Source organism: Oryctolagus cuniculus, chromosome 13 (assembly GCF_964237555.1).
Source record: "Oryctolagus cuniculus chromosome 13, mOryCun1.1, whole genome shotgun sequence".
NCBI classification, from domain to species: domain Eukaryota; kingdom Metazoa; phylum Chordata; class Mammalia; order Lagomorpha; family Leporidae; genus Oryctolagus; species Oryctolagus cuniculus.
In genome coordinates this window covers 74,995,471-75,067,559 of record NC_091444.1, presented here as the reverse complement: position 1 = coordinate 75,067,559, position 72,089 = coordinate 74,995,471, and the positions used below count along the sequence as shown (strand labels likewise).

Below are 72,089 nucleotides of genomic sequence, written 5' to 3'. Positions count from 1 at the left end.
GCGCCACGGCGTCACCCAACTCGTGACTAATACAAAAACTCTTAATGAGATATTTGAGTCCGCTCTTTTTTAATAAGAAAACATGTGTATGGCTTACATTTATAGCACATTACACTTTGGATTAACCACATAAATAGCCACACATGACTAGTAGCTGCTGTATCAGAAGGTGTTTAACTGCACCTCTGTATCTCTTCCCTGTGAGGCAGTGACCATTCTTCTTAGCCTGGCTAAGAAGAATGTAATCCTGTAACTATGCTCAAAGGAACAGAAGTGGGCTCCTTGGGATCTAGTCCTCATTCCACTGGCAGGAGATGTTTCATCCCAAAATCAAGATGTTCTAAGAGTCTCTTTAGATATACCCCTTTTCTGCATTGCCCACATTCTTTTATTTTCATCTGTATCAGGGAGATTACATTGACAATGAGAGATGCTATGAATCAGATGGTGAAAATGTCCCAGGAGCGAGACCCAGAAGGGCCACAAAAGCATTAGGGTATATATCCCATACCTACACGTGAAAAAGAAAATAAAGGCAACAAGGATACCTTTTAAGGGACCACTCACCATTAATAAACACGCCATTTTTCAAAGCAAGAATGCCAACAAAAGCCATAGAATGGGCTGGCTATGTTTGAGAGTTTTCAGCTTAAAAATACCTTAGGAGTTCCTGTTTTGTGTGCTCCCATGACAAATTGGCTTATAGAGTGTGCTGGTTTCTTTCCTGTTCTTGTAACACTGTCTTTGTTTTCTTTGCAGTATAAGTAGGATTCTGCCTATTTGTCTTCTTTAAATTAATCAGATGCTCTCTTTACTCCCTTGACTAGGCAAGAATCTTTCCTTGGCCAATCATTTTCATGTGTTGATAAAAGAACAAGTCACTTCACCCCTTTAAAAATAAATGAAATAATTTTTGAGCATATGACAATGACTACTGTATAAACTCTTATAAGAGTAAATATTTGAAAGTCACATGAAAGAAATGTTTGAAAATCAGATAATACCCACTGCCTGTTAAAGTCTACACAGGTAAGGCAGAAACACTTAACCTTTATAAACATATCCCTCTAGTTTGTACCACACAAAAACTTGAACGAAACTCAAAGTACTTTATACGCAGTTTATAGCTGACCCTGCACTGGGCCTGGGATAATTTCAGAGCACAAATGTGACGAATGTCCTGTATAGAGGAAACTTCAGTGATGTCAAATTCTTAATAAGGTCCCAATGAATTCCTAATGGAATTATGGCTATATGAGGAAGGTCCTCCAACAGGGCAAGCTGGAGAAAGTCTCTCCATTTGTAGAGCAGGGTGGGAGATGAACACAAAATTTAGTGGAGAAAGACCTCCATTTGAACTCCAGCTCTGGCTGTCAAATTGTGTGACTTGAGGCAAATCCCTTAGCCTCTTCACCTAAAATGGGTAGAATAGTAACATCCTACCTGCCTCAAGAGTGGCTGTGAATTCTTGGGGGATAGAACCACCATTCCTTTGCATTTCTAGTGCTTCTCGTAAGTACTTGAGTAGCAATAGCTGGTTAGATATTTATTGATTTTATAAAAAGGGTCATTGACTTATTTATTTGAAAGGCAGAGTTACAGAGGGAGAGAGAGAGAGAGAGAGAGGGCACCCAAGAGATCTTCCACCCACCGATTCACCCCCCTTCCCCAAATGGCCACAATACCCAGGTCTGGGCCAGGCTGAAGCAAGGAGCCAGGAGCTCCATCTGGGTTTCCCACATGAGTGGCAGGGGTGGAAGTACTTGGGTCATTTTCTCCTGCCTTTCCATGTACATTAGCATAAGCTTGATTGGAATTGGAGAAGCCTGGACTCAAACCATCTCTCTGATATGGGTTGCTGGTATTGCAAGCAATGCCTATCTTACTGTGCTACATATGCTGTCCCCTGGGTAGCTATTTATTAAATGAATATGTCAAACAAAATGACTTACATGGAGTTACTTGTAAATTCTATAACATTATACTAGTATAAAGTGTTTTTCTTATTTTTTTTAAGATTTATTTATTTATTTGAAAGTCAGAGTTACAGAGAGAGAGGAGAGGCAGAGAGAGAGAGAGGTCTTCCATCTGCTGGTTCACTCCCCAGTTGGCCGTGATGGCCGGGGCTGCGCCGATCTGAAGCCATGAGCCAGGAGCTTCTTTCAGGTCTCCCACATGGGTGCAGGGGCCCAAGGACTTGGGCCATTTTCTACTGCTTTCCCGGGCCATAACAGAGAGCTGGACATGAAGTGGAGAAGCTGGGTCTCGAACCAGCGCCTATATGGGATGCTGGCGCTTCAGGCCAGGGCGTTAACCAGCTGCGCCACCACGCTGGTCCCTCTTATTTCATTTTATGGTAAGATTACTCTTATCCTGTAGACTTAACAATCCAAATAGACTCTCTCTCTCTCTCTTTTTTTTTTTTTCTCATAAGAACTAACCTGCTAGGGAGAAATATAGAAAAAACTAAAATTATTCTGGAGCTGGGGTTATTTTATTACCAATGCCTGGGATAACAATAGTATGGAAAGTGATCTGGGACCAAGAACTTGGTTTGCAACATTACACAGAGTGGAAAGAAAGGGTCTTCTTCTTCTTCTTCTTCTTTGCGTGTGTACTTGTATTTCAAAACTTTCTTAAAAAGAGGCTTATTGGAAGAAATGGCTTTTTATTACATTCACATAACAACCCATCTAGTAACCCAACTTCTGTTGGCCATAGGGCCCAGTAGAAGTCCTCGGGGACCTACATCAAGGAGCAGATAAGAGTGATTTGTTGTTAGCACATTCATTGTTTCCATGCTAAACTGGACATCAGTCATTTGGCTCATTTTTCAAAGACCCACTTGAATTGTCTGAACCTATGAACTTCCTGATAGTCTAGCCAGTGAACTCCATTAGGAGAGTCGGTTACTGCTCAACCGTAGGGGACTTACTGTATTGCTGGCTGAAGTGCAAGATTCTCCTTACACGGAGGCTAACAGTTAACATACATTTCCTTCCAGAGGCTGTAAACAAGAATATTTCATGCCACCTTGAGTTCATGATGCCAGTTGGTTAAAATCACTTTGGGATTGTCTTGTCTTCAAAAAGGACAAAAGACAAGAGTGGTGTTTTACTAAGCAAAAATGTGTTTTTGGAAACGTGTGACTGTGATGTGATGGTATGATAATTAGCTTGATTGCCTTGATCATTTCACAATGTATACATATTTCAAATCATCGTGTGATCCCCCTTAAATATGTACAACTTTTATGTGTCAAGCTTACATCAATGAAGCTGAAAAAGCAATTAAAACATGAAAATTCAGACAGCATTGGGGTGAACTGTGTCTGTGTAGAAAACTGCAGAGATCATGCATATGAATGATTAGACAAACTCGTCTGTGTACCTAAAGCATCATGAAAGTGGACTCCTATAAGAGCCAGTTCTATGGCAGCGGGTTAAGCCACTGTTGGTTAAAACACTACCGCAATGGGTGCCGGTTTGTGTCCCGGCTGTTCCACTTCCAATCCAGCTCCCTGCTAAAGGCCTGGGCAAAGCTGTGGAAGATGGCCCAAGTGTCTGGGTCCCTGCCACCCATATGGAAGACCTGGATGAAACTACTGGATCCTGGCTTCTGGCTTCTGCCTGGCCCAGCGCTAGCCATTGCAGCCATCTGGGGAGTGGACCAGCAGATGGAGGAACTCTCTGTCTCTATCCCTCTGTCTCTGTACTCTGCCTTTCAGATACATAAATCTTTAAAAAAAAATCTTTATAATCAACAGATTATAAATCTTTTCCATTTGTCAATCAAAACAAGTTTCCTAAGGACTTGTAGCAGAAATGATCCCAGCTTAGTTTGTGAACTTTTAATTAACAACAACTAAATCATTAGTGACTATTCCTTGACATCCTACAGAACTTATCCAAATTAATTGCGTTATTGCAATCTTTTGTTTGCAAGGTGCCAGCAGCATTGGACAGAGACAAAAAGACCATTTTAACAAATGTGTGCATAGGGATCTATTGTACAGAGGCCACCAATATAGGCTTCTTGCTATGTAGGCAGAAGAGCAATAGTTGTTTTCTGCCTCCTAGACTATTTCCTTAGTGCTTTAAGTATGCGATAATGATGAGGACGCTAGGTGCCATTTCTTGAGTCTATAGCAAGTATTAGTATCGTACTAAATGCTACAATGTCATTAAAAAGTTTTGCTTGTTTATTTATTTATATGAAAGAGTGACAAAGAGGGAGAGGACAGACAGAGAGATCTTTCATCTGCTTATTCACTCCCCAAATGCCCTTAACAGCTTGGGCTGGGCTAGGTTGAAGCCAGGAGCCAGGAAATCCATACTGTTCTCCCACCGGAGGTTGAAGGAACCAAAGTACCTGAGCCATCATCTGCTGCCTCCCAGGAACATTAGCAGGAAACTGAATCAAAAGTGGAGGTGGGACTTGATCCCAGGCATTCCGATATGGAACACAGGCATGCCAAGCAGTGGCTTAAGCAGCTATACCACAGTGCAATAGTCATTTAAGAGAGCTACTGTTATTGCTATTTTATGGATAAAGAGAAAGCCTAGGAGGATAATTCACTGTCCAAGATCAACATCTAGTAAGTGATAAAGCTAGCACTTGAATCAAGGTTAAGTCCAAAGTTACTTTAAGTTACTTTGCAGAGATGGCATATAGATAATGTCAATTTTTGCCTTGGACCCATGTGTAGCATCCAATTTAGTTGTAATCATAGCTTTTCATCTATTCTTCTTCACTTTGAAATGAACTGAAGTTACACTTGGAAGTGATACTTCACTGACCGTGATACTGAGTGCCTGAAATGATGCCTTACCCATAGCAGATGCACAAAGAATATTTGCTTGATGAAAATTTTGACCCTGTTTCTTCTGGTAGTGGCCAATCTTTGGCAGGAAGAATGTAGACTGGAGATTGCCAGGTACTTGTATCAAAAGTGAAAGCAAACTTTTTTCATTATATTAAACATTCCACTGCATTTCCTGAGGAAGACCTGCTTAAGTAAGGGACAAATTGCAAATATGGTTGGGAAGGTGTTTGTAATAAGCAAAGGAATATACTTAAAAATGAACATAGCTGTGTGTTTTCCCATTTGGTGATAGACAAAAATCAGTATTTAGGCTTCTCATTTAGAATTCACTGAAATGAAAACATAATCCAAGTTAATTACTGTTGCCTAAGGTATCTGTTTGCACAGTGTTTTATAAAATTAAAACCTGCCAGGCGTCTATAAAAAAAGGACTTTAGATACAGAACATTAAAAAAAAAAAAAAAAAGACAAAAAGGAAGGGGGAAAATAGCAAATAATCTGAACCTTGAATTCTTGTTATGTGTGCCTGAATAGTCTGGGACAATGGAGCTGATGAAAGTTTTGGGCAATCAGAAAATTTCTTAAGACTGATTTCTACCCAAAGGACAAAAGAGAACAGGACGAACTTAAAGGGCAGCACTCTGAGGGTGAGGTCACTGTTCTGAGTTGACAACATGCTCATCTTCAGGCTGATTTTACAATTAGGAATAAACGTGGGAGTTGGGGCAGCAGTGAAGAAGCTGAGTGGATGCTCACATCCCACAGAGGGGTGCCTCATTTAAGCCCTGGCTCCTCCACTTCCAATTCAGCTTCCTGCTGGCACATATCCCGGGAGGCAGCAGGTTAATAGCTCAAGGATTTGGGTCTTTTCCACCCATGTGGGAGGTCCAGATTGAGTTGTAGCCTCCTGTCTTTCATCTGGACCAGTCCAGGCTGCCGTTCTGCTAGTTCACTGCTGCAATGCTTCCAACAGCCAGGGCTGTGCCTGCTAAAGCCAAGAGCCGGGAACTCAATCCATGTCTACTACGTGAGTGGTACGAACCCAACTACTTGGTAAATCACTGCTTCTCAGGGTGTACATTATTAATAAGAGGAATAGATCTAGGACTTGAACCCAGGCACTCCACTGTGGGGTGTAGGCATCCCAATGCAGCTTAACCATTAGGTCAAATATTTCCCCCAAAACATGCATTTTTAGCTATCTTAGTTAGAATTGGGTTAATGACACTAGCAAGAATGACCTCAGACTCCTCAGAAAGTGAAACGTACAGTCCAGCTTTTCTATAATGTGCATGTCTGCACATACACATTTTTAAAAAATGTTTATTTGTTATAAAAGTTTCATGTATTTCATATACACAGATTTAGGAACATAGTGATATTTTCCACCCTTCCCTCCCTTCCACCAGCGCTCCAATACTTCTTCCTCCTCCCTCTCCCATTCCCACTCTTAATTTTTACAAAGATCTACTTTCAGTTTACTTAATGGTCATACAGTTAACCTCACACTAAGTAAAAGAATTCAAACAATAGTATGAAGAAAAAAAAAAAAAACAAAAAAACACTGTTCCTCACCAGAGGAGACAAGGGCTGTAAACAATCATCAAATTTCAAAATATTTTCTTGGTTTTGTGCAGTTTAAGTCAAGTTGCATTCACAGAAATCTGAACAGAGATTTGAGGTGGACATTTGTGAGTGAGGTCTTTTCTGACTATTCTAGGATTCTGATTTGAGTAAATTAGCAAAGCACCAACTCAATGCAGTTTAAGAAAGACCAGCATAACTGAGCCAGGCTAAGCCTTTTCTGCATCTTTGCAAGAATTGCTGGCATTTTGAAGATGCCTACATAGATTTGTTCTGGCAAATATTTGTCCTGAGATATAGCAGAGAATAGTTGGATCCCAAAGCCTAAAATTGAAGTTCAGTTTTGCTTCACCTACTGATTTTGTGATGTTGGGTAAGTCATTCAGTCCCTCTAATTCCTGCCTTCTCATTTATAGAATACATGGGATTAGAGTCACTTCCACCTTCTTGTGTGATGGTACAGATAGCTGCTATTCCCTGCAAAAATGGGGAGGCTCAGTAAGACGCACACTTCCTGTAAGAAAAGTGATTCATTAACAAAAACACATGGAGACAGGAAAGCTCTACAATTCTCCAAATTGCCTCCTGTAGGACTACTGTAGTTTTCATTTGTATTTTTATATATACATTGTATTTTTATACATATTATATTTTTATACATACATACATGTATACATTTTTATACATAAATATATACATTTTTATACATACATACTGTAGTTTTCATTTGTAAGGTTGTGATCTGAGCAGGATCTGCTTGTTCACTGAAGGAAACAACTTTCAGTGTGTGTGTGTGTGTGTGTGTGCACTGAGCATTTTTAGTGCTTAGGAGGCTTAACTTATTGTGCCACAATGCCAGCTCTCATTTTGCAATTTTTTTCAAAGAACTTCTTACTTTTGTGTATTCTATGATCCCAATTACTTAGCAAGAAAAAGCTCTTATTTGTTGGAGCCAGGCTAAAATGGGAATGTCAAGTTAATTGAGGGCAATTTAGTTGAGAGGAATATGTACATTGGAGAGCATTAAAGGGAAAACAGCTAGAATTTGAGGGGACTTGAAATGGTATCTATGTTAAGAAACAGTTGGCTGTCTATCTTAGAGAAGAAAAAGCTGATGGTGTATAAGATAATCTTTGACAATTGAAGAACTACCATGTGGAGGAACTATTGAAATGTTTCCAACCAAAGGCCCATGGTTTGAGACTAAAAAAGGAGTTTCCAGTAGACACTGTTGTCCCAAGATGAGTTGTATGGCTTTGGAAGGATTCAGACATGGGTTGAAACATCATTTATTTGGAATATGGGATAGAACAGTGAAGTAAACATCAGATGAATGTTGAGGCTGGAGGAACCTTGAGGCTTCTCCCACCTCTGGCCCTGTGTTTGTCTTTGCAGACAAAAAAGTGCTTCTCAGCTACATTGTTACTGGTTGCAAGGATGGGTGAACCGTTTCACACTCAGTGAGCTGCTGGAGTGTACTATCCAACTTTCACATTGTAGCAGCCTTCAATAAATACTCAACATTATTGCACACATTTTTAAGAACACAAAAATTCCTTCCACATATAGGTAATAAGCCTGGTGATCAAAGAATACTTATGAATATACTCAGGGGACACTATTTGCCTTCTTGAGCACTTAATGGAGAAAGATTAAACCAAAATCCAGCCTCAATTTTTTTTTTTTTTTTTTGCGGAGTTGAAACACGAAATAGGTTACACAGAGAGATAAGTGAAACATAAGGAGAAAAAATTAGTTGTGTTTGAATCTTTGTTTCCCCTTAAAATCTGTGTGAACCTTGGGAAGTTACTGATTCACATGAACTCCAGGTTCTTCATTTGTAAATACTGAGATAATAATAACATTACAACTGAAAGGTTATCCAGGGCACAGACCAATTGGAAGTGATGTCTAGCCAATTGCACTGGGCGCCAGCCAGTACTTTGTATTGGAGCAGACCAACCGAATATCAGCTCAACTTGTGGGGATTAAATACAAGTAAAATGCCTCATAGAATGTTTAGCACATAGAAGATTCTGGATCACTGTTAATTTCTTCCCATCACTGAGAAGCCGAGATTGCTCTGATGCGTGATAGAAAGTGTCTACAACTTCCCGTGGGATTCAGAATCAGTTTGAATAGCTATGACAATATTATTCCTAGTCCTATTAGTTTAGGTTCAATTGATCTTAAATCGTTACACTGCAAACATACTTATTTCCCCACCATGCTTACTCGGCTTTGGGTTTTAGAATGCACAGGTCTGAGACTAGCCATCTGATGAAAACAGGCAAATGTGTCTCTTTAAATTCTTGATTCTCCGGATTAATCTGCTGAGATGATGGAGGTAAATAGTTCATTTTCAGGGTGAGAATGGCACCCAGTTCATAGAAAAGAACGTTGTGAAGGGATTTCTTTATTACAATCACTTTCTGGAATTTTTTTTTTTTTTTTTTTTATGTTCAGTATCATTGTTGATCGTGGCCCTCTGAATTCTCTGCATGTTAGTGCTAGTGGTGTCCCTACTTGTCACATTACACTGCCAGTACCTGTGTTGGAATGAGTTTGGGGCTATTAATTCTTCCAGGAAGCTATTACATTTTATTTGGTTATCTAAGTAATTTCTTTTCCTTAATCAAAGAAAGCAAATTAATTTAAAGTCAAAATATGTTTAATATTCTGTAATACTACTATCAGCCAGGTTTTGTTTTCTTTTAGGAATCAAATCCGTGATTTGCTTTCGTGGGAGGGTGGGGGTAAGGGGAGAGCTTCAGGGTTGCATAGAGGAGGATGCTGGGCAGGCGTGCTACGCTCTTGGACTTGGAAAGAACCGATTTCCTGCCTTCTAATTGTCCCAATGAAATACTGACAGCCTCAAGTACTATCTTTAAGCTGTACCTATGTTTTTAAGCTTTACACTATTTAACTGGTAAAAGTAAGAAATGGAGGTCTTTTCACTACAAATGCAATAGTATTTAAGATAGAGGAAGTCATCTGAGGAGAGCCAGAAAATAGCTTTACAAAGGAATAGATAAAGTCTGGTCCCAACCAGCTTTGCTGAGGCCGGAGTAGAAATATGGAGGTAGTAAAATTAGGAAAATAATCATTTTTTAAAATCAGCTGGCATGCGTTTTGTTCCTCCAGGTGAATAAGGGAGAAATGATTTCCAAAGCTCCTTTAATCCTTAGCTAAGAGCCAGTTCATGGGACTGGCTCTGTGGCATAGTGGGTCAAGCCACTGCCTGCAGCACTGGCATCCCATATGGGTACTGGTTTGAGTCCTGGCTGATCCACTTCCAATTTAGCTCACTGCTAATGCTCCTGGGAAAGCATAGAAAATGGCCCAAGTGCTTGGGCCCCTGCACCCACGTGGGGGACCTGGAAGAAGCTCTTGGATCTTGGCTTCGGCCTGGCCCAGTTCCTGCCATTGTGGCCATTTGTGGAGTAAACCAGAAGATGGAAGACCTCTCTCTCTCTCTCCCTTACTCTGTAACTCTGCCTTTCAAAATAAAAAAAAAGTAATAAATAAATCTTAAAAAAAAAAAAAGCCAGTTCGGAGGTCCCCTCAAACTCTGTGCACTGGGCCATGTTCCGCGGCCAGGGCTCGGGAGCTCTTGTCTGGTACTGGGACTCCTGCAGACTGCATGTTCCGGATGTCCCCGGGCCATCTCCCAGATGCTTGCAAAACTCTGCTGGAGCTGCTGAGGAATGCAATCAGTTCCCTTTGTCTCATGACCCTAAAATTCAGGCGATGGGTTACTCTGATTTTCATGGGGCCATTGCCTGATGCCTTCTGCCTATGAAATCAGAAATCCTGGCATAGGAACCACTGGGAAAGTGACGAAAATTTGCTGGCAGGCTAAAGGTTGGTGTTAATGCTTTAAACAAAAATGACACACACACACACACACATATACACACACATACATACATACACACATCCTTTTCTTTCTTCCTGCCTTCCAAACATGGCACAAAGAAACCATGTAGTAAATCAGTGTGTTAGATTCCTCAAAGGTCTCCGTAAGAGCTTTGAGCCTGCTTGTGGGCATGGGTATGAATGATCTGATAGAATCAGTGGGATCCACTCATAAATCATGCCATCTTACCAGGGTTGTGGCTTCAGTCTAAGGAATTGTTGTATTGTCATCTGTGCTGGTTGCTTTCTGCATAGAGAAACTAGGAAGGCTTCATAACGAGTTAGCAGGTACTCTGAGAGTCTGAATGTGTGCATTAAGGGATTTCTGAAGAAGGGTAGTTAAGATGTAACAAGAGGACACCGGGTTCCAGTGGGGCTGGTAGAATGTAGACAAGATGTTCACCCCGTCTCAGGTTGGTTAGATACTGTGATGGGGATGAAACAGGGCTGTGACACCCCCACTCTGCACAGGAGACACCCAGGCACACGCGTCGTTTGAGGCCAACTCGTAGGCAATGTGAAATCCTCTTGGGAAGCTCCAAGGCTCTGCGCAGGCCTTGCCAGCTCTTGGATTGGGTGGTGTCCTTTTGTGAGTTTCCCAAAGGGGCAGCTAACAATGAAGGGGGTGGGGGGAGCAGAAAGCAAGTGTGAGGAGGAGCCAGAGGTCACAGCTGGTGGCTGCTCCCATGCTGTCCAAGAGGAGGGGGCGAGGCCCTGTCTGGCCCACGGTTCACCTTGTTTACGGATTGCTGCTATGGTGGAGGCAATTTACTGCAGGCACTTTCCCCTCCAGGCTCGCTCCAAGCTGTTTCACTTGGGTTCCTGTTTTTCTGTGTCAGCTGTCGACAGGGTTGTTCTGGCTGCAATTCCAAGGGATCTGGAGGTTTGTGTGGGGCCTGCCGGAGCGCTGATGAATCACGTAGGCTGCACCACAGCGTCTACTCCCTTCCAGGGTTTTCTCTTGTGAAATGCCTATGATGACAAACTGTTTACCGGGCCCTGTTTTCCATCACGTCGAGTTCCTTGCAAGATCACTTACCTATTAATATGGTGTATCGGGCTATTTATCACTTATCCATCAGGCTATCTATCTGTTTCCAAAAGGCCCATCAGATAGGAGCTAAGCACTCTGAACTTGCGCCCAACAGGCATGCTAGAACTTGTACCGGGCTGAGAGACCTAGTTCTTGATCTAGTTTTATTGAGAGCAATTAGCATAAAGGGAACAGCTTTATGGGGAGCACTCAAGCTTTAAAATGTTTCATATGCATCGTAATCAACCTCTTAAAAATAAAAAAGCTCTAGAGGAAGCTGATGAATTCTTTTCTCCACTCTCCATCTCAGCCTACCCAGGCTGGAAGTAGAGGACACACTTTCTCTAGGAGCCTAAGGTTCTTCTTCTAACGGTGTAGGTACCACCACCCTATGTGCCCAGCATCCATTTTTACCAAAAACCTTGGATGGATGCCAAGTGGACCAGAGCTGTGATTTTAAGCCTCAATAATGCTGTTGCAGCAAGTACATTCCTAGGCCTGTCTGATTCCATGCATTGTGTTCTTGTGTCTGTTCAAGCGACAGAGAGAGGGAAGGGGAGACTGGAATGGAACACAGTGGCGAGATATCACTTCTCCAAGCAGGACAGGCCGTGCTTGCTGTTGCAAAAGTGCAAAAGTTAATTTCACTCCTTGCAACCTAGACCATGGCCTCTGAGAGATATATGCTATGCCAGATGCAGTGCCATCGAGAATGGCTCCTGGAGGGTGTCCCTTAGGAAAGGTGTTTCTGTCAATGTCTGGAGGTTTGTCTGCAGCTTGAAGTACTGGGCCACAGGGTGCAAGAGTGCCGCTGGCAAGCCCTGCTTGGTTTCTAGGGAAGTGGCACCCGTCTCCTTTCTGAGTTGCCCTGTCCCCAGAATGGGTCACTGCTACATGTGCAGGGGTTTACCCTTCTTGAACTCATCAACCTTCTCAATCTCATCCTTTCTTTATGGTCCCAGTGCAGACAAACACTTGCCAAGGGTTTTTTTTTTTTTTTTTTTTTTTTTTTTTTTTTTTTTTTTTTTTGACAGGCAGAGTGGATAGTGAGAGAGAGAGACAGAGAGAAAGGTCTTCCTTTTGCTGTTGGTTCACCCTCCAATGGCAGCCACGGCTGGCGCGCTGCGGCCGGCGCACCGCGCTGATCCGAAGGCAGGAGCCAGGTGGTTCTCCTGGTCTCCCATGAGGTGCAGGGCCCAAGCACTTGGGCCATGCTCCACTGCACTCCCTGGCCACAGCAGAGAGTTGGCCTGGAAGAGGGGCAACCGGGACAGAATCTGGCACCCCAACTGGGACTAGAACCCGGTGTGCCGGTGCCAGCCTTTTTTTTTTTTTTTTTTTTTCCACAGAGGTCTTTTTTTCCCCTTAGCAGAAGCTTGTACCTACTCAATCACTTTGTCATTCTTTCATTCCCTCAACTACCTTGTAACTTTATTTTTTAAATATTTGTTTATTTGAAGGGCAGGGTGACAGAGAGAAAGAGGGAGAGAGGGAAAGATAGAAATGATACGTATAAATGGATAGATAGATAGATATCTGATAGAGATCTTCCATCTGCTGGTTCATTCCCCAAATGGCTACAAAGGCTGGGCCAAAGCCAGGAGCCCATAACTCCATCTAGGTCTCCCAATGGGTGGCAGGGTCCAAGTACTTGAGCCATCTTCAGCTGCTTTCCCAGGCGCATTAGCAGGGAGCTGGATCCGATGAGAAGCATCCGGGACTTGAACTGGGAGGCTGGTGTTGCAGGTGATGGTTTAACCTGCTGTGCCACAATGCTGGGTCCCCAGCAGGGGAGGTCTTAACCACTGAGCCAGACATACACCCCTTTTTTTCTTCTTCTATCTTAGGTTTTCTCATTCTAAACCAGACTTCAAAGCTATTTTAAAAAATATTTTTCCTTTTTAACAAAACTTTTTAGATTATGGTTTAAAAAAAAAACAACTAAAAAGTATGGTCATATGTCAGTGTTGAAACCCTTTACCATGAAACTGACACAAAGCCCTATTACTTTATTATAACATTTTGGTAATAGGTTCTAGTGTTACATTAATTGACTTATAATAACTAAGGGAATTAAGGCAAGAGTAGGAGATGCTATTTTATAACACAGTAAATCACAGGTTAGGCCTGGTCATATTGGTTAAACTTCTATCACTGGCGTAAAATTATTGCTTTAGCTTAGGAAATTGCTACTGTAGTTCTGGCAGAGGGACAGACAAGACAGCACAGGCAAGCCATAATTTTTGACACATAGGTTAATTTTATTATGGGCTTTATATATTTTCAATAAAATATATAGGCCATTAAAAATTGAACTGTGGTGCTTTTCTTGAATTTATAATAATTAGTGCACACATTGCACTTTATGTTTTCAAAGGCTTTATATACAGTTAATTAACTAGCAGTGAGGTAGTAAGGATGATTATACCCATTTTACAGATGAATAAGCTGAACCATAGAGTGCTTGAATAAATTGCTCAAGGGCTTCCAGCAAACCAAGGCAGACAATGGGCTGAACTAGAGAGACTGTGGTACCAGCCACGGCTTCGTCTCTCCCCCGGCTGCTCGTAGTCGCATTTTACCTTTACTCAGGGAAATGTAGTGATTCAGTCGGAGCTTTCCCCTTCACTTTGGGGCATTTTTAGTAATATTTTTTTTTCACTTTTTAAAAAAGTTTCGTAAAGATGTATTTATTTATTTGAAAGAGTTACACAGAGAGAAGGAGAGGCAGAGAGAGAGAGAGAGAGAGAGAGAGAGAGAGAGGTCTTCCATCCCCTGGTTCACTCCCCGATTGGCCGCAACAGCCGGAGCTGCACCCATCTGAAGCCAGGAGCCAGGAGCTTCTTCCAGGTCTCCGCGTGGGTGCAGGGGCCCAAGCACTTGGATCAATTTCTACTGCTTTCTCAGGCTATAGCAGAGAGCTGGATTGGAAGTGGAGCAGCCATGATTTGAACCGACATCCATATGGAATGCTGGCACTGCAGGCGGTGGCTTTACCTGCTGTGCCACAGCGCTGGCCCCAGTAGTACTTTATTTAATGCAAGGACCTTAAAGTTCTTGTTTAATCATATTGAGTAGCTAAATCCCTTGGGGAAGGGAAGGTATGTCAAAATGTGGAAAATGGAATTAAAAGATAAGTTTATTGCAAAAATTTTTGAAAATCCAGACATACTCAAAAGTTCATGGAAAATATAAATGAAGAAAAAATGATGTATGGATTTCTGCACCCTTTAGTTGACTTTCATAAAACTATCCAAAATGCTAAGGTAATCCCAATCCTATCCATCATTCTTCTTTTGCCAGAAATTAAGAAATATTCCTTGGGGCCTGTGTTGTGGCATGGTGGCTTGAGATGCTGCCTGCGAGTTTGGCATCCCATATGGTTGCCATTTCAAGTCCCGACTGCTCCACTTTGATCCAGCTCCCTGTTAATGCACCTTCAAAAGCAGTGGAAGATGGTCCAAGAATTTAGGCCCCTGTACTGCATGGGAGAGCTAGGTGGAGTATTGGGTTCTGGTATTCAGTCTGGCCCAGCTTTGGCTGCTATTAGGCATTTGTGTAGGGCTGGGGAAGACGGATGGTTTTGAAATCAGTGGGTGGAACATCTCTGTTGTTCTCTATCATTTTGCCTCCCCACCTTGCAAATAAAACTGAAAATAAATAGAACTTTTTTTTTTTTTTTTTTTTTTTTTTTTTTTTTTTTTACAGGCAGAGTAGATAGTGAGAGAGAGAGAGAGACAGAGAGAAAGGTCTTCCTTTTTGCTGTTGGTTCACCCTCCAATGGCCGCTGTGGCTGGTGTGCTGCGGCCAGCACATCGCGCTGATCCGATGGCAGGAGCCAGGTGCTTCTCCTGGTCTCCCATGGGGTGCAGGGCCCAAGCACTTGGGCCATCCTCCACTGCACTCCTGGGCCACAGCAGAGAGCTGGCCTGGAAGAGGGGCAACTGGGTGCCCTGACCGGGACTAGAACCCGGTGTGCCGGCGCCGCAAGGTGGAGGATTAGCCTATTGAGCTGCGGCACCGGCTAGATAGAACGTTTTAAAAGCGGAGAAGCAGCCCCCTTAATGTAGTCTCTCATTGGATTTAGACAGCTCCATAATGTTTAAAGTGAAACTAAGTGTGGTAATGGAGATGGGAATGGGAATACGAAGCTTGGTGGTGACTACCTGAGAATGTACCGTGGAATGCCAGGTGTGGAATAACCAGAGGGTGATGACAGTATTGAGACCATCACACAAATAATTACTCTGTGAAGACAGGGAGTGGAATTTCTTGCCATTTTATCATAAGACTATAGGGAGGGGCTGGTGCTGTGGGGTAGCAGATAAGGCTATCACCTTCAGTGCCGGCATCCCATATGGGCACCAGTTTGAGTCCCGGCTGCTCCACTTCCTATCCAGCTCTCTGCTATGGCCTGGGAAAGCAGTAGAAGATGGCCCAAGTCCTTGGGCCCCTGCACCCACATGGGAGACCTGGAAGAGGCTCCTGGTTCCTACCTTCCAACCGGCACAGTTCCAGCTGTTGCAGCCAACTGGGGAGTGAACCAGTAGGTGGAAGACCTCTCTCTTTCTCTCATTCTCTCTCTCTCTCTCTCTCTCTCTGTGTGTGTGTGTGTAAACTCTGACTTTCAAATAAATAAAATCTTAAAAAAAAACCAAGACTATAGGGTTAAAACCCTACTTACTGAGCAGAGTCTCAGGCAGTTGATCTAGAGACAATGGTGGCGTGGTGGTGTGAGCAGTGGGGCGCACAGAGGGCTGAAGTAACAGCTGCAAGAAGCATCTAGAAAAAGAAGACCTGCCAGGAGCATATCATTCCACAGGTGTCCTTTTGCTTTTCTGGAAAGCAGAAGGGTTTGATGAAAAGGGTGGTTCTGTCCAACTCGGAAATGTTCTTAAACAAAAAGCAAAACTCCGAGAGGGACCCTCACGAAGGTGATGGAAGGGGATGACGGCCCTATTGCAGCCAGGCAGAGAGACAGGACTCTCTTGCAACCCAGGACTTGATACTTAGGCCTCCAATTTTCATGTAATTTCATGCAGTTTTCAAGGCATAAATCAGAAATAGTAAAGAATGTGATAAAAAATAAATGGAACTAAAAGCACATAGCAATTGTCACGTATCTTACACTTTGAACATGTCAGCTCACTCAGTCTTTATAAGAGCTTTATACAGCACACTCTGTAATTGTCTCACGTTCCAATGAGGGGACTAAGGCTTAGAGAGCTCCAGCTTCCCACACTGGCTAAGGGAGAGCATGGACTGGACTCCCAGTCCATTCGGTTCTGATTTATAAAATGCTTTGTTTATTTATTTGAAAGGCAGAGTGACAGGGAAGGAAACACACACACACACACACACACACCAATATCTTTCATTTGCTGGCTCACTCCTCAAATTCCTGCAGCAGCCAGGGCTGGGCCAGGTCAAAGCCAGGAGCCAGGAACTCCATCTGGGTCTCTGATGTGGGTAGCAGGGACTCAAGTTCTTGGATTATCTTCTGCTGCCTCCCAGGGTGTGCATCAGCAGGAAACTGCATCAGAGGCAGAGCCAGCACTCTGATATGGGATGTGGCCATCCAGAGCTGTTGTTTAACCTGCTGGGCCACCTGTCTGCCCCTGATTTTTTAATTCACTTGCAAAGCTTGTGGGTACAAGTGGAATCAGACAACCCATATCAATAGCATTGTATCTGGTACTTGGTAAATGCTTGGCGACTGTTATTTATAGTTTGTATTAACAATCTCTTACTGGAGCTTGTGTGTGTTGAGTCTCCTGCATTTTTTGAAGCCAGAATATCACAGGGGCAGAGGACCCAGCGTTCTGTTTAGGAAGAGCCACACTGGGCTTGCACCTGACTGTCTGTGCTACTTTATGCTTCTCTCATAATTCTGCTATCTAGTCATGCTAGAATTTCCACACAGCCACAGGCTTGTTTAACCACCCCCAACTCACAAGCTGTCTTGACTCAGCAACGTGGGAAGGAAGCAGGCGATCCTTCCTTGTGCTAACATTTCTAATTTCTCCATGAAAATTTCCTCTGGCTGCTTCTCTCTCTTTTGAGAATTACAGCTTTTTAAAAAATTAATTTAAGGGATAAAAATGTCATGTATTTCATGTATACAGTTTTAGGAACATGGTGAGACTGCCCGCCTTACCTTCCCTCCCCCACCTTGCTCCCATCCTTCTTACTCCTCCTTCTCTTAATTTTTGCAATAATCTACTTCAGTTTATAAGATTAATCCTACACTGAATAGAGTTCAACAAATAGTATGAAGAAAAAAACACTGTTCCTCAACAGTTGAGACAAGGGCTGTAAACAATCACAGAATCTCAAAGTGTCAATTTCACCCCTATACATTACATTTTTGGTACTTGATTAGTTATCACAGATCAGGGAGAACATATGGTATTTGTCTTTTGGGACTGGGTTATTTCAATAAGTATAATAGGTTTCCAGTTTCATCGATTTTGTTGCAAAAGACAGGATTTCTTTCTTATTTAAGGCTGAGTAGTATCCCATAGTGTATATCTGCCATAATTTCTTTATCCAGTTATCAGTTGATGGACCTCTGGGTGTTCCCTATTTTAGATACTGTGAATTGTGCTGCAGTGAACACAGGGGTACAGATCACTCTTTCATATGCTGATTTCCTTTTCTTTGGGTAAATACCTGGGAGTAGGATTGCTGGGTCATATGGTAGATCTATTTTCAGCTTTCTGAGGTATCTCCACACTGTCTTCCACAATGGCTGTCCTAGTTTACATTCCCACGAACAGTGTGGATCAGGGTGCCTTTTCCCCACATCCTCATCTGGCTTCTCCTTGGATGGCTTGGTTGCTGCAGGTGACATGAGCAATATTTGCCACCAAAGCACCTGTGTTCTTCATGCCCAACGGCAGACTATTTCAAATGATATAAACAATGTAATCCTAAATTACTCATTTTGGAAATGCGTATGCAAACAAACACAGATTTTAGGCCTCATTTGGGAGACAAGAACATTGAGATTCATGTTCCCTTTGATTTTATCAGTAATTTATCAGATTGAGAAAATTAGTGGGACTTATTTAGCTGTGTGGATGAGGAAAGCTGGAGCTGGCAGTTCTTTATCCCAGCCTGTGCTGAATGAATCATTTCACATTTATCTGTTTTAGTTTTCATATCTGTAATGCTGGTCTGCCTTAGGACATGGTTCGCAAGGCTTACTTTTGAGTACTTTCTGGGTACAATGCAAAAGAAAACTGGCTTAGGAGGAAGCGAAAGGTGCTCCACTCAACTTTTTAGTTTTTTTTTTTTAAAGATTTATTTATTTATTTGAAAGTCAGAGTTACACAGAGAGAGAGGAGAGAGAGAGAGAGAGAAGTCTTCTATCCGATGGTTCACTCCCCAAATGGCCACAACGGCTGGAGCTGCGCCTATCTGAAGCCAGGAGCCAGGAGCTTCTTCCAGGTCTCCCATGTGAGTGCAGGGGCCCAAGGACTTGGGCCATCTTCCACTGCTTTCCCAGGCCACAGCACAGAGCTGGATGGGAAGTAGAACAGCCAGGTCTCGAACCGGTGCCCATATGGGATGCCAGCACTTCAGGCCAGGGCATTAACCCACTGCACCACAGCCCCAGCCCCTCAACTTTTTAGGTTTTAAAGACTTATTTGTTGATTTGGTTTAAATGCAGAGTGACAGAGAGAGAAGCAGGGGCAGGGGAGAGACAGAGTGAGATAGATATCGAGAGGTCTTCGATCTACTGGCAACAGCCAGGGCTGGGTCAGGCCAAAGCCATGAGCCTGGAACTCCATCTGGGTCTCCCACAGGGGTAGCAGGGGCCCATGCACTTGGGCCGCTTCTACTCCCTTCCTAGGGCCATTAGCAAGAAGCTGAATCAGAAATGAATGAGTTAGGACTGAAACCAGCACTCTGACATGGTATGCTGGTATCACAAGCCACAGTGTCACTTGCTGCAAAGCAGCATTTTGGTCCCTTCATGGTTCCACTTTTGCACTAGTCTTGCTTGAGGTCCTCAGTGACCTGGTAGCACCGATGCTGCAGCTTTCTAGTTCATGGGGGCTTGATAAGGAAACACGAGGAGAAAATGGGTAAATTCATTGAATGGGATTTTTTGTGGCTATGGTATGTTATTTAGAAATGCCCATTCCCCAACACTCACATTACGGGAAGCAGGACAGGAAAGAAAGACTAACCTGTTGGCCGGTAGTTCTTGTAGATTCTCATTATTTCAATCAATGTATTTGAATATTCCAAGCAGTTCACTTGCACCAACACTGTTTCTGGAGCTGTTCTCTGTGGACTGTGCACTAACTACAAGACAGCGTGTTTCAGCTGTGGCTGCAAGAAGATTTCTTCAAAATCAAAGGGGCTCCTAAGGCAGTGTTATCTCAGTGTGAAGGTGTGAGCAGAATTTGTATCTGTGGGGGCTATTTTTCAATGACAGAGATGTATTTATTTAAGTGAAGGGTTTTATAATTGAAAAGTTATGCTTATTTAACTGTCAAGCAAGCTGTTATTTGATGTGTGGATATATAATGATGCATGTTTAAAATCCCTTCCATGGCTCCAAAATTCATGTTTCAGATTGCCATTGGGAAACTGGCTGATCATTATATGGAGTCTTAGCTCCTTTGAGAGGAAGAGATGACAAAAGGAAAGAATGCTAAGAAAATAATTGGTGTGATAGAGTGATGCTATTTTCCCAAGCATGGTATGGGTACTTTACTTCTTTATGTTGGAAAGTCTCAATTTGGGCTGTGATTTTAAGGAGATATGCCATCCATCCTATGGGGGTTAGTTCATTGTGGGTAGTGGTCCATTCTGCCATGGCGTCATCGAAAAAGCAGTGGCAGAAGACACCTCACATGCATACATGAAGAAACCTTTCTTGGGATACTCACCATTTACCTTGATTATTTGGAACTGGGTTTTCAATAAAACAGTCTCCTGTGAGCCTATTAGCCACTGGAAAAAGTGATTGCAGCAGAGGAAAAAGAATTAAAAACAAAAAAGATGTACTTTAGAAATACAGGTCCTGTGTTTTGAGCTGAGCTTCTGTATTCTCTATTTTGAATCGAACATTGCAACACTTAATGTAGTGTAGCTTTTTTTTTTTTTTTTTTTTTTTTTGATGCACCCAAGGGCCCAAGAGTGACAGGGAGTGAGGCCATTGAAGATTGCAGTGGAAACGCCTCTCCATGGCACTGGTTGGAGCAGACCATAAAAGAAGGGAAAAGTTAATTGTGCTCATTGCAGAGGTTGTGCTGTGTCAGCATAAGCATTGTCTATTTTAATGCAGGTCTTGGCCAGGGTCCTGTGAGCCATTAATTAATATTATGCATTAGCTGTCAGCAGGTAAACAGGGGTGCTAGATTTTACCATTCCTCTGTGAAGCTAAACTGTGGATTTAAAATTGTGTTCCTAATGGAGATCATGATGGTGTGTCTTGCCTTTGGGAGCACGTAGCCTTCTAGGTCACACTGATGTCTAGGTAGTTTCTCCAACTGTAAATGAATGAATTGAATTGAACTCAATTGAATTGAAGTAAAATGAATTGCTTCTCAAGAAGAGTCCTGGATTCTCTTTTCTTCTTTAACTGTCCACTCCGCTTGCTGGATGTTTTATTGAGGTTCTTCATGGTGCATGCCCTTAGTTTCTGGTGCTAAACTTGCTCTCCACTACTTTGGAGGGATGATTTATGGCTGGTTTGGATCATCTGTGCCAAGGGATTGGGAAACAAGTAGTTTCTTTTCATGAAATCCACAACCAATGCTTGAAATGATCCTGTTGTAGACAATGTGGAAAGACTGTATGATTTCTTTTCCTAGGGACTTTCGGAGTGCAAGTACAAAAGTTACTCTCCAATCTGAACCCACAGCCTCCATCCCCTCCGAGATCTTTTAAACTGCTCAGTGCAGAAATGGAGGTAATTTGAGAGTTGGGGGGGAAGAAGGGCCCCCCTCATTAAAGTTCACCGCTGAACTCTATTGTTTCTCCCAGCTCTCCCATTTATGGGGCTGACATCACCCAGAGATGAGAGAGAAGTTTTTGTGGCACTGTTTCAAAAGCCAAACCCCTCTTAGTTAGTCACGAAGTTAATAACAACACCAGAACTGTTAAAGGTGTACCAAGCTCGCTAGAACCGGCATTACAACAGAGCAACTTCTTGCTGTGCCCGGAGGGGAGAAAGCTGACAAACCAGGGCATCCAGCTGGACCACAAGTGGCTGGGAGTGACACGGAGGCGGCTTCATGGAGACCTAGACCCGAGGTGCTCAGTGGAGGATGGCAGCAGGGGGGATGTTCTCATCCCTGCCCATCAGAGCTTGGGTCCGTGTCAGGGTGGGGCATTCCTCTTATGCCTGGCTTTGGACCAGGCACAGTTTCCTTTGAATTTTCTTCCTTTGCACCTGTGCTAATGGAAGAGCTTCTGCTTAGAGTCAAGCTGGATGTTGAACAATAAAAAATTCAACTTACTTTCGAGACATGCCCTTTCTCATGCCTGCCCCTAATCACAAACGATGTTTTTCCTTTTCGTATGGTGAATTATGGTATTTTTATCTCTTTCAAGTCAATTTTTGTAAAAAGAAATAAAATACATAGAATGGAAAGTCAAAGACAATCTTCTTACCATTAAAATGTCCAAAAGTCATTCTATTTAAGACTCTGTCTACTGCTTTTTTTTTTTCCAAAGGAGTTGTTCTGAATTGCTGAGAGATATTTTATGTTTTTGCAGCTGTATGGCTTTAAGACAGGCATAGAATCATTATTGGCGTTTCACACTGAACTTCGTGTTTTTATAGGTGTGTAAATGTGTTATCGAAGATATTTTGGCATTTACCAAAGACTCAAGTTTGTAGACTTTAGTTAAGGTGATCTGCTACTTTTTCCCACCTGATTTCTTGAAAGAGAAGAAACAGTTTACTTGACAGGTGTGCTGGATTTTTGCACTAAGTCTTCCACAACATTTATTCTGCTTGAGGTTGTTTGTGCTAAAAAGCTGAAACTCCAGGGCTCATGTCAGGATTCTTTTTCCTTGCCCTCCCCTCTGGCCATGGTATGTCTCGTGTTTTATGTGAATATTACTGCTTCACTCCCATTTCTCCTGAAGCATTATTTTCACATTGTTTCAGATTTCCCTGACCCAACACAAGCAATGAATCCAGAACCTGGCTATGTATCAGAATTATGTGGGGGCAGGGCCTAGGAACCTGCATTTTAAAGTATTTCTAGGTGATTCTGGAGGGAATCAGTGATGTGGAGTAGGTGTGTGTTTTTGTCTAAAAAACCTAGTCAGGGAGGGGAAGTGGGGGCCTTGGGGTACCCCTCTTAGGGAAGTTCAGGTCTAATCAGTGGTTCTCTTATATTTGGATTACACAAATGTTATTGAATACCCACTGTGTGCTGGCGCCTTGCCAGGTGCTAGGCTGCTGAAATGAATAAGAGCAGTTCTATCTTGGGTGTTCTCATAGTCTAGTAAGGGAGACAGACATGCAAACAGACATTTTCCATTTCATGTGGTTGTGCTGAGACAGAGGTGTGTGCTACGTGTGACGGAAGAACTTTAGCTGGGCTCGGGGGTTGAGAAGGCTTCCTGCAGGTGAACATACCTCAGCTGAACCTCAAAAGGCAGCAGGGCCTGATGAATGGGAGAGGCCAGAGGGCCAGCTTGAGCAAGAGCAATGTGTGAGAGGGAGCTGGGAATGACGGGAGACGAGGAGAAGGGTGTAGGAGAAGGAACCAATGAAACTGCCTGCTTTGGTCAAGGGCAATGCACAAGCAGTGCTCAGCATTTAGTTTTGTACTGAGACATTTGCCTCCTGTTTATCCTTTAGAATTGACACTGGGCTTATTTCTCTGTCACTGGGAACCTAAGAGGACAGATGGATAAGTCCGGCATGAAATGATCAGTCCTGGTACAATTTTAACCAAACTGACATATTATGCATATATACTTATTGATTTGCTTATTTTCAATGTCTATTTATTTTCATCCACTTGAAAGGCAGAGTGATATGAGAGACAGGGGTGGGTGGTGTGGTGGAGAGAAACCTTCTACCTTCTTGTTCACTCCCCAAATACCTGCATCAACCAGGACTGGGCCAGACTGAAGCCTGGAACTCCATCCGTCTGTCCCATGTGGATGGGCAGAGGCCCAAACCCTGGAACCATCATCTGCTTCCTCCCAGGATGCAGTAGCAGGAGGATGAATTGGAAACAACCCAGCCAGCCCCCAAACTGCACTCTGATAGTGAGGCAGGTGTCCCGAGTAGCAGCATAGTCTACTGTGCCACAGAGCCTGCTCTATCGCTATGTATAATGTTAATAAGAATAGCCATGTATAATGAATGCTACTGTGTGCGAGGCTCTATCCTGTACAGTTTACATGCATCAATGCATTGACTCCTTGAAACATCCTTAGGAGGGAATTGCTAAGACATAGAGTTGGTGAAGCTATGTAGTGAAGATTGATTTTTATTTTTATATTGCTTGTTTTTAGCTACATCTCACTCCCAACAAGTAATCTGTGGGTGTAGCTTCTACATTCTGGACTGCTGTATCTGTGTTATTGTTTTTCTGTAAGATATCTCTGCCATATTTCTTGGAGTTTGGCTCTGCATCTGTATGAGGCATAAACACCTCTAAAGGACACATGTTAACAGTCTTTTATTATGACATACATTTATACGATGCTTGCAGGTAGATATGAGCCATTGGTACTTGGAATTCACTCTAACCCCCTCTTCTGCTGCGTTTTCCTGAATTACAGACACCAGACAGCTCAAAAACACAAGACCAGACTCCCTTGCAGCTAAGGTTTCCGGATGCAAATTAGGTTTCACTTTTCAGATGTATTCATATGAGAGTTGGATGGGAGAAGTAGAACAGAGGATGTTTTCTTATTTCTTTGACCATTTTCTCCACCATGAGTCTGATGAAGATGTGGAGATTTTCAGTTGCAAAATTCTTGTATCTATTCATTGGCTTTGCATGCCTAAGAGGCACTTGCAGCCAGGGTGGTGGGCAAGATCCTAACCCAAGCTTTCTGGCCCCTAATTCACAGGGCTGCTGCCTGATTTCCGTGGATTGAGTGGTGGCCTCCAGATCCCCTCCACATTCCCTTATGTGACAGGTCAGTTCTGTGATGCTCTAGAGATATTTCTTGCAGCTAAGTCCAGGACCCACTCCTTCAGCCGCTCCTAGAGATTTTAAAGCACCAAATTCCATGCCTAACACACCCAACTTGTTCTGCTTCCTGAGTTGAATCCCCTACCAGTTTAGTCATCTATCAATGGCTTTTGCATGCATTCTTTTATCTCATTTATGTAATAAAGAGACATTGAAAACTTGCCATGTGTAGGTCACTCTGTTGGCTATGTGCCTATGTGTCTATGTGATGGAGAAAGAAAAAAGTGTGGTTCCTGGCCTCAAGGATCTTATAGTCTGTGTAGGAGATACACCCAGTCAACAAACAGCAATGAGTGTGTAGAGGCGTCCTTATGACATCGTATAGGGGCATGCAATCCAGATCAGGAGAAACAGAGTTCAGACGAGGACTTCTGCAGGGAATGGAACACAACACTCAAAACATCCTTCAAGAACAAATGGCACGTGGCAGAGGTGTTGAATGCACTCTTCTTTGAGGTAGGTAGAGAACCAACATACAGACCTCATTTTATAGAAGAGGAAATGTCATTTACATGACTTGTCCAGATGGTAAGTGACACAGCAAAGAGTTGTGATCAGGTTCCTGGGATATAAAATCCTATTCCCAGAGACCTCAACCAACCCAAGTCCCATTTAGAAATGGGTTAATTCCCTTTTGTTGTTTGTAGCTACTTGGCTGTGAGATTTTTCCTTTGTAAATTCAGAAGGGAAGATAGGCAGAGGAGTAAATTAGAAAAAAAAAAAAAAAAGAGAAACTTCGAGAAAACTCTGGGTTAGAATCTCAACTCTAACTGTAGCATGACCTTGGTCAGGTCACTTAAATACTCTGTGCCTTCGTCCTGTCATCTCAGAAAGGAGGATAGCAAGATTGAGATCTCATGGGTGGGAGGAGCCGTGAGGATGAAGTGGGACAAGTTATGAGCAGCACCTGACACAGAGGAGCCTTTCAATACTTGATGATTATGATGCATATTATTCATATCATTGTTGGGAAAAGTTTAGTGAAGAGGACAGGTGCCAGTAGAGATAGGGCAACGGCTTGAGAGCTCAGATCTAGAAAGGGAAGGAGGAACTCACGTTCAATATTAGAGATTTTTTTGCCCCCTCCATAGAATCATAGATTGTTAGAACTGGAAGAAACCTTAGTTCTGGTTTTGAAATTGCTGTACATCTGCTACTCTGTACATCTGAAGACCCATTCACCACTCTCAGAGTTATAGTCACATTTAATGAGAGAAAATGAACATAATTTTATTCAAACAAAGTAGACTAAAACCCATCAATGTTTGTGTTCCACTGTCATAAATATATGTTTAGAATGAATGATATCCATATAATCCTATTTTTTAGGCTTTCAAAAAATGGAAATTATAAGATAAATAAAAAAAACCCACCCCGCATAAAAATATAAAGGCAAGAGGTGAGTTCTGTGGCACAGTGAGTTAAACTGCTTGGGACACTTGTATCCCGTATCAGAGTGCCTGGGAGTGAGTCCTAACTCTGTTTCCCATCCAGCTTCCTGTGAATGTGTACCCTGGGAGACAGCAGGTGATGGCTCAAGAACTTGGGTCCATGTCACCCATGTGGGAGACCCAGATGGAGCTCCTGGCTCCTGGTTTGGTCTGGTCCATCCTTGGCTGTTGTGGCCATTTGGAGAGTGAATCAGCAGATAGAAGACCACTCTCTGTCTCTCTCTGACTTTCAAATAAATAAACTTCAAAAAGTATAATTTAGCAATAAATGAATTATAAGGCAAACACTTGTGTAGACACACTGGGTTAAGAAAGAAAACTTTGCCACTCACCCTAGAAGCCTCACAACCCAGAGTGTAATGATGATTCTGTCTTGGATGATGAATGCTTCCACACTTTTTCTTTCCTTTGTAGTTTTATCGCCCAAATGTGTGTCCCTAATCACCAAACAAAGTTTAACTCTGTATTAAAATTTTTTAAAATATATATCTTTTAAACTGTGTGTTTTTTTTTGAAAAAGAGAGAGAGAGAGAGAGAGAGATCTTCCATCCGATGGTTCACTCCCCAAATGATCGCAACAGTCAGAGCTGGGTTGATCCAAAGCCAGGAGCCAGGAGCTTCTTCCGGGTCTCTCATATGTGTGTGTGTGTGTGTGTGTTTGACAGGCAGAGTTACACAGTGAAAGAGAGAGAGAGACAGAGAGAAAGATCTTCCTTCTTTTGGGTCACCCCCCAAATGGCTGCTACGGCCGTCATGCTGTGCCGATCCGAAGCCAGGAGCCAGATGCTTCTCCTGGTCTCCCATGGGGTGCAGGGCCCAAGCACTTGGGCCATCCTCCACTGCCCTCCCTGGCCACATCAGAGAGCTGGACCGGAAGAGGAGCAACTGGGACAGAATCCGGCACCCTGACCGGGACTAGAACCCAGGGTGCCGGCACCGCAGGCGGAGGATTAGCCTAGTGAGCCACGGCACTGGCCCGTGTGTGTGTGTGTGTGTGTTGGGGGGGGGGGTTTAAAAGCTCCTTGAAATACTTTTCTGTGAGCCCACAGAACACCGAATAATTACTGGTGCTGATGTGGTTACTGCAGTGAGAAAAGCCTAACCTAGGATGAAGAATTGAGAGAAGATTCTCTCTTTCTCTCTCTCTTTCTCTCTCTCTGTGTGTGTGTGTGTGTGTGTGTGTCACCAGGCAGGAGCAGGGTGTGCTGTAGAAGACATTTGAGACGCTTCCACAGGCACTTGAGGACCTCTGCGACTTGGCAGGTGCCACTGGGTGCTTTCAGTCGGGCTCCGCCCTGTACCTGCCAACCACAAGGCCTTTGGGCTGAGGGTGGGGGAGTCGAAGGAAGGGCCAGCGCTCACCTTTCCTGTTGCAGAAAAGATTGAAAACAGAAGAGAGAATGAGAGCAAGCCAGGCAAAAAATATGAGGGGGGAAAGAGGAAAAGAAACCCATATAAGCTTTTCTCGTGGGGCTGGCAGCTCCAACTCTTAGAAAAACTCACAGAGATGGAGGTGTGAATTGGATTTGCAAAAGGGCAATAACGACAAGGTTCCGCTTTCCTGGCTCAGTTTGCTAAGTTTCCCTGTTCATTTTATTTTCTTAAAAAAAAAAAAAAGAAACAAAAAAGAGTTTCTGGCTGCAGTTATGTGGCATGGCACAGCCACGGAGCGGCTGCACATACAAAGAGGGAAAAAAACCAAGCACCCGGCCAAGTACCAGGCTTGTATTCTCTTTGTGTGGGCAGGAGGGTTTATTATTATTTTATTTTTATTTCATACATCATTAAAATGCTTTGGCTTTCCCCCCAAGTCAGCATATTTTAAAAGTTAATGAGGAACGGCAAACACTAAAGAAAAATACAATTCTGATTATTTGTAGCAAGGTGCTGTGGAAGGCAGGGCCCAGAGACTTTCTCCAGAAATGCGTTTGATTTTAGGGAGAGTTCTCTGCCCAGGGATGGAGTAGCTGGAAGTCACGGGCCTCGGATGCTGACAGCGGATCCTTTCTGTTGCCTGGGGCCAGGCGCTTAAACCCTAGGTGCCTCAGTTTCCCCCTTCGTAAAGTGGGGGTAATAGTACTTAATTGCTCCACCATGCTGAGGTAAGGATTAATTAGTTGATGTTTGTGAGTGGCTTTGAAGCCAGAAAATGCTACAACAGAGCTAGGCATTATTATTAATAATACATTTCAACCAAGTTGATAATTGCATCGGCCGTCTCTAGTGTCCCTGGTAGTTCCACCTGGTGAACTTATTTTTCAGCTTCACTCATTAAAAAAAAAAAATTCAAAGTGGTGATGCTGGCAGAGGACAGCTGTGGTCGTCCCTGCGAGGGTGAACGTGTGTCTGTCCCCGGTGGAGGTGTCTGTTCTAGGGGAATTCAGATGGAGGTTCCGTAACATAGTACACGGCACGGAGGGCTACCTTCTGTTCAGAAGCTTCGACGGTGAAGCAAATGGCAGTCAGCTACGCACAAGGCGAGAATCTCGCAGATCTGGGAGGTCACCACTTTCCAGAACTGATTCAATTCCTATGCTCTGGACCTAACCACAGAGCAGTTTATCTGTTGTCTGCCTTAGGTTGTTATTTTTTTCCTCCTCGGTCCCTTTTTCTGGCCTCCACCCCTTCCTGTGCTAGGTCACTTCAGGGTGTGTTGGTGTGTGTGGTGTCTCTGGGTTTAAACTCTCTTGCATGACCCATGTTTAACTCCTCCTTTCCTTTTTGTCAACTCAGAGAAGTATTTTTTCATCACTTTACTCTGACCCATCCCCACGAGAGGAAAAGGTCAGCAAAGCAAAGTGGCAGAGGTTCAAGAAATATGTGTTTTGTGGAACCAAGTCTTTGAGGCTTCCTGAGTTGCTGATGCTGAACCTGGTGCAGTACCCTAGTGACAGCTTAGGCAGTGCTGTTCAGCAGTCACCCAGAGAGTGTTGTGGGTGGGAGGGAAGTTACGGGGGGGGGGGGAGCTATTGTAATCCATAAGCTATACTTTGGAAATTCATGTTCATAAAATAAAATAAAATAAAATATAAATATAATAAAAAAAAAAACCAGTCACCCAGAGCCCATGTGCCTGACCAGCATTTGGTGTGTATGTGTGGTGTAGGATTGTATTAGCCTGTTTTCTGTTGTTACAATGGAATACCAGAGGCCGGGTGCTTTCTACAGAAGAGAGGTTTACTCAGTGCAGTGTTCTGCAGGTTCAAGGCCATCACCTGGGCTGTGGTGAAGACCTCATGGTGAGGTCATCGCAAGTGTGGGGTTTATGGAAGAGGTAGAGATCACATCGCAAGACAGGAGGCCCGATGGAGGGCAGTGGGCAGGCTCACTGTTTTATGGCGATCCCCCTATGCAAGCTAACTCTAGGTCCCATGGAAATGACCTTAATCCCCTCTGAGGGCAACATCCCTTATGACCTGCTGGGCTCCTGCTAGGCCCCACCTTCCTGCTATCACCATGCTGAGGACCAAGCTTCCAACATTGGGGCCTTTCGGGGAGATGCTCAAACTATATCCAGGCCATAGCAATGATTTTCCCAAAAGAGGCATTTTGTTCTTGTCTAGTGGTACTCTCATCCAGTGATTCTCAAAGTGAAGTCCCCAGACTAGTGCATCGGCATCACCTGGGAGTTGGGTGGATATGTAGAATTTCAAGCCTCAGGACCACAGATCTAGTTCAGTCCTCTCTTGAGATTTTATTTATTTATTTGGGAAGTACAGTTACGGACAGAGAGAGGGAGAGACAGAGAGAAAGGTCTTCCTTCTGCTGGAGCAGCAGGAGCTGCGCTGATCCGAAGCCAGGAGCCAGGAGCTTCTTCCAGGTCTCCCACGTGGGTGCAGGGGCTCAATAACTTGGGCCATCTTCTACTGCTTTCCCGGGCCATAGCAGAGAGCTGAAGCAGAAGTGGAGCAGCTGGGACTAGAACCAGTGTCTATATGGGATGCTGGTGCTGAAGACAGAGGCTTAGCCTACTTTCCGCAGCACCAGCCCCCTCAGTCCACTCTTTGTCAGTGACAAACTCCAGAGAGCATGAGCTAAAGGCTGTAGTCAGTAGCCATGCAGCTGAACAGTGGAGCAACACAACCCATGCAGACTTCTGGGCCTTTACCTCTGAGGCGACATTTTTTCCTGGCAAATCAGAGTGATCCCCTTACAGTTGGTAGCAGAGAGCTGAGAAGGAAGGCTTAGGCTGCTCAATATTGCCTTTCCTGAACTTCTAACTATGCTCCCTGACTCCAGGCAGGTTGTCCAAGCCATGGTAAGACCCTTTCTCTAATTTCTGTTTACCAGCTGTGTGGCTCAAGTGAACACTTAACATGCACCTGACATTGCGAGGTTGCTGTCAATTGTTGCTAGCGTTGATTCTGAGGTCAACTGGATGCTCTAGGAGGAGAGATCATGCCTCCATATTTTCATCTTCTTTCTACGGCTCTCACAGTAGCAGGTGCTAGTGGAGTTTTGTAGGTTTGTCACTAGAGCCATATAACCCAGAGACCACCATTGCTTCCTGACGGACAGACTCTTGGACTATGATGGGGTGATATAGAGATGAAGGCCAATCAGGCTTTGTCTTCACTGTAGCCACATACGTTCACCTGTTTGACAAGACCTTTATGAGGGTACAACTTTGCAATCATCCAGAGGATTTTTTTTAAGATTTATTTATTTGAAAGTCAGAGTTACACAGAGAGAGGAGAGGCAGAGAGAGAGAAAGAGAGAGAGAGAGAGAGGGAGGGAGAGATAGAGGGAGAGAGAGAGAGAAAGGTCTCCTATCTGCTGGTTCACTCCCCAGTTGGCCGCAATGGCCATAGCTGTGCTGACCTGAAGCCAGGAGCCAGGAGCTTCTTCTGGGTCTCCCAAGTGGGTGCAGGAGCCCAAGAACTTGGGCCATCTTCTACTGCTTTCCCAGGCCATAGCAGATAGCTAGATCAGAAATGGAGCACCTGGGACGCTGGCACTACAGGCGGTGGTCTTACCAGCTACACCACACCACAGTGCCAGTCCCCAGATTTGTTTTTTAAAAGGGCCATGTGTACTAAATATCAGGAAGATTCTTTCTATACCCCAGTTTCACTATACATTGTGTCAGCATTATGCTCCATGCAGTCAATCAACACAGATTTGTGGACTGCTCCTCACATACTCAGATGTTCCGAACCTTACTTGCTGGCAACTGGAAGCTCTCAGCTTAAGTCCCGTGTCCTTGACTTTGGGAAAGGCTGTGATTTAATTGTGAGAACCCTTGATTTCCTTAAGCAGATTCCAGAGCCTGATTTGAGTAATTTGACTTTGAGTAATTCAAGCCTTAGGGCTTGATACTGCCCTTTGAGAATGATAAATAGGATCAACCACGACAAGACTGCTCCTTTTGCCCAGGATCTCTCCATCTGCAGGACTCTCAAGTGCCCTACAATCTCGAGCTGATATCCTGGGGATAACAGTAATTAGAATCTTCAAAGTACTTCACAAAGGTTTATTAGCAGCTCTCAGGGAGAAGAGGGAGAGAGGAGGAAGAAATGACACGGGATCGGGATTGTTCCCATTTTGCAGGCCTGGGAAATTAAGGCAGAGAAAGGAGATGTCTACAATCACATGCTGAAAGCTGATTTTTCTTTAAGATTTCTTTTTTATTTGTTTGCAAGTCAGAGTTACACAGAGAGAGGGAGAGAGAGAGAGACAGAGATAGAGAGATAGAGAGATAGAGAGAGAGAGAGATCTTGCATATGCTGGTTCACTTCCCAGATGGCTGCAATGGCCAAGGCTGGGCCAAGCTGAATCCAGGAGCCAGGAGCTTCTTCTAGGTCTCCCACGTGGGTGCAGGGGCCCAAGTACTTGGGCCATCTTCCACCGCTTTCCCAGGCACATTAGCAGGGAGCTGGACTGGAAGTGAAGCAACCGGGACTCGAACCGGTGCCCATATGGGATGCTGGTGTTGCAGGCAGCAGCTTTACCCACTATGCCACAGGGCTGGCCCCTGGAAACTGAGTTTCAAATTGAAGTGGCTTACTTTCCCATAAATCTGGGAAGTCTGTAGAAAGATGCAAGTTTTCATTGTATATCAGGGTTTTTCAAGCTCTGTGGCACTGACATTTTAGATCAGATAATTTGTGTGTGTGTGTGTGTGTGAGTGTGTGCTGCAGAACTGTTCTTCGCACTGCTGTAGGTGGAGCACCGATGCCAGCAGCAATGCCTGATTCCAGCCGTGATGACCAAAAACACCCCCAGACATCACCAAGTGTTCCCTGCAGGGGGGAGACGGCTCAGGTTGAGAACCACTGCTTCAGACCGAAATGTATGAAACACACATTCTGTATAGGAAGCTACTGCTGGTTCCCACTTCTCCTGGGTGTTGGCATGTACTGTGTGAATATCAACATTGCTTCTGTAGAGAGTGCACTCCCTCAGGGACATACTCAAGCACACACGAGCCAGAGAGAGAATGTTTCAGGAGGAGAAGTCTCTGAGTTCCAGGGGCTGTGCTTAGATTTTGGACTGGGAATTATATACTCCCCCACTCTGCACTAGAAGTCAGTCTATGATTTTAGAGAACGCAATAGGTATATGAGAGATGTCATAACTTTTTGTCCTTGGAGCATGAATCCATCCCGTTGACACTTGGGACTATTGAGGAACCTTCTGTTTCAAGGAGATTGAACATCCTGGAGGATGAGCCCATTTCTCTCATCTGAGATAAAACCCTAACCCAAAAGTCTCCTCACCTTATGATTTAGCAATAAGCCACGGGGCTTGTGCAGAGCTAGCCAGGGATGGGTGTTATAGAATATCAAGAGGAGAAAGGAAGGGTTGCTGCTCTAATCACCATGGCTGGAAGGACTAGTTGGCTTTTGGATGGAAGAGTTAAGCCAGATGTGTGTGAGAACACATGGTGCGGGTTGCTGACAGAGCTCGTAGGGAAGTGTGTGAACCCAGTGTCCGGTGACCTGTCCTAGCACAGAGCGACATTTTCCTGGGGAGGCTCTCTGTGGGTAGGAGGCAGCTAGAGGGCTTTCCTTTGAAGTCAGAAGAACAAGTCTCCCCCAGATGGGGCTGGGGCTGGTGCCTCTGCTCGGGTGTCCTTTCCTCCTCTCCGATTGAGTCTGCCGTCTAGACTGGGCCCACTCACAAGGCCCCATTACTCAGTTCAGGGTGAATTCCCACCCAAGACTGGTTTCCATGGTGTGTGTGGGGCTTGTGGGCCTTTCTGCACCTTGACTGGTGCAGTGGGTTTGTCCCTTTTTTTTTTTTTTCACAGAAAAGAAAGGAAAATTTGCCTTATCAGCTCTTTTCTTTTCCTGGAGAGCTGATGTCCCAGGAGTGTGAAGCCCAGAAGCTAAAAACACAACTGATGGGTGCCTGCTGGGTTTGGGTTTGGAGTGCAAATGCAGAAGGAGGGTCAGAGAGACCAGATTTCCCAGAATAAAATAATCAGGAGTATGAAAAGTGAGAGCTTAGCCCGACTTCCCAAAGTGCTGAGTGAAAATATTCCCTATTTCCAGTGTGCGGATTTTGTCTCTCCAATGAGAATAAGGCAGGAATCACTCTTTTAAATAAAAGAGTATTAGAGAGCTGTAACTGAGATGCAATAAGCTATGCGTGTCTGGTGTGCAATTTTATGTTCTGACAAATTTGTACCCCCGCGAAACCATCACTAGAATCAAGACGGTGACCAGAAATCCTCTCCAAGTTTCCTCATGCCTCTTGGGTATTCTTCTCCTCTGCACCCCCACCGCTCTTCCCACGCATCTCCAAGCAACCAGTGCTGTTTTCTGCCATTGTAGATTGGTTTCTGGAGTTTCATGAACCGGTATTGTTTTCTGTTTTTCTGGCTTTTCTCAGGCGCCTAGTGCTTTTGAGACATATCACTGTGGTATATACCAATAGTCCATTCCTCTTTATTGCTGGGCGTTGTTCCACTGGATGGACACACCATAATTTTTATGTCATTCAACTACTGATGAACATTTGAGTTGTTTCTTGTCTGAGGCTGTTATAAATAAAGTTGCTATGAGCATACACATGCAAGTATGCTCATACTCTTTCACTTGTGTTGATATTTTTATCGAAGTGAATATCTAGGAGTAGGATCGATGGACTAGAAGTGAGGCGTGTATTTAACTTTGTAAGAAACTACCAAACAGCTCTCCAGGGATTGCATCATGTTGTATCCAGAGATGGCTTCTTTTAATTTAATTTAATTAATTTATTTATTTTTGACAGGCAGAGTGGACAGTGAGAGAGAGACAGAGAGAAAGGTCTTCCTTTGCCATTGGTTCACCCTCCAATGGCCGCTGCGGCCGGGGCGCTGCGGCCGGTGCACCGCGCTGATCCGATGGCAGGAGCCAGGTACTTCTCCTGGTCTCCCATGGGGTGCAGGGCCCAAGCACCTGGGCCATCCTCCACTGCACTCCCTGGCCACAGCAGAGAGCTGGCCTGGAAGAGGGGCAACTGGGACAGAATCCGGCACCCCGACCGGGACTAGAACCTGGTGTGCCGGCGCTGCAAGGCGGAGGATTAGCCTAGTGAGCCGTGGCACCGGCTAGCTTCTTAATCTTTCTTGGAGGGAAGGCATCAACAAAGCTAACATGGTTGATGAGAGCGCAAGTACACATGTCAGTATCTGGAAATGGGGCCGGTGCTGTGGCGTAGCCGGTAAAGCCACTGCCTGCAGTGCCGGCATCCTGTATGGGAGCTGGTTTGAGTCCCGGCTGTTCCACTTCAAATCCAGCTCTCTGCTATGGCCTGCGAAAGTAATAGAAGATGACCCAAGTCCTTGGGCCCCTGCATCCCTGCAGGAGACTCGGAAGAAGCTCCTGGCTCCTGGCTTTGGATCAATGCAGCTCCAACTGTTGTGGCTAACTGGGGAGTGAACCAGCAGATGAAGACCTCTCTCTCTCTCTCTATTTCTCTCTCTCTCTCCCTCTCTTTCTCCCTCTCCCTCTGCATCTCTGTAACTCTGCCTTTCAAATCAATAAATCTTTTTTTATTTTTTTAAATATTTGGGCCGGCGCCGTGGCTCACTAGGCTAATCCTCCACCTGTGGCGCCTGCACACTGGGTTCTAGTTGATGGACTAGAAGTGAGGTGTGTATTTAACTTTGTAAGAAACTACCAAACAGCTCTCCAGGGATTGCATCATGTTGTATCCAGAGATGGCTTCTTTTAATTTAATTTAATTAATTTATTCATTTTTGACAGGCAGAGTGGACAGTGAGAGAGACACACCTCACTTCTAGTCCATCCTGGTTGCCCCTCTTCCAGGCCAGCTCTCTGCTGTGGCCCAGGAGGGCAGTGGAGGATGGCCCAAGTGCTTGGGCCCTGCACCCCATGGGAGACCAGGAGAAGTACCTGGCTCCTGCCATCAGATCAGCGCAGTGCGCTGGCCACAAGCAGCCATTGGAGGGTGAACCAACGGCCAAGGAAGACCTTTCTCTCTGTCTCTCTCTCTCTCTCACTGTCCACTCTGCCTGTCAAAAAAAAAAAAAAAATATTTGGAAGTCTCTGCGTGACGTCTACCCCCTAGCAACTGGTTGACTAGCCAAGCTTTCTCCTTGTTTCTCACTTAGGAGGGAGTGTATATTTTGGTATTAATTTCTGCCAGAAGAAATGGTCTCACAAATTAGCAAATGCTGCTGACACTTCTCTAGAACAGATCATCCCCTCCAGAGAGGAAGATTTGGGAGGGAAAACGCCGCTCACTTCCTTACTTGAGATGCAGAAGATGATCCAGTTGGATTATTCAGGCTTGGGTCCTGATAGTTCACACCCTCAGTTCCACATGTAGCATTAGAACCCTGACCTCTGGGGGAAAACAGAAACTCCAGGCAAGTCATAACTGAAACAGAAGTATATTTTTCCAAGTGATATCATGTGGCTCACTTTACATTCCCAAGGGAGCAGATAATTACAAAACCTCAATTTGTCTCTTTACTGCACGCATCAGGCCTAAAGGTAAAATGACACCATGCTATTGTTGGTGTCTCATTGATTTTCCAGCTCTGTCCTAGAAGGCTGAGGATGGGCACCAGGATTGGATCTGAAGGCACAACGTAAGTATACCACCTCAGCGTCAGCATTTGTGGCAGAGATTGCTGGTAACACACAGACCACACAGGTCAGCTCTGCAGGATGAGCAAAGCTGCGGTGCGCACCAGGGCTGGCAGGGCAGAAGTGGAAGCCTGTTTGGCCTCTTTTCTCATGCCTAAGAGGAGAAGGAGGACTCAGCTGTCATTCTGTGTTTTTCAAGGAAGAGGTGAAAGAAGTAGAATTCTTCTGCCAACCCTGAACCAACATTTTGGCTTAGCTCTTGATTCTGAGTGGCGCAGGAACCGGATTTTAGATAAAGAAGAGACGTTTGTGTTACCTTGCAAGGCAGGAAATGGTTTTCTGGTCCTGGGATTCCTCCTCTGAGTGTGTGGGTGTCATGATTTCCTGTTTCTTTTTTCTTTCTTCTTTAAACGTTTACATTTAGAAAATACATTTAACGCCCTGAATCCTTTTCTTATAAACGCCAATATAGAAATCAAAATTAGCCTTCATTTTAGGAGTCTTAAAAGGACCATCTTTAATCTCCTTTTTGGTTAGCCTGTCAAGTAGACTGTGCAAAATGCCTCTTCCTTGGAGAAGATTAACGTTGTCAGGCTGTTCAATGGAGAGGATAGCTCTAACTGGCTGCTAAAGTAAACACACACTCCAGCAGCTGTGGTTGTAATTTTTTTTTTTTTTTTTACTAATTCCACAAAGAGAGATAAGTGATAGAGATCAAGCCACCACCATCATCCTATTATTATTAAATATAACTTTCCATTTTTCATTCTAAACAAGAAGCAGTAGGTTGTGTCATTGCAAACACCTTTTGGGGAAAGCACTATTTGACTGTGTCTTTTCCTTTTTTTTTTTTTAAAGATTAAAACAATTCTGATCTATTTTGCAATCGATTGATTGATTTGAAAGGCAGAATGACAGCGAGAAAGGAAGAGATTGAAGGAGACAAAGATCTTCCATCCACTGGGTCACTCCCCACATGGCTGACAATGGAGGCTGGGCTGAGCTGAAGCCAGGAGCCAGGAGCCAGGAACTCCATCTGGGTCTCTCATGGGAGTGGCACAATGGCAGGGAGGTAGATGAGAAGCAGAGTAGCCGGGACTCACGCTGGCATTGACACGGGATGCAGGTGTTACCATGGCAACTTAACCTACTGTGCCACAACCCCAGCCCCATCTTACTGAGTCCTTAAGGTAACCAATATGAGTTCAAGTTCAATGCCACAGTTCCCGTCAGGGTATGGAGGATTTTTACAACACAGATCAGTAGGCTCCTTCCCATTAGTTTCTGGTTCCATAGACTGGGATAGGGCTTGGTTTTTTTGTATTTCTAACAAGTTCCCAGCAGATGCTGATGCTGTTGCCTGGAGGACTGCCTTTCGGGAATCACTGTTCTAGTGCAAACACAGTCATACTGAGTGCCTGAGTACTAAGTCTATACTGAGTGTCTAGAGCACTAAGATTATGAGATTTTTAAGACCTGATGATACTTTGGAGGTTTTTTGTTTTTAAAAATATTTATTTGTTTATTTGAAAGGCAGAGTTATAGAGAGGTAGAAGCAGAGGCAGAAAGAGAAATCTTCCATCTGCTGGTTCACTCCCCAAATGGCTGCAACGGCCGGAGTTGAGTCGAACCAAAACCAGGAGCTTCTTCCAGGTCTCCCATGTGGGTTCAAGGGCCCAAGGACTTGGGTCAACTTCTACTGCTTTCCCAGGCTGTACCAGAGAGCTGGATTGGAAGTGGAGTAGCCAGGATTTGAACCGGCGCCCATATGGGATGCCAGCACTGTAGGCAGTGGCTTTTACCTGCTACACCACAGCACCAGCCCCCTTTGGGGAGTTTTGAGTCCAAGAGTTGACAGGCAAACTCTTTATGTAAAGAGCCAGATAGACTTTGCCAGCCATTCAGTGTCTGTTGTAATCACTCAGTTCCTACTTAACTTTATGGCTGTCATGTGAAAATGCTGTAGACATATGCAAACAAGTGAGCATGACAGTGTCCAAGAAGCTTAATTTACATGGGTAGGCAGTGAGCCAGACATGGCCCGTGTCCTTTGTCATCCCTGGTCTAGTCTAAGCTCTTATTTTGAAAAGGGAGAGATTAATTGACAACGATTATCACGCAGGTGATCAAATGCATGCTATTTGCCTACTAGCCAGCTCATTGATTTGAGATAAGATGCTTTACCTTAACATCCATAAAATAAGTTGTGTTAGTTATGGACATTAGTTTCCTAGGGCGGCTATAGCAAGATATCATAGATGGGGTGACTTAATAATAGAATTTTATTTTCTCATAGTTCTGGATGCTGTGTGTCCCAGGTCAAGGTGCCAGCAGGGTTGGTTTCTCTCGAAGCCCCTCACCTTGTCTTGCAGATGGCAGTCTTCCTGTTGGGACATCACATGGTTTTTTCCTCTGCGCAGAGACAACCCTGTAGTTTCCTCCTCTTCTTATAAAGATACCAGTCAACAGGCTGGCATTGTGGTGTAGTGGGTTAAGCTGCTGCCTGGGACACCACCATCCCATATGGGTACCTGTTAGTGTTCCAGATGCTCCACTTCCAATCCAGCTCCCTGCTAATGTGCCTAGGAAAGCAGCAGAAGATGGCCTAAGTACTTGGGGTCATGCCACCCACTTGGGAGACCTGGAAGAAGCTCCTGATTCCTGGCTTTGGCCTGACCCAGCACTGGCTGTTGTGGCCATTTGGGATATGAACCAGCATGTGGAAGATTTCTCTCTCTGTCTCAGTCTCTCTCTCTCTCTCTCTCTCTCTGTGTGTGTGTGTGTGTGTGTGTGTGTATGTGTCCTTCTCTCTATAATTCCTTCAAATAAATAAATCTTGAAAGAAAAAAAGGACACCAGTCAGATTGGAATAAGGTTCACCCTACTGGCCTCATTTTAGCTTAAACGTTTCTTTCAAAGCTCCTTCTGCAAATACAGTCACATTTTGAGGCATACGGGGTGTAGTGCATGTGCCTTCAAAATATGATTTCTTCCCATGATATTACCCATTGCTGTGTAACAAATGACTCCAAACTTAGTGGCACTTGCTACCACATTTATGATTTCAGTTTCTGTGGGTCAGGAATTCAACACTGGCTTATGCGGATGGTTCTGGCTCAGATTCTCACAGTTCACAGTAAAGCTCTCAATCATGGCTATAGAATCCTCTGGAGGCTCCAAAGAGGACAGGTTTCCGTGTCTTCATGTGCTTCTTGGGAGGGTTCTGTTGTTTGTGGGAGCTGGACTGAGGGTGGCGGTCCCCTGCTGGTTGATGGTGGAGGCTTCTCTCCATCCCACGGCACCTGGGCTTCCTTGTAGGGCAGCCCACAATGCAGCAGCAAGAGAATGCAATGGGGTAGCAAGTCTTTTAGCAACCCAACTTCGGGAGTGACACTCCATCATTTTTGCCACACTTAATTTGTTAGGAGCAGGTCACAAACGCAACCCTCACTTTGCAGGAGGGGATTGCACAAGGGTGGAGACCAACTGGCAGAGATCGCTGGGAATGGTCTTAGAGGTGACTTCCAGAGAAGTCTGGCTACACATGCTTAAAGGAGAAAATGTCACTCTGTTCAAATTCTCAGCTCTGTGCTAGCTTCCTTTTCTCTTGCTTCCTTTGTTTGTTTTAAACTAATTTTAGAGCACTTGATTATCTCCACCATAGCTGAAGAGTCTGTGAAAAAGAGAGTGTGGGGCTGGCGCTGCCTGCAGTGCCGGCATCCCATATGTGTGGCCGTTCGAGTCCTGGCTGCTCCACTTCCCGTCCAGCTCTCTGCTATGGCCTGAGAGAGCAGTGGAAGATGGCCCAAGTCTTTGGGCCCCTGCACCCTTGTGGATGACCTGGAAGAAGCTTCTGGCTCTTGGCTTCAGATCAGCGCAGCTCCGATTGTTGCGACCAGTTGAGGAGTGAACCAGCGGATGGAAGAACTCTCTCTCTCTCTCTCTCCCTGCCTTTCCTTCTCTGTGTAACTCTGACTTTCAAATAAATAAATAAATCTTTAAAAAAAAGAAAAAAGAAAAAGAGAGGGTGTATCAGGTAGTTCTGAATATTTGGCCATTATGGATTCATGACGTTTATCAATTTGGATATAAAATTTGAATGCATTTCAACACTTACATCTTTGTAAGTAAGATTATTAGGTAAGTCAACTATTTTAAACAGCAGGTCTTATTTCCATACAAGCAATTTGTTAATCACGTATATACTTTTTTTTTTAGATTTATTTATTTGAAAGGCAGAGTTACAGAGAGGCAGAGGCAGAAAAAGAGAGAGAATGTATATACTTATTAAAGCAAATTACTCACTTGATCTTACAGTAACCTCAGCATAGGTTTTTAAAGTTACAAAATCTGTATGTCTTTAAAAATTCTGGAAGTCAAACTTTATACTTATTTAGAATAAACTTTGCCGGTTTGGCCAAATATGTGTGACTTGACTATAGCTTTTCCAAAATAGAATGACAGAAGCAACTATTCTTGGCTTTGTCCTTACTGGCTTCCCAATAGAGAGGATCTGGGTAAGTCACTGAAGTGCTTGGTTTTGAAGATTACCTCTGAAGCCACCTACCAGTCACTGTAAGCTCAACAGCTTTCAACTCACCGCTAACATTGTCTGGGAAAAGTTGCTTTGCTTTCTTTCTTTCTTTTTTTATATAATTGAAAAGTTAACGAGTGATGAAGTTTTGCTTTTTATTAGGTTAGAATAGCGATTCTCAACTGGGAGTGATTTTGCTCCATGGGGGCAGTTAGCAACACCTGGAGACATTTTGGTTGTCACAACCAGAGTGGGGAGAGGAATTGCTACTGGCGTCTAGTGGGTTAATGGGCAGAAGCCAGCGATACACAGGGCAATTCTTTCTAACAAAAAGTTGCTCAGCCCAAAATGTCAATCATTTTGAGGTTGAGAAATCCTAGCTTAGAGCAAGATATCCCTATTGTGTTTTCAGCTCATAGTTGGTATAAGAATGAGGCTCAAGAGTTCATGTTTTGCGGCCAGCACCGTGGCTCACTTGGTTAATCCTCTGCCTGCGGCGCTGGCACCCCATATGGGCACCGAGTTCTAGTCTCGGCTGCTCCTCTTCCAGTCCAGCTCTCTGCTGTGGCCCGGGAAGGCAGTGGAGGATGGCCCATGTGCTTGGGCGCTTGCACCCGCATGGGAGACCAGGAAGAAGCACCTGGCTCCTGGCTTCAGATTGGCTCAGCACGCCGGCCGTGGCGGCCATTCTGGGGGGTGACCCAACGGAAGGAAGACCTTTCTTACTCTCTCTCACTGTCTAGCCCTATCTGTCAAAAAAAAAAAAAAAAAAAAAAGAGTTCATGTTTCAGCAGTTAAGACACCATTTGGGATGCCTGCTTTGCATATTAAATGCCTGGGTTCAAGTCTGGCTCTGCTTCCAATTCCAGTTTCCTGTTAATGTGCACCCTGGGAGGTAACAAGCAAAGGCGGGAGTACTTGGGTCTCTATTACCGCTGTGAAGACCAGGATTGAGTTCTTGGTTCATGTCTTTGCTGTCTTAGCCCTGGCTGTTGCAGGCATTTGGGAAGTGAACCAATGGATGAAAAACTGTCTGTTTCTCTCAGACTTTCAAATAGATAATAAGAAAATAAATAATTAATTAAAACGAATAAGTTTCAAATGGACTAATGGTGTCTTTACAGCAGACTATCTCAAAGTCTTTAAATGCTCACATGCATAGTGTCCTCAATAATAAGATCTAGTATCAAAGATTCTCAAACATGTTGAACAATGGAACATTTTTATGGGGATTTTAAACCACAAATTCTTTTTTTTTAAAAGATTTATTTTATTTCTTTGAAAGACAGAGTTACAGAGAGAGTTAAAGACAGAGAGAGAGGTCTTCTATCTGCTGGTTCACTGCCCAGATGGCCTCAATGGCCAGAGCTGTGCCAAACCGAAGCCAGGAACCAAAAGCTTTTTCTGGGTCTCCCACGCAGGTGCAGGGGCCCAAGGACTTGGGCCATCTTCTACTACTTTCCCAGCCCATAGCAGAGAGCTGGATCAGAAGAGGAGCAGCCGGGACTAGAACTGGCACCTATATGGGATGCTGGCGCTTCAAGCTAGGGCTTTAACCCACTGCACTACCACGCCGGCCCCCACAAATACCCTATATATCAGAATTGTCTTTGAGAAGTCTAGCTTAGAATATATAAAAATGAATGACACATACTCCTGGGCGAGAAGATCTTGGGATCCCGTATTTATTAGTATCAAGTCATTGCACTTCCAGCCATTCCTCATCCAAGCAGATATTCTGCACAGAACTGCTGATCAGAGTACTATGATTACCAGAGTACATGCTACTGTTTTATTGTTTATTGCTGAGTTTTGGACAATAAACAGGAAGAAAATAAAGACAATTCACTATTGAGGTACTCAAGGAGAATCACTGCTAACATGTTAGTGTATTTACCATCAATGTTTGTGTGTGTGTGTGTGTGTGTGAGACAGAGTGCATTACAAAGATGGCCACACTAATGTATATCCCATTCTCTCTATTTTTTTTCACGAGGTAACATTGGCATTTGTCCACTGAGAAATCGTTTCTTCTTCCCCTTCAACCTGGGGAGCCCTGAGACTACGGTGGGAGCGACTCTGTGTGGTTTCGGAGGGTAAGTTTAAATACGCAGGTCAGCTCCTTCCTGGCTTTCTCATTGCTGGAACAGTTGCCGTTCTATACATTTATCATGCTGTGAGGAAGCCCAAACTATCCTTTGCAGAAAGACTGCATGGAATGACTCGTACGGAGTAGGATCAAGACTCCCAGCCCAGAGGCAGAATCATCGGCCAGGTCTGTTGATCAAGCAAGACTTCAGATGAGTCCAGGGCCACCTGACAAGTTGCCCCAGTTGACACTAAGTGGAGGAGCAATGAACTGTTCCCTCTGAGCCCAGACAAAATTATAGACCCATGAGCAAAGCAAATGTGTCATTGCACGGAGCTCCTAAGTTTTGCGGGAGTTTGCTGCACAGTAGTACACAACTGGAACAGGACATATGCACATTTTAAGCTTTTATACAATTAAGATACTGAAGACTTTTCCAAGACATGAAATGACTTTTAAATCTCGATTTTTAATCATAATGTCCTTTTCTCCACCATTTAAGCACCTAATAGGTGCTTGGGAGGTGATGACAGGCACAATCTGGAGTCTTTTTTTTTTTTTAAATGTTTGTTTCTAGGTAGATTTTTTTTTTTTATTTGACAGATAGACAGTGAGAGAGAGAGACAGAGAGAAAGGTCTTCCTTCCGTTGGTTCACCCCCCAAAATGGCCGCAACGGTGGGAGCTGCGCTGATCTGAAACCAGGAGCCAGGAGCTTCCTCTGGGTCTCTCATGTGGGTGCAGGGGCCCAAGCACTTGGGCCATCCTCCACTGCCACAGCAGAGAGCTGGACTGGAAGAGGAGCAACTGGGACTAGAACCAGGCACTCATATGAGATGCCATCACCGCAGGCGGAGGATTAACCAAGTGAGCCACAGCGCCGGTCCCACAGTCTGGAGTCTTAATGCTTATTTTCCCTTTATTTGCTTTAAGGACTCCCCAGAAGCCTTGCACGGTTTTGTGTCCTGCTTGTTGGGCAGCCCTGTTCCATGCACTAGCTTATTTCTTCTGGATTTGTCTTACATTTGGTCATATACCCAAGGTTCTCTGAGTAGTGGTGCTTAATTCTTAGAAATGCAAATTAGCTCCCAATGTCCTATATGGAGGAATTGGTCTATTTGCTTCTCTCTCTCTCTCTAAGAATTGAAGAATTTTGAACTAGAAGGTGACAAGTCACACACTCATGAAGATCAGGACAACAGAAAGGGTTATGTTACTTGGTAGGCAAATGTGATTTTTAAAGCAGATCTGAAAGAGAGAAATTGCTTCCCCTGGTCCAAGACATTCCATTTTTTTTTCTTAAGAAGGCCATCAACCTTCAGATCACAGAGGTGTGGTTTGTGTTATCATTCAGCAAGTGAATGCCAGCAACTCCTGTTACTGCAACCTGCAGAGAGGTGTGTACTGAGTATCTGTGACACATTCATATGATTATTACTCTGAACCAATGTTGTTTTGAAGATCTACACAGAGCTGCTCCTTCAGTTCACAAAGTGTTTGTTTTTTAAAGATTTATTTATTTATTTGAATCTCAGAAAAGTGGGGAGAGACAGGGAGGAATCTTCTGTTTGTTTACTCCCTCAATGGCCTCAGTGGCAGGGGCTAAGCCAGGACAAAGCCAGCAGCCTAGAACTCCAGCTAGTTCTCCCATATGCAAGGTAGGGCCCAAGCACTTGGGCCACCTTCTGTTGCTTTCCCAGGCAGATTAGCATGGAACTGGATCACAAATGGAGCAGCTGGGCTTGAACAGGTACTCCAATATAGGATGCCAGTGTCACAGTTGATGGCTCAACCCACTGCATCACAATACTGGCCCCCAATACACAAAGCTTTATTGAGAGTCTATTGTTAGGCATTGCTAAGTTCTGTGGACAAAAATGAATCAGATGTAATTCCTATGTTCATGGAATTCAGGATTTTTAGGGGGTTATGTTTCAGTCAGAATTCTGCATATTTCCAACTGCTGACAATGGTGTGATCACAACAGAGCAATTCCAATATTTCTAATTTCTTATGATTTTTCATGTGTTGTAGGCCAATAGTGGTATAAGAGCAAATCAAGTGTAAATTGGGCCTATGTTTTGGGCAGTGTAAGTGGTATTCACAAAGAGCCTTCTAGACATTCATGGAAAACGAGCATAGTTTATTCATTCCATTTTCCATGAACATTCTGAAATCCCTTTGCATCAATGCCAGCCTCTTTTTTTAAAGATTTATTTATTTATTTGAGAGTCAGAGTTACACAGAGAGAGAAGGAGAGGCAGAGAGAGAGAGAGAGAGAGAGAGAGGACTTCCATCCTCTGGTTCACTCCCCAGTTGGCCGCAATGGCCAGAGCTGCGCTGCTGCTGCCAGGAACCAGGAGCTTCTTCCAGGTCTCCCATGTGGGTGCAGGGGCCCAAGGACTTGGGCCATCCTCTACTGCTATCCCAGGCAGCAGCAGAGAGCTGGATTGGAAATGGAGCTGCCGGGACTCGAACCGACTCCCTTATGGAATATTGGCACTGCAGGCGGTGGCCCCCACTTGCTACACCACAGCACCAGCCCCAGTTCTAGCCTTTAAGATGTAGGCATCCCTAATTCATGTTCCACTTAAGAGTATGATCGACTTGGAAGACTAGGAAATCTAGAATATAGTTAGGATGACATCATTTCCTAACCACACCATTTTTGGCAAGTTATTCTGGTTTCTGATTCTTCATCTATATGAGGTTGTTGTAGTCAACATTTCTAACACAAAATTTTATGTTTCTAGGTCTGATATCTGAAAAAAAAAAAACAATTTGTTGCAGCGTAAGGATATGAAGAGGTATATATGCAGGGCCTCCTGTAACGTACTTCAACTTGCTACTGAGAATGGTCTCTGATTGTTTGGGATATCACCGTCTGTACCCTAGGAGAACAGTTTTCTTTTGGGCTTTGTATCACTTTAACTGTGGAGGCTTGACTTGTATGAAAATTGGCAGCATGTGTGGCTGGGGAAGGGTTTCTTGGTGACCACGGAGGATGGAGTTATTAATCAAGGAGAGCTGTCACATAGCTCGTTAAGTAGGTTGCAGTGTACTCGTGGAGGAGTGTGTGATTGCCAACTCTGATATTAAGTCAATCTTAGCTCAAAAGTGTTGAGATGAAAAAAGTTGCCGGTTTTCTTTCTTTCTTTCTTTCTTTCTTTCTTTCTTTCTTTCTTTCTTTCTTTCTTTCTTTCTTTCTTTCTTTCTTTCTTTCTCTCTCTCTTTCTCTCTTTCTCTCTTTCTCTCTTTCTCTCTTCTCTCTCTTTCTCTCTTTCTCTCTTTCTCTCTTTCTCTCTTTCTCTCTTTCTCTCTTTCTCTCTTTCTCTCTTTCCTTCCTTCTTCCTTTCCTTTCCTTTCCTTTCCTTTCCTTTCCTTTCCTTTCCTTTCCTTTCCTTTCCTTTCCTTTCCTTTCCTTTCCTTTCCTTTCCTTTCCTTTCCTTTTCTTTTCTTTTCTTTCTTTTTCTTTTTTAAAAAATGTATTTATTTATTTGAAAGGCAGAGTTACAGAGAGGTAGAGCCAGAGAGAGAGATAGAGAGGGAGAGAGAGATGTTTATCCGCTGGTTCACTCCAATGGCTGGAGCTGGGTGGATCCAAAGCCAGGAGCCAGGTGCTTCTTCCAGGTCTCCCATGTGGGTGCAGGAGCCCAAGGACTTGGGCCATCTTCCACTGCTTTCCCAGGCCTAGCAGAGAGCTAGATTGGAAGTGGAGCAGCCTAGACTCTAACCAGTGCCCATATGGGATGCTGGCACTGCAGGTGGCTTTACCTGCCATCTGCCATAGCACCAGCCCGGCTGGTTTTCAATTTCAGATACCACCCATAGAAATGCTAATTATACTTCAATATCAGCACTGCATTCCGTGTCTTTTTCATTTCTCTCATGTCTGTTCACCAATTGGCCATGGTGGTAACTTTGTGAAACAACAACCAGGTATATCCATGGTGAGCATATTTCAGGTCTGATCTGTAGGATGACGACGATGTAAATGAAACAAATTAAGGAAAGCTGTTTCTCTTTGCTTTGATAGCCCTTAGTCTACAATCCTTGTCTGTCCTGGTAGGACGTCTCACACTGTTATGTTAATCTGGCATTCAGTGGTTTCTGTCGTGCACTGAGTCCTATGATTCTTTGAGTAGGAATGATTTTGTAGCCATGTTTATGTTCTCAAGCCAATTTATCACCAGCTCTATGCTGCGTTCCATATTAGAGTGCCTGGGTTTGAATCCAGGCTCTGGCTCCTGATTCCAGGTTTCTGCCAATGCAGGACCTAGTAGGTAGTGAAGATGGCTCAAGTAGTTGAGTCCATGCTACCCATATGGAGACTTGGATTAAGTACCCAGTTTTCCAGCTCCCCAGATATTGCCTTGGATGTTGTGGGCATTTGGGGGAGCTTCCTGTCTGTCTGTCTTTGCCTCTTGAATTAGAAAAATAAAGACATCCAAAATGGTAGTAGGCAGCATAAAACTGATAAGAGGTAATTTAAGTTGTTCTCTTGCCATTTATCTATGATTCCTTCATAATTTTATGAAATAGTGATGAGACAGAGAGATAGCTCTAAATCCACTATAGGGATATGAAAATGAACTAAAACATTGTGTTAGCATGAGTTCATTTATTTATTTTTTGATTTGTAATGGTTAGCTATCTGTGTGAACTTGGCTGGGCTATGAGGTGTCTAGATATGTGGTCAAACGTTATTCTGGATGTTTCTCTGAAGGTGTCTTTGGATGAGATCAATATTTAAATCAGAGGACTTAGAGAACGCAGAATGATCTCTCTAATGTGGGTGGCACTTACCCAATCAGTTGAAGGCCTGAACAGAACAAAAAGACTGTCCCCAGGCCAGAGAGGTTTCTCCAGCTGGTAGCTTTCATATTTTCTCTTCAGCACGAGCTTTCTCTGGTCCTACAACAGATAGCTGTGGTACTCAAACTGCAATGCTGGCTCTCTTGAGTCTTGAGCCTACTGGTCTACTGTGCAGATTTTGGACTTGCCAGCCTATAATCATGTGAGCTAATTCCTTATAATGAATCTCTCTGTATACTTCTATAAATTACAACATATTATACCAACATTATTGATTTTTTTCTTGGAGTACTCCGAGTAATACATTATCTTATTGCATCTGTCTTCAATGCTCCAGGGAGTGGGAATATAGGGAAAAACAGAGAGATTAAGAAAATTCCATCTATAGGAAGGTGAGGTTAGGGGAGGGTAACAGAGGTCCTAAAACATACAGTAAAGAAAGTATATCTTGGGGCCGGTGCTGTGGCATAGCAGGTAAAGCTGCCACCTGCAGGGCCAGCATCCGATGTAGGCACCAGTTTGAGTCCTGGTTGCTTCACTTCTGATCCAGCTCTCTCTTATGGCCTGGGAAAGCAATAGACGCTGGTCCGAGTCCTTGGGCTCCTGCACCCATGTGGGAGACCTGGAAGAAGCTCCTGGCTCCTGGCTTCAGATCAGCCCAACTCTGGCTGTTGTGATCATTTGGGGTGTGAACTAGAGGATAGAAGACCTCTCTCTCTCTCTCTCTCTCTCTCTGCCACTGTCTCTAACTCTGCCTTTAAAATAAATAAATAAATCTTTTAAAGAAGAAGTATACATCACAAAGAACAGACAGCATCAACCAACTTAATTTCATTAGCTCATTTTCCCCTTGTGCCAATTTGGGGAATTTAGAAATCCCTGACAAATAATGCCCCTGTAATACGAAACTTAAAGGCACGGCTCTCTCTCCTACTGTGCAAATAGCTTCTGAGAGCATGCTCAACAATGACCATCCACGGTTACTTACTGGCATTGTCTTGGTGTCTGTCAGGTCCCTTGAAGCCAGGAATGCACAGTGTTTCTAACTTAGAATTCAACGTGTTAAATTTATGCTTATATAAGTGAACACATAAATGCAGGTTTTGGTTTTACCAAACTGTCTTCCAGTTTAAAGGTAATAAGAAAGAAAACCTGAAAAATATATCTTTCTTCCTTTAAATAAAAAAAAAATTGGAGGGGCAGAGAAATGGAGAGAAAAAAGAGACAAAGGGAGAGAGAGAAAACAGGGGGAGAAAGATCCCATTCCACAGTTTGCTTCTTCCATGTCTGCAATCGCTGGGACTGAGCTTGGGCCAAAGATGGAATAGGAACTCAATCCAGGTCTCCTAGATGGGTGGTAAGAACCCAGCTGCTTGGCCATCACCACTGCCTCTTAGGGTCCACTTCAGTGGGAAACTGGAATCGGGAGCCGGAGCTGGAATTGAAACTCAAATACTCTCAGGTAGGGTGTGGGTGTCTTAGCCACTAGGCTAAACATCTGAGCCTGCAAAAATCTGTCTTAGGATAGAATCACAAAACCTTTGCAAATATGGCAGTGGTGTCCACTGAGCCTAGGTGAGCAACAACCGGAGAGCTTAACATTACTGCCGGCCTTTAGATGACTTTATGAACAAACTCAAGGAAAGACGATGGGAATTAATAAAGAGTTTGAGTGATTATTTTGAGAACTTATTTTGTAATCTGATCCTGAAGCATCATTACAGGGCCTGTGTTGTGGTGCAGTGAGTTAAATTGTTGCCTGTGACACCAGCATCCCATATCAGAGTGTGGGTTCCAGGCCTGCTGCTTCTCTTCCCATCCAGCTCCCTGCTAATGCACCTGAGTAAGGAGATTGGGCCCCTGCCACCCATGTGGGAGACCTGGATGGAGTGCCAGACTCCTGGCTTCAGTCTGGCCCAGCCCTGGCTGTTGGGGCCATTTGGTAAGTAACCACAGGATGGAAGTTTCTCTCTCTCTCTCTTTCTGTAACTCTGCCTTTCAAATAAATAAATAAATTTTAAAAAAGAGTCATCATTACATCAATGTTCCCATGGAGTTCCAAGATTAATCTGGTCCTGGGCAGGGCCACTGATGGGGGATAGAGACAGCAGGGTGGTCGGGGAAGGGAGAAGCTTTGATTCTTGGGAGGAGCTGGGGTAAGGAAGAGAGACTCTGGGTATTCTTATAAGTGACTTTTCCTCTCCCAAAGCCATTAATTACATTATACTTTCTATTAATTCATACTCAGTTTTCATTGTTTGTTAATTATGTTGCTTTTTAATGTAGCCTGATGATTTGCAAAAAATAAACACATAAATTATGTATATGTGTATGTGGAGAGAGAGAGAGAGTGAGCGAGAGAGCGCTGGCCATCAAGAAAGTTGTTCTTACTAACTTGACATTTCTCATACCCCAGAAGAAGAGTTCGACAAATATTCTCAGATGGAGTCACGCTGAACAGTAATAATTTCCACATACTGTCGTGCCGTCTCAGATTAGGCATACAGGTGGTGGTTTTATTTTTTTCCATGCAAGAATCTTGAGGCACCTTAGAAACCTTAATTAGGCCTTGGACCTCTTTGAAGTTGATCCTATACCTATATACACATGGTGAAATGCAGAAGGAGAGAGGTTAATTGAGTAAGACCAGGACCACACAGAAATTCCATGCGAGAGCCAGGAAGGGGATGGCTTCCCAGTCCGGGGCCAAAACAAGGAAGCACTGAGAAGTGATGCTTATTTGCCAGGTGCTTTAAATTCACCTGGAATTTCCACCCTCCACTTCATTTACAAGTCAGCTACCCTCTCCCCTCTTCCCTCCCAACACGGACTCAAAGAAACCCTAAATAGCTAGGAGGTAATTGCCATGGCTCTCAGGGTGTGTTCCCCTGCAGCCTACTAACTGAAACGTTTTCTGGGAATGGCTGCCATGGGTACTCCTGCCTCCCAGCTCTCCATGAGAGTGTATGTTCTTGTTTAGAACTGTCTCCTTTTCTCTGCCTTTTTTTTTTTTTTTTTTGAATTGAGATCTTCCAGTTATCTTCCCACAATTAAATCCAGGTAAGGGAATATAAAGTTCACTAAAATTACTCAAGGCTAGGGTTGCACCTTCCTCCCACTTAAATTGTGCAGAGATGAGTCATCATGGGGCTCTGAGAAGGTGAGAACAGTAGGTATCCGAGGGAAGGAAGCAAGGAATGGAGGATTTAGGAATAAAAAGCTTCAATGGGTATGAGGGAAGAGAACTTTGGCAAAAATAATGTTTTATATCTATCTTCAGTTTCTAATAAATTTTGCTGTTGTGTCTCCCTTCTCCAAAACATGCTGATAAGTCGGAAATCTCTTTGCATCAGCCTGGCCTGGCCACCTCCTGTAGTTCGTTCTGGGAGGGACTTCTTTTTAAAAACACTGAACCATTTCCTGTACAAAAGGGTTCCTGGGACAAAGCATGAAACAGATGGGCTCAGGACAGTCCCCAAACATTGGAAGCCCAGAGAGTATTTGTTGGAAGATTCATTAACCAAAGGCAAGAGCTCTTGACCATCTAGAAGGCATCTGTAGGGTTTGGTGTGTGGGAGCGTTGCGCGTCTCACTCTGTAGCTTGGAGTTGTTACAAACAATTTAGTTGTAGACTAAATAAGACTATTAGGAATTAAGCCTCCGGTTGGGCACTAGCCTAGTGGTGAAGACTCCCACGGCTCCCTCCAAAGTGCTTGGGATTGATCCCCACCTCTGACTCCTCATTCCATCATCCTACCAATGCAGACCCTGGGAAGCGCTTGGATTAAGTTCCTGACTCCTGGCTTTGCCGTGGCCTGTGTAGGCACTTGGGGAGAGTGAACAAGTGCATGACAGCATTGTCTGTCTGCCTCTCAAAAAAATTTCAAGACCAAGCTGCAGCAAATCACATTTAGAGAGAGGAAGAGTTTACACGATTAGCTAATAGGAAGGAAAAGTTTGGAGGAAAATAGACTAGATTGAGAACAAAGATGCGAAAGCCCAAGTTTTGGTTTGTTTTAATGAAGCAGGAGAAAAATACAGCATCCACAGTTGATAAGGTCTCTTTCTTAATAAACAGCCCTCAGTTTGGGTACAGGTACCCAAAGCCCTGGTGCAGGCCCAGCTAATACTGTGCTTCTCTGTCGCCTGATTTTGAAAGATCAACAAAGACCTCAACACGCATCAGGCTTAGAAGTGTTAGCTCAGTTGCGTCTCTTCTGCCCCAAAGAGAATCCTCTTTCCTTCTGGGACTTTGAAGTTGCCTCCCACTGCCTCCCTTGGGCGCCACACCTCCGATCCTTGCTTGCACAAAGAGAAGCTTGGGCCGCTGCACACAACCTTACTCGGCTTCAGGCAGGGACAGAATGCCATTTTGGCTGGAGCTCCATGGAAGTTGCTGCCAATTTCCTCTAAGTTTGCCCTCTTTCAAAATTCCGAATAACAGCACACAAACAATCTCAGGTTGTCCTGGCTGCGTTCCCTTTTTGGAGTCATTAGCTGAAATGCACAGTATGTTCTCACCTCATCCCGACTTTCCATGGAGTCAGGGCTGCCTCCCTTAACCAGAACCTGCTGTGCAGTGCTCACAGGGGACCTGCTTCCTTGTTCCCCGAGGTAGGGGTTTTGGCTGTCTTGGGGAGCCCATGGAGAATCGGACAGTTCTTTGTTTCTAATTTGGATCTGCCAAAGGCTTTGACCTGGCCAGCTCTCTCCGGGTGCTCTCAGTCTTGTTGGCCTCTAACCCCTCTTCATGGGGATGATCAGAGGAATGGTGGCTTGCCATGGGTGGGGGTAGAGAAGGCAAATATGGAGGCCCCAAAGTTCTCCAGAGGGCTTTGGAGTTAACTGCATAAATAATAGGAGACTCTCAGGGTTTTGAGGCAGAAATATGACATGATGAACGTAAGTTGGATGCAGCGGGAGGGTGGCCAGAGAGAGTATTTAGCACTGGAGACAATGGAGCCAGCTAGGAAGCTGCCATGATATTCTGCATGAATGGCCACGAGGGCCGGGCTTTGGAAATGGGAGAGAAGTTCTCATTAGAAGTCAGGCCATTGATGAGGTAGACTAGTGTCCTCAAAGTGTTGTCTCCACGTCCCAGCCCAAATCTCACGAGTCTGAAACTCTAGGTTGGGATTCAGCAAATTCTGTTTCCATAAACCCGCCTGATGATCCTAACACAAGCTAAAGTTTGAGATCTGCTGTTGTACACAGCTGGGTGGATCATAAGTGTGAGTGTTAGGGGACTTGGGTTCTACTTCTGATTCAAAACAAGTAATTGAACAGTATTAAGTACATCATTTAACATTTAGAGGATCTTTTTTTTAAAATTTGTTTTATTTATTTGAAAGGCAGAGTTACAGAGAGAGAGAGAGTGAAAGGGAAAGATCTTCCTCCCACTGGTTCACTTCCCCAAATGGCCTTTATAGCTAGGGTTGGGCCCGGCCAAAATCAGGAGCCTGGAACTCCACCTGAGTCTCCCACGTGGGTGCAGGGGCCCAAGCACTTGGACCACTTTTCCCAGGCACATTATCATGGAGCTGGATAGGAAGTGGAGCAGTTGGAACTTGAGCTGGTGTTCAAATAGGATGCCAGCATCACAGGCAGTGACTTAACCCTCTGTGTCACAACACCAGCCTCAGAGAGTCTGAACTTCTCATCTCTGAAATGTAGCGCATCAATAAAGAAAGTAGAGAGAAAATGCCCAGGGTCAGTGGCGTAAACACCAAAGACAAGACAGCAGGAGTGAGGTCATCCAGAGCTGCTACAGAAACTTCACAAAGCCCTCAGGGACCCAGGCTCTGCCATCCTCAGTGCTGGTAGATCGGTTTCCCACTGTTAATGCAACAAATGCCAAATTCCAGCAGTTTAAAACAAGACAAGTGTATTATCCTACAAGTGCGGGAGGTCAGGACTTTGAAATGGGGCTCGCTGGGCTACAACCACGGAGCCAGCTTTCAGCCTGTGTTCCTTCTGGAGACTCTAAAGAAGAGTATGTTTCTTTGGCTGTTGCAGCTTCTGTAGGCTGCCCACAATGCTTGGCTTCTGATTGCTTCCTCCATCTTCATAGGCAGCCGTGTTGGACTCAGTCCTTCTGGCTCTACCATTCCTGTGTGTGTGTGTTTTCCTGTCTCCTTCTTCCCTTTTAAGGGCTCTTGGAATTAATTCGGGCTTATCTAGATAGTCTGTGGTGATGTCCCAGTTTTAAAGTCAGTTGACTAGTAACTTGTATTCCATCTGCAACCATCTACAGCCATGTAGTATAACATTTCCACAGGTTCCAGACGTCTGGCTGTGGACATTCTTGTGCCTTCCATTCTCAGTCTGTGGTCCATAACAGCTGCTAGAATTGCTGCTGTCATGTGGCATTGAGGGCCAGCAGGAACCAGGAAATGAGGAAGGTTGAAAGAGTACTCTTGCTGGCTCCGTTCAGCGCCCACACAATAGTTCTGCAACTTTTCTTCCCAGAATTTAGTCACCTGGACACGCGTAGCTGCAAGGGACACTGGGAAGTGTGGTCATTTTTTCCTGGCCGCACGGTGCTCTTCCCCACAGAAGAAAGAGGAGTGACTATGGCAGTCAGCAGCCTCTACCATGGGCAGGCAGAGAAAGGTGGTCTTGATTTTTCTCCTGAATTCCTCCATCCCCTCAAAGATCCACAACCCTTCTGCTTCCAGTGGATAAATGAGTTACGGAGCAGAGGGACAAAGGAAACCTTTGTGTCCCCCTTTTTCTTCTGGGACAACTGGATGCATTTATGTTTTACTGAGCATCTTAAAGACACATTGTGCACGTTCGCCTTTTCTGTATGCACCAAGCAAAGACGATCTTTCTGGTGGCTCCGTGTTGTTTTAGCCCTACAAATACATCCCACGATTGAAAATATCATATGCCATTTCTATTTGCAACTGAAGATTGAGGTAGAGACTATCTTAAAGAATGTGTTATCCTTGCCTTCTCGGAGGTAGAGCTGCCGGTGAAGCAGTGCCCTACCAGTGTAGATAATTAACAAGCTATCTTTCAAGAATCATCTTCTTTATGGGTAGGAACTCTGTCCTGTTCAACCAACCCTTTTGGGCATAGGCCTAAGCACAGAAGAGAAGCAGGCTTGTAATACTCAAAAAAAGGTGATTCCTAAATAGGAATCCATTGATCTCTTAGCTTTATGTGTCTTTGATTTCCAACTGAATCGTTGAGAAGAGATAAGGCTGAAAGTATAAAGCGTCCAGTTAATCTGTAAGCTTTGTTTTAAAATTAGGCTTTCTCTACCTGTTTCGTGATCGTATCCATGCCTTTGTCTGCAGACACTCTATTTTGGAAGAAATGTACACTGTTCAATATGTTTCCTACTGGACAGGTGCTTGCTTTCTTCACTGTGTCTGTGTGCTGCAGTGGAGTGTAGGGAACTTGGGTTGTCACTGACAGTGGTTCCGCTCGCTGCCTCTGCCTTTTCCTTTCTCGATGAGGGGGATTCCTGCCCAGTGTGACGGCTTTCAGAGCCGGTGGCCTGTTCACTGGGGAAGCGGTTGTACTGCCTGATGGGAACGGAGTGGACAGGTGGTGAAGGGAGCCTGTCCACGGGAGCGCCCCAATATAAACAATAATAACCAGAATAATAATCTGGGCTTTCAGGGCCGCTTTCATCGAGGAACCAAAAACACATTATGCGCATTAACTCATTAATCTTCACAACGCCCCTGTGAGGGAGAATTAAGTGTAAGTAATCATAATTATTACTGTCATTATCCTTCAAACAATTCCCAGATGTGCTGTGGCTGAACCGGCATACTTTGGGGAATTTTTTTTTTTTTAAATAGGAACCTTAGGCTTTTGGCAGGAGCTTTCTTTTTTTATTTTCCTTCCTTGCTCATTCTGACTTACTGAATAAATATGGGATTTTTTTTTTAATGTGTGTGGGGGTTCCCTGGAAGAAATGGGTGGGAAATAATTTTTGCCATATGGCAATCCACTTCTCTTTGCTCCTGCCCACGGAAAGGTAAGATGGTTGTGGTGGATCCCACCCCAGCCCTGGAACTGTTCACAGGTTTCGTTTTTCAACTATGTGTGATGTTTATGCTTTCAGCCTTATCGCTTCAGGTAAGGGCTTGAGAAGTTTCATTGTGCATGTAGCATCCTGTTTACTCTGATACCATTTAAATTAGAACAATGTCCTTAGCACCAGGCCTTGGAGGCCTCTGCACCATTGGCAGCATCCTCTGCGTGTAGCTACAAGTCCCCTCGTGAGATGCAGACGTGCCTGGGCTACAGGTGCAACCCTACCTCTGCACCCGGCAACTACCTCCGTGCCCTGTTCTTGGGAAAACAGGTCATCTCAGAACTTTAGAGCAATCACAAAGAAAATGGGGGGCTTCAGAGGAAGAATACTCGATGACTTAATAGTGAAAATCGATACATCAGCTAAGTAGGAGAGCCAGAAGGATGCAAAGATAGTTTTGTATCTCGTGTGTATCTTTAATGCATGTATTCTGTTATTACATAAGCAATGTACTTGATAGAAAACTTGGAAAGTGTTGGAAGGTATGAAGAAAAACAAAGTCACCTGCGAATGGAAGAGTTAAGTATGGTAATATTTTGGTGCATTTCGTTCAATACCTTTGGTGTCTGTGTTCAAATTTACATTATAAAATTTAGAGTCTGCAAGAATTTTTATATTGCTTGTAAATAGATAAGGACAAGTATATTTGGAAAGGACAGAATGACAGAAACCGTGAGGGAACTAGGGAAAGAGCCAGCGAACCATGGAGAACCCCTGTGTTGGAGAGAGCATCGAATCATAAAACATAGGAGATGACCTAGAAATATTTGCTTGGAAAATCATGAAAGAAACCAGGCAGCAGACAAATAAAGAAAAACTGGCTTCTATTCCAATAGTCATAGCTCCCAAGAATTCAGTCTGGCACTTTTCCTATTTCTAATCCTCCTAACAACTTTGCAAAGCTGACATTGATACTCCAGTTGACGGGTGAGAAAGCTGAAAATCAGAGGCATGAAGTGACTTTGATTGCGTGTCCTTTAAGGAGCGGAGCTGGAACTCAAACTCAGTCTGCTTTTGCCTACAAAACCCATCTTTTCCTTCCTACTTCCCTGAAAATCCATGGAGCCTTTCGCTTGTTCCCAGCATGATGAGGGAGCTGTGAAGGATGCGGAGTGAGAAAAGGTGATAGGACTTACACATTCGATGGTCATTTGGGTGGGCAGTGTCAGTTGGTTGGGAGGCAGAAGCTAGTGTGAGAGTGAGCAAAGCGGGAATCAATGAGAGGGAACATAGAGTATGCCCAGAAGGTGGTGATCAGAAGAAAGTGAGTGATAGAATCAAGAAGTTACTAAGTGCTGTGCAAATAGACTGCACTGAAGGTTGAAAGACATTTGAGATGTGAATCAGTTTATTATTTTATGGTTTAAAAAGCCAGCAGGGAAGGACAGACTGAGACAGAAGAGAGAAGGGGATGTTTTGATGGACTTAATTCCTGAGGGAATGTGATGAGAAGTGTGGAAAGGAGCAGGCATAAGATGACTTACTAGCTCAGCACTTACATTGTGTTCACCCTCTGAGAGACACTGAGCCCTCTGAGGTCAGATGCAAGGAGACACAGATTAACTCAGAGGCCTTTTGAGGGGAAAGTGCCAGGGCTGAGTTGGAGGCCCAGTCATTTTTCAGAAGGTGGTGGAGGTGATGCAGTACAGGGATCTAGGGAGAGCAGTAAAGACTAGAGGCAGTGTTTTTGGGATTAGGACAGGAAATCAATGAGATCGGTAATCGACTTGCTGAAGAAGAGTGAAGGCATCATCAAAGATGAAACTTGTTGCTCAATACTCAATGAGCTTCATTTCATGACTTCTGCTGTAGCATTTTGCAACTTGGCTGCGAATGTGAATGGAGAAGTAACCAGTAGAATAATTGATCATGGGATGTTGGTTTGGAAGCCTTGATTGGTCAAGGACTGTAGGAACTCTAGGAATAAGCAATCGGCATTTCTGAGGGGGTAGGCAGTAGATTGAGCTTGGGGAGGGATACAAGTGCAGCCAGAAGGCTCCCAATGGGTGATAGAAAAGGAAGAGAAAGGAGATGGTCCCAGCTCAAGGGAATAAAGAGCAGAAAAGATGGAAGAAATGATGCCAGAGAAGGTGGTTTTGATGCCAAGCAGGGCGCTGTGAGACCAGTCTCTTGGACGTGTGACAGTTTCAGACAATAGAGACCCAAGCCAAGCTGTGACTTTGTTGATGGGACTGAAGTGACAAGGATGGAGCCACTGGGGCTGAGAAGACTGGGCCACCAGATTCTCAGTGCCATGGTTTTCACCTGTGACCTGAAAGCAGGTAATGGCAGGAGAAGGACTCCAGCGTTTTGCCGTAGATGGCTGATGGTAGGAAAGGGGATGTGCCTTATTTCTGGAACTGGATAAACCATGGGCTGGGTTTATTGAAGTCTGGAAACACCAAACTTTGAAACCTTGGAGGCACCTTATTTAGGCTTGCCAGGGCTGAGCTTAACAAATACAAGGTAGCAGAGCTGCAGCAAAATCCACACTCCCTGGCACTGTCTACCTCCCAGCTTTCCACACACACTCTCTCCCCGGGCTGTACTATGCTGCAGCAATGCTGGCTTTAACTAAGCTTCTTCCTGCAACAGGAACTTGGAATCTGCCATTCTTACTTTCTGAAACATTCTTCCAGATCTTCCCATTGCTTTCTGTTCACACAGTTGATTCCTTACTTGGGTCTGGACTTCAAGGCTGCTTCCTCAGATAAATCATCGCTACACATTTTACCTAACTGGTGACTCTCTGCTGTGGTCACTTTGCTTAAAATTTTTTTTAAAAAATTAATTAATTATATGTATTTGTTTTTACTTGAAAGGCAAACACACCTACACACACACACACACCCAAACACATGCATCTCCCATCTGCTAGTTCACTCCTCAAATGCCCACAACAGCCAAGGCTGGCCCTGGCTGAAGCCAGGAGCTGGAAACTTAATTCACGTCACCTATAGGTGGCAGGTACCCAGTTACTTGAGCCATCACCTGCTGCCTCCCAGGGTCCACATTAGCAGGAAGCTGGATCAATCCCAAGCACTCTGATATGGTTTAAGGGTGTCCCAAGTGATAACTTAACTTATGTCAAAATACCACCCACCTCCTCCCCACCCAGCCAGGGTGGAGGACTAGTACTGTGGCATAGCAGATTAACCTGCTGGCTGAGATCCTGACATCCCATATGAGCGATGGTTCGAGTCCCAGGGCCTCTCCACTTCTGATCCAGCTCCCTGTTAATGCACCTGGGAGAGCAGCAGAAGATGGCCCAAGTGCTTGGGAACCTGCTACCCATGTGGAAGACCCAGATGAAGCTCCTGGCCCCTGGCTTCATTTGAGGAGTGAGTTAGTGGATAGAAGATCTCTCTCTCTCTTTCTCTCTCTCTGTGTGTGTGTCTCACTCTCTTTCTGTAACTCTGCCTTTCAAATAAATAAATAAATCTTAAAAAAAAAAAACTCAGCCCCTCTGTCACTTTCTATTACTTTATCCAATTTGGTTTGCTTATTGGAATGTGTAATACCTTTTACTTATTATTATTTTATATACTTTTTATTGTCTCTCTCCATTTGCAAGTTCTGTTTCGGTAGGGACTTTTGACTGTGTCATTCTTTCAGAATTAGTCTTTTAGCCTCAGAATTCAGAAGCGTGCCTGACACATAATAGGTGTTCAAGAAAGGTTGTTGTATTTGAATGACGAGGAGCCACAGGACAATGACGGATGGAAGGAGATGGCAAAAAAGATCACTGAACTTTTGCAGTGAGACAATTGAAAAGTACAAGGCAGGAGGAAATGTAAATAAGAGACCTAATTATGTAATACTGATTTTAGCACCAGAGGATAGGAACTAGATTCTATTTTAGGACAGGAAAATGAAAGTAGTGAAGGCATAATGTATCTCAGGAGCTTGTATGTATTCAAAGAAACAGATGAAATGCTGGCAACATGAAATGCAGCAAGGGAAGTTTAATTTGGGATTGGATTTTAAAAAATCAACACCTCTCAAAGGTAGGAATGGGAGCAAAATACCAATGACAAAATACAGGAGAGGCTAGAAAAGATAACAGGTCATTAATGAATGGCCTTGATGAAGACAAAGTTAGACAGAATTTCAAAGTTTAGAATCAGGGCACTGGGAAGAGAAGGGAGTGGTGAGAATTCTCACCATAAAGCGACAATTTTCTCTTTGAAGATATTGACAAGATCTTGGGTAAAGATGAAGAAGGGGAGGTGGATAAGGAAGACTTTAAAGGTGTAAGGCAGGGAGAATCATCTTGGGCTGTAGGCGTAGGATTCAATCAGACAGCCTATTTAGCAAGGAGAATGGCAGAATTAAAGAGAGAAATTCATTGAGGTTTAGTAATTATAGTACAAGCAGAAGAAGATAAATATCTTCCCCATATATTACATCATTGTTAAATCTCAATAATTTAAAATATAATTAACCTTTAATAACGCGTTAGATTTAATAATACAGTTATTGCATGGGAATTGTCTACAAACCATTATAAATCTATTTGTTTAGGTTTACCATCCAGGTAATAAAGTGCATGTGTGAAGCCCAGGTGGAGAGCTTCAGAGTTTACGTGGTGCTTATTAAATGTTTCACTTTATGTAATTGATTGTAAAATCCACCTCAAATCACACCAAAGAAAGAGCATTTTACAACAAATTAATTAAAGTGAAAATCCCCCTTTCAGTTGTTATTTCCTAATTTTTCTCCTTCTTTCCTCTAAATGTCTACCCTGAGGGATACTTCCTTCCCCCTAAGTTCTACAGTGTCAGGAATTATAAAATATGATCTGTTTTCACACTGATTTTCTCTTAGAACTAAAGACTCTGGTTTACAATTTATCAAGAAGGCAAAAAATGTTCGCTTTAAGGGAAAAGCTTATTTCCTTAGTATCTCCTTTTTTTTTTTTTTTTGGATGGGAAGGGAAAGACAGACTGTTCAAATATGAAATAATTCCTTTCCTAAATATATTTTTGACCCAAACAGCTGCAAGCTCAAAAGAATATTGAAATGTCAGTCCAAGTAGATTTAAACACCAATTCCCTGTTGCCAATTACTACATCTAAACAAAAGAAAACACCTTTTCCCCCTTAATAATGAATCATAATGTTTCTACCTTCATTGTACAAATAAAACACCTAAGCATAGAGAGTTTAAAGATTGAAAAAAGATGAAAAGTGCATTGAAAGACATTTTTAAGTGATAAAGTGCTGACTAATTTATCTTTGGAAGGCTTTGACATATTGCTGCAAACATTAAACTTAAAGACTGAGAAATAAAGTCTACTACCCAGGACTTAGATGGAATGGCAACAACTGTGTCCTTTCTCTGTGTGAAGGACCTTAGTTCTAGAAAGGACACAAACAAAGTTATGTCTTTGCCCAGATTCTTATTTTATTAAAGCTGTTAAGAGTTTGCGTTTGCCCAAATTTCAGGAAGGACTCAGGGGACAAGATCTTCTGGAACTTGCCTATCAGTGATCCCCTTGATTATCAGATATTTAGCAACATTACAAATGATGTGTTAACTTCGTCCTGAAAATGCCAGACAAGTTGCCAGCGTGAGGTTATTTCGTGGCTCTTACTCAGTTTTCTAAATGTTGGAGAAATTTCGGAGCGATTTAGTGCTTAGAATTTGGAATTTTAATGTGAGCTCAGCTGAGACATAAGCTGTGGCCTGTTCTTCCTCATGTTCTCAGGGTCTAGCACAATACTTGCATGTGGTGGTGGGTGTTTTATAAATATTTCATGAACGAATAAATAACCATAGTCTTGTGATTTGTTTTGTGACTCATAGAAACCAGGTCTAATCATCTAGCTGAGAAATAGTGTTATCACCCACAAATATCTACTGAACAACAAATGGAAAGTTTGGATTGATTGCGTTCTTTCTCTGTTAAGCACACATATAAGAAAAATTTTAAATAAATCATGAATGAGAGCAACAGCAGCTATCGAAACTACAAAATCCGACAACAAAAGAGAGCACTTGATGCTTACAAGAATCCCTGATTTGCTCACTCTCCTGCCCTGCAGGTGGCTGGAGCTATTGTGCCTCCATCAAATGTGGTTGAGTCACTAGGGTTATCAATGGAGTCTGTCCTGATGCCCCTATTAAAATTAGAGTTCTCATACTATTCTTAGACAGTCCCTCCAACTCCCTAGCACTTAGCATTGCCCCATCTTGTATTTACTTATTCACAAGATGTATTTGAATGTATATGTTCCTTGGGAACAAACATTTCAGGTCTTTAGTGCTGTATTCTATCCCAGTTAACTGGAGTAGTGCCAGATATCTACTAAGCACTCAATAAATCCTTTTTTGAATATATGGATTATAACCAACTTCACAGGGATAAATTTGTGTATGAAACTGCAGTTTGAGAACAGTTTCTTTCTTTCTTTCTTTCTTTCTTTCTTTCTTTCTTTCTCTCTCTCTCTCTCTCTCTCTCTCTTTCTTTCTCTCTTTCTCTCTCTCCCTTTCTCTCTTTCTCTCTTTTTCTTTCTCTCTCTCTCTTTCTTTCTTTCATTTTTTTTAAAGATTTATTTATTTATTTGAAAGTCAGAATTACGCAGAGAGGAGAGGCAGAGAGAGAGAGAGAGAGGTCTTCCATCTGATGGTTCACTCCCCAATTGGCCGCAACGGCTGGAGCTGCGCCGATCCGAAGCCAGGAGCCAGGAGCTTCTTCCGGGTCTCCCATGCGGGTGCAGGGCCCAAGGACTTGGGCCATTCTCCACTGCTTTCCCAGGCCATAGCAGCAAGCTAGATCGGAAGAGGAACTGCCCATATGGGATGCTGGAGCTTCAAGCCAGGGCATTAACCCACTGAGCCACAGTGCTGGACCCTATTTGTCTATTTGAAAGTCAGAATTACAGAGAGAGAGGAAAGACAGAGAGAGAGAGGAGAAAGAGAGAGAAAGAGAGAGAGAGAGAGAGAGGTCTCCCATCTGCTGTTTCACTCCCCAGAGGACTACAATAGTCAGGGCTGGGCCAGGCCAAAGCAGGAGCCTAGAGCTTCATCCGGGTCACCTATGTGGGTAGCAGGGGCCCAAGCACTTGAGCCATCTGCAGCTGTTTCCCCAGCTGGGTTGAAAGTGGAGCTCCCGGGACACAAACTGGCACTCAAATGGGATGCTGGCTTCACAGGTGGCAGCTTAACCGGCTGCACCTCAACACTGGCCTCTCAAATTTTCCTTGAACTATGGATAAGTGAAAAAAATATAATGGACATTAAACACTAACAGTATATTGACATGATCAGTTTTAGCCACTGGTCAATTAAGACATAAGTAAATTTGCCTTGGAAAAATTTTATAAATTCAAACTATTAGGATTATCTCAATGTCACTGAATATTTACTTTTAGACAGAAGCACAAAACCAGGCAGCTTCATGATGTAGTATGAATGGGTTTAGATCAGTAATGAAATGAGAATTTTTGACCCATTCACTATGATTTCAGAGCTGAGCTTGGAGTTTGCACAGTTTGCTTTAGAACCTCCTATAGCCTGTTTTATTTCCTGTCTTCAAGTGCTTTTGAAAACACTGCATTAAAGAAAACATGAGAATTGTATTTTGATATGTAGTGCTTGGAAAAATTAATCAGCCCTTAATGAATGAATTTAAGGTCAATATGTCTTTAAAAGAAGGAGTTTGGAAATGGAAAATGTCCCCTTTTATTAAAAAACAGAATATTTGACTTGGATTTTCCAAGTACTAGAACTACTGAATATTTATTTTTAACATCTATTGCCAGATTGGCATCTATTTAAAGGTTAGTACAATAGTGTTATGCGGTGCATTTACTGCATTTGCGTTCTTGACTTATGTATGTGGGTGGTGTGTATATGTTTGATGCTTCCTTCCAGAACGGATTCTAAGTGCTGCACTCTTATTGGATCTTTTGCTTGAGGGCATTTGATACACTGTACATTCAGTGAGTGTGAGTAATGAGTTTATACAGTCATTCTTGTTGTGATTTAAGATATTAAGAGATTCTTCATATCTGTGATTCTTCATTGTCACTTGTTCTTGGGAGAGCTCTAGGTGGAGGATTGGAAGCTTGAATATCACCATTTTTGTCTATTTCCATGTTGAGTTGCCTGAGGTGATTTCATGCCAAAAAACCATTGATTTCCTTATTTATTCAGGCATACCTATTGCCTTTAAGCCTGTGTAAAATTAAATTAATTGAATGAGTTCTGCAATGTTACCTACAAGTATCTACTTGACTGGTGAGTTCATGCAAAATGAACTAATATGTTTTTTTGAGCCAATATGAATACAAAATGATAAGAAAAAGTGGTCATTATAGGCATTTACTTTTTTGCTGAGTAGCTTCAAGAAATAAAAGTACTTATTAAAGGTACATAGAATTGAAGTTTGAGAAAACCATTAGGTGTATTTTACATTTTATGACATGACCCTCTTTAGGCAAAAAGCTTCAATTGATTGTGTCAACAGATTAATTCTGAGTTATTCTCATTACAGATCTGACATGCAAAAATCCATGGTACAAGTCTTAAAGATGTTGGGACCCACTGTGATCCACTCACCAGCATCTTTGATTCCTCTTCCTCTGTGTGTAGCCTCTAACACCAGCATGAAGTATAAAAGGAAAGTATTGTAAATCAAAACAAATACTCACCATCTTGGTCCCTAGGGAAGGAAGCCCAACGAAGCATAGGTAGAAATTTTTCTATTAGAGTCATAAACTCAATTAAACTGCATGACATGATGGAGATGTCCAGGATTTAGAATTAAGCACCTTAGACAAGAAACTCTTCTAATTTTTTTGCATCTGACTCTTAGTTGTCACCTTCTCTCTTCCACAGTGATCTCTCAGTCCCCCTGCCCCGCCCACAGAACATGAGCCTCTCTTGACCTCCTTTGATGGTTTCTTCTGACTGTCTTTATTACACTTCTTCTATTTTTCTGTTCCTCTCCTTGGGAGGATAGGGAATCTGATGTTTGCTTTGGGTTATTTCCCAGCTTCTGTAAGTTTACTCCTTTCCTTATTCAGAAATAAATCAGAGCTGACTTGTGAATAAATTCTGCTATTGATGATTTGTTTCCAAAGGTTTATTGTAGTTATTTGAAAAGGAGAGTGACAGAGAGAGGTAGAGACAGAGAGAAAGAGGTCTTCCAGCCAGTGATTCACCCCCAAATGGCCATGATGGTGAGGACTGGGTCGGGCTGAAGCTGGGAGTCTGGAACACCATCTGGGTCTCCCACATGAGTGGCAAGGATCCAAGTACATGGGACATCACCTGCTGCCTTCCCAGGCACATTAGCAGGGAGCTGGATCAGAAGCGGAGCAGCAGGGACTGGAATCGGTGCTCAGATATGGAATGCCCACATTGTAGGTGGTGGCTTACCCCATGTACCACAATGCCCAGCCCCACACTGATGGTTTTTTTAAATTCAGCTTTAGAAGTCACTGAATAAAACTTGGATTCTAAGCACCAGGGACCTGTTTACCTGCTCTCTGAATCACCTCTGTATTGTGTCTGTCTCTCAAGGTTTGAGCATCCTGCCACCAATTCCTGCACAACTCTCCCCACTTCCTGCCTCTGATGAACTTATCACCCTCCAAAGAGTCAGTTCAGGTGCCACCTCCTCAGGAAGCCTCATTTTCCTCCCCCACTCCATCCTTTTCATGTAGAATTGGTGACTCTCTTTCATGTTTTCCTAATACTTAGTCTAGATTCTTATTATCTCAATTTACCACACCACATTCTCATATGCTCATAGGTATCCAGTTCATTCTCTTACCAGTGCTTGGCAAAATACTTAGCACTTCATTTTTCTTTACTAATTATTATTCACTTTTGTGTGTATATATGTGTATATATATATATAATATATATAATATATAAGAGACACCAGGAAAGAAAGAGAGCTCTTATCTTCTTGTCCACTTCCCAAATGGCTTGGCCAGGACTGGGTTGAGGTGAATCTGGAAGCCAGGAACTCAATCCAGGTCCCCCATGTAGGTGGCAGGGACCCAATTGCTTGAGCCACCTGCTGCTGTTTCCCAGGGTCTACATTAGTAGGAAGGTAGGGTCAGGAGCCAGAGCTGGGTGTTGAATCCAGGTACTCTGATATGGGATGAGGGTATCTCAATCAGCATTTAACTGCTAGGCCCACTCCTGCCCCAAAGGATTATTTACTATATTTACTATATTTCAATGTTCAGCTCAAGCAGTGACATGAGCTGTCTTCTTATCAAGGGAGCTCATTCCCTCTCAGCTACAAAGCGGTCCTTCTACTAAGCTCAAGTCTTCTTCTCCACTTGGGGCCATACAATCCCTTCTCCAGTGACAGGATTTTTAAAAATTTATTAATTTTACACACACACAGATACCTTTCATCCACTGGCTCTTTACAAAAAATGCCTGCAATAGTTGGGGCTGGGCCAAAGCCAGAAGCCTGGAACTCAGTCCAGGTTTCCCATGTGGCTGGCAGGGGCCCAGGCATTTGAGCCATAACCTGCTGCCTTTCAGTGTGTACATTAGCAGGTAGCTGGATCAGAAGCCAAGCAGGGACTCCAAGCACTCACTTTGGTATGGAATACGGACATCCCAAGCAGTGTCAAACACCCACCCTGAGGGAAAGACTTTTTAAGGCCCAGACCTCCTGGGGTCAGGCAAAATACCATCGTTTCCTTTACAACTTTTTTTTCCTTTACAGCTTTTGTAATCTTTTAAACTCTTGGATACGACAAATGCATGTACTCTCCCAGATTAATGTAGGCTAGGGGTGGTGGACAGACATCCGATGTATTGCCACATGTGAATGAGTTACTTTGGTCCTATGAACTCATCAGTCATCTAGAACATTAGTTTTATTATGGTGAGGGTTACATGATATAATATATGTGCCTAGAACAAAGGAGCGGTCCTTACATGTTAATCATGGTTGTATCATGTTTCCTGTTCTTCATCTGTATTTTATCATGAGACTTATCAGATGACATTGACTTTTTTTAAAATAAAGATTTATTTATTTATTTATTTATTTATGAGGCAGAGCTACAGAGAGAGGGAGAGACAGAGAGAAAGGTCTTCTATCTGCTGGTTCACTCCCCTTGTGGCCAGAGCTGGGCCGATATGAAGCCAGGAGCCGTGAGCTTCTCCTGGGTCTCCCACACAGGTACAGGGGCCCAAGTGTTTGGGCCATCCCATTGCTTTCCCAGACCATAGTAGACAGCTGGATCGGAAGGGGAGCAGCCAGGACTCGAACTGGCATCCATATGGGATGCTGGTGCCCCAGGCAGAGGCTTAGCTGACTGCACCACAGCGCCAGCCCCAAGACATTGGCTTTCAATGCCAGTGAGTAATTGTGAAGTCCTCTCCATTGCTGTCTTTCTAACTTTTTAATCAATGCAGCTTTAGAATAACTCGTGGTAATTGGAGATGCCATGCTTCTGAAGTGATTTATTTTCTGAGATGTTTCATGGGTTAACTTTAACCTTTGAAAAATACAACATACAAAAGGATGTGTGTTCCGAAATGGCCTTTTCTTCCTGGAGTGGCAATGGTTGCAAGACTTCTGGTGAAGTCATCTTCTGCTTTAACCAAAGGACACGTGGTTTTATGATGCTTGGTGGAATTACTGATCCAGTTTGTGGGTGCAGAATAGAAACACAAAAAGGTAACCACTCCCTGATTTCTACCTCCTGACCACGTAATCAGCATGGCATCAATTGAATTAGAAACTCTTTGGGACATGGATGAACTTTTGCCACATGAATTTAATTCTGCATTCAATTTAACAATAGTATACATTGTTCTTATCTAATCACTTCTTTAAGAAGGTCTTGGCATGTGAACACTTTAAAAGGGAATCTTGAATCAAAAGTTGATACATTGGAGATAATGCATTGGAGTTGATGCTTTGGAGGGAGATAGAGATAGAGATAGAGATAGATAGAGATCTCCCATCAATCTTGTGAACTTGTTCAAGATCAAGTCAAAGGGAGCAATTATGAAGGTCAAAGCAAAGGTAAGCCTTGAAAAAAGGATAAATATCTCTTAAAAGAAAAACAGCAAAGGCCTGGATGAAAGGAGAGGCCAAGGTTTTGTGGTTAAGTGAAGATGTGAATAATCTACAAGGAGGTTGAGGGAGCTCAAATGGGAAACCTGTTGCTGTATTTGATAGAAGGAAGGAAGTAAACAGGATTAGCTTTTTAAATATTTATCTATTTTCATTTTTTTTAAAGTCACAGAAACCAAGAGTGACAGAGATAGACAGACAGAGAGAGTTTCCATCTACTGGTTCATTCCCCAAATGCCTGTAATAGCCAGAGCTGGGACAGGCCAAGGCTGGGATCCCAATCCAGGTCTCCCACATGGATGAGAGAACGTTTGCAGGAAGGTGGAATTGGGAGCTGGGACTGAAACCCAGCCATGTTGATAAGGCACATGGCCTCTCAAACAGCATCTTAACGCTGTTCCAAACGCATGCTTCAGGGGGAATTTTTGATGTTCATTCTTCTAAAGGAGGAGACTCCACAGCAGAAGGTTTTATGATGGCAGAGCTTGGTCCCGGACTTGTGTGTAGTTGAAGAACAAGGTAAAGGATGGAGAGGGTAAAACGTTGCTTAGAAAGTTGACTCTGAGCAACAAAAACAAGATACTGAATGTCAGTTGAGTAACTTGTAGGAAACATTGATTTATAAGTTTTAGAAAATTCTACTTACTGAGAAGCTGTCAGAACTGCCCTCAATTTTTCTACAAGGATTTGTGGCATCACTGTAGGTGAGTGTGTAGAAATGCTTACTGAAATACTCAAAGCAATGGACGTTTGCATCTTGCATAATTCAATTACAATGTGTATTTCAGTGATAACTGAATCAGAAGCAAATACAAAGAAAACATGAAAAAGGGTGTGGGAGAATGATGGACTGTGTGCCGCTGTGAGTGAATTTATTGGGTAATAAATAGGGTGTTGATGCAGATAGTGTGTTTCTGGTGAGTCTTTTCAGAAGGGCCCCTGTCATTAGCCCCTTAGGAAGCTCCCATGAACTGTGGAAAGACCAACCGCGAGTGATCTCGTCACATGTCCCGGAGGAAGGAGTTCATGTTGGAGGATGCTTTTGTTCTAATAAGGACTGGTAGGGGGGACATTTGATGATTCACTTCAGACAGCTTTCATATTGCATTGTCTGGGGATTAGCACTTTGTTTGTCTAGTTTGTAGTTTCCTGACCTTTCTTAATATGGAGTTCCTTCGGCACAGCCTTGACTTAAAATCTTTCATTGCTTGCTTTTAGCAGTAATATTGTCATTCTACAGTGAAGCACTGAGACCCTAGCATCTGATGAACTAGACTTGAAGATCAGGGTTTCCTGCACCCAGATTCTTTTTCCCAGACAGCAATTGATTACAGGGCAAAATAATCCAAGAAGAGCGCTTGGGTTTTATCTGGCAACTAAAATCCTGAGATTCGCACAGTGAAAAAACTACGGAATCCAGATCACTGTGCTGGGCACCATTTACGGTCAAGTCCTATCAGGTCAACCTCCTAGCCTCTTCTTATCCGTCCTTAGATTGGAGTTATAATGGTATGGGACTTATGAAGTGCCTGCACATATTTGAAAACCTCTTTGAAGATAAGAGAATTCATTTAATTAAACTGAAGATACTATCATCTTTAATTATGTTTCTTTGATCTCTGTAGACCATTGCATGCTGGGACTTGTAGTTCCTGGCAGGTGCTTCTCTCTCTTTCGCAAGCAGAGAGGAGTCCTCTAGCTATTGGCAGATACTGAAATCAGTGACATCCTGCTCTAGTGCATCATGGTCAATTGGGGCACCATTTGTCAGATTTTTTTAAAAAGATTTTCTTTTTAATTCATTACTTGTTTTATACTATACTGAACAAGTGCATGGTGAAGGGAAATTAAGACTATCAACAAGAAAGTGATTGACATTGGCACAGGGGACAGTTAATTCCATGAGCCTGACCTTCCATCCCACTCTTTCCCACAGTGTGGCTTCTCCAAGACAATCATGTCTTTTGAGGCTGTATGAAGAAGCTGCCTCTTCAAGCATAGAACAGATAAAAGATGAATGTGCTTTTAAAAAAAAAAAGAAAGCTTTGAAATAAAAAAAAATAATGGTTTTTGCTGTCTGTGATTTTCATGTGAAGGGAAAATCATATTGGGTAGAGTAGAATATCTATCAAGTAGATAAGATTTCTGGGAAAACATTCAACTCTCCGAATTCCCTTTCCTAACTATCTAGGGTCATGTTTTTAGTTCCTTCAAACAGAAGAGAACTGGCACTATGTTCCAGTTTTCTAAAGCCTTTAGGTGTTTGGATGTTGTGTTTTTAATTTTTTAATGTCTAATCGTTTATTTGAGGGGTGGTGAAGGAGAGAGAAATGAACAAGAGTGAGAGAGGGAGCACTCCCATTTTCTTATTCACTTCCCAAATGTCCACAACAGCTGAATCTGGACTGGAACTTGGAGCCAGGAACCGAATGCAGATCTCCTATATGGGTAGCAGGGACCCAACCGCTTAAGAGCCCACCGCCAGCCCAGAGCACACATTAGCAGGAGGCTGGAGTCAGAAGCCAGAGCCAGAGTCAGGATTCGGGTATGCCAGTGTGGGACACAAGAATCCTACCCAACAGCTTAACCAGCAGGCTGGATTCTCAGCCCCGTTCTTTACTTCCAGCTGTCTGTCTATTAAGGGCACTAGTGAAGAGATTCTGTTTGACCCGAATCAACTAGTTTACTTCTCAGCTTTATAGAGAAGAAGATAAGATCCTCAAGATCGAAAGATCTGCAGCTGAGCCTCCGTTAAAAATGCAGGCCTCTGTCTCTCAGGGCCGTCTTCTGTCTGCAGGGGAGTCTCACCTGCGTAATCAAGGATTTGCCCAGGGTCTCTGGAGGCAGTTTGGGTGCTCGTGGTGCTCAGAGGTGACTGCAGAGATACAGGATCTTCCAGAAGACACATGAAGCAAGGAGGAATGAATGGTTAACCAGCAGCCTCTTTGGCTCTTTGTCCCCCCCCCCCCCCCCCCACCAATCGTTGCTGAGGCCAGCTCTACTGATTGGTAGGCAGAGAACGTGGCTGAGAAGTCAGAGGACATTTGGAATAGATGCCATTTAATTCCTTGGCTTCCACTCAGAAAAGAAAGGAAGAAAAGCTTGTATTGCTGTTTATCAAGAAAGTGCATACCCCAACACTCACTGGAAACGTTAGCCATGGGGCCGGCGCCGTGGCTCACTTGGCTAATCCTCCGCCTGCAGCACCTGCATCCTATATAGGCGCCAGGTTCTAGTCCCAGTTGCTCCTCTTCCACTCTAGCTCTCTGCTGTGGCCTGGGAGGGCAGTGGAGGATGGCCCAAGTCCTTGGTCCCCTGAACCCGCATAGGAGACCAGGAAGAAGCACCTGGCTCCTGGCTTCGCATCGGTGCAGCACGACTGCTGTAGCAGCCATTTGGGGGGTGACCCAACGGAAGGAAGACCTTTCTCTCTGTCTCTCTCTCTCTCACTGTCTATAACTCTACCTGTCCAAAAAAAAAAAAAAAAAGAAACATTAGCTATAATCTTACATTTATTCTACTGGGGGGCATAGTTTCTGAGAAATTACAAAAATGAATTTTCCTGCAGTTTTAAATTTATTTCTTTACTGTATTGCACAACGTGCTTGAAGTTAATTTTCTATCTGAATGTGTCCAAGTGAAAAACTAGCCATGTGTTTTTAGTATGTATGTGGGTCATTAAGATATAATTATGCGGGGTGGGAAGCTTGTGGCACAGCAGGTTAAGCTGCCACTTGGGTTGCTTGCACCTCTTAAGGGAGAGCCTGGGATTGAGTCCCACATCCCAGCTCCCTGTTAATGTGCACCCCGGGGAGACAGCAGACATTGGCACCAGTATCTGGGTCCCTGCTACCCATGCAGGAGACTTGGATAGATAGAGTTCCTGACTCTTGGCTTTGGTCTGGCCCAGCCCCAGCTGTTGTGAACATCTGGGGAGTGAACCAGCAGATGGTAGATGTTCTTTCTCCTTCCTTCCCTCCTTCTTCCTCTCTCTCTCTCTCAGGCTTTCAAATAAATAAAAGTAATAAAATAAAAGTTAACAAGACATGCTGACTTCCTACCCTTAGTCATATTTACTTCCAGGAGAGTTACTGTGGAACAATACTAGGAATTGTAGATCCTGTGCATAAGGAGTCAGGAGGGTTTGGGGATGGATAACTAGTAAGGAAGACTTCTCTCCATGGAAAAAAACATTCTCAGGCAAGCGCTGCATCAAAACAGTGCAGTGTTTTGACGGAGAACAGGCCCATACAGTAGCACCACAAGGAACAAGGGCCAATTTTTTTTCACTCTCATAGGGGTGGTGGGGAATATCTGCCACACCCCCCAGCTGGGTCATACAAGGCCTGGGAAATCTTTTGGTCTGGCCCAGCCAAGGCAACCGCAGGTGGAACTCGAAATTCAATAAATCTATGGAAGGCTAATTCTTAACATGAAAATTTTGTTTGGTCCCGTGAATGATGTTATAAATATCCAAATGGCC

The 72,089-nt window shown here is 43.7% G+C and overlaps 1 long non-coding RNA gene across 1 annotated transcript; it reads left to right on the top strand.

Moving 5' to 3' along the window:
* The first annotated feature begins 15,742 nt into the window (after positions 1-15,742).
* LOC127483586 (uncharacterized) lies at positions 15,743-65,012 on the top strand. The gene is made up of 4 exons (XR_007910014.2): positions 15,743-15,906; positions 42,578-42,677; positions 49,307-49,425; positions 64,040-65,012. It is a non-coding gene; the product is annotated as an uncharacterized lncRNA (long non-coding RNA).
* Positions 65,013-72,089: the final 7,077 nt, after the last annotated feature.